Genomic DNA, 72089 nt, shown 5'->3' with positions numbered 1-72089 from the left:
CAGCACATGCTTGTGACCATTAGAAAATACAATTACAAAAAGGGGGTGGTGATGGACAGAGTATCTGAGTTAATCAGAACACTCCTACCCAGTCAACAGATCAGGGCTTGATCCATCACCGTTTTTTAGCTCACTGCACCATCCCAGTTCAGAACCTGGCTATATGCAAATTAGTCTGTCCCTGGCCCAGTGCATCATGGGAACAGGGCAGACCAAACTACCAAGCCAATTCTTCACTGGAAAGGAAACAAGCTTCCGGGGACCGGTTTCTGGCATTACAGCCGTCTTCGGCTCGACTTGCTTGAATCCTGATGGTGCAATTAGCAAGGGACTCATGTCTGAGCATACCCTTCCACACTCATGGTGGCCAAAATAATTACAAAAAGGGGGTGGTGATGGACAGAGTATCTGAGTTAATCAGAACACTCCTTCCCAGTCAACAGATCAGGGCTTGATCCATCACCGTTTTTTAGCTCACTGCACCATCCCAGTTCAGAACCTGGCTATATGCAAATTAGTCTGTCCCTGGCCCAGTGCATCATGGGAACAGGGCAGACCAAACTACCAAGCCAATTCTTCACTGGAAAGGAAACAAGCTTCCGGGGACCGGTTTCTGGCATTACAGCCGTCTTCGGCCCGGCTTGCTTGAATCCTGATGGTGCAATGAGCAAGGGACTCATGTCTGAGCATACCCTTCCACACTCATGGTGGCCAAAATAATTACAAAAAGGGGGTGGTGATGGACAGAGTATCTGAGTTAATCAGAACACTCCTACCCAGTCAACAGATCAGGGCTTGATCCATCACCGTTTTTTAGCTCACTGCACCATCCCAGTTCAGAACCTGTCTATATGCAAATTAGTCTGTCCCTGGCCCAGTGCATCATGGGAACAGGGCAGACCAAACTACCAAGCCAATTCTTCACTGGAAAGGACACAAGCTTCCGGGGACCGGTTTCTGGCATTACAGCCGTCTTCGGCTCGGCTTGCTTGAATCCTGATGGTGCAATGAGCAAGGGACTCATGTCTGAGCATACCCTTCCACACTCATGGTGGCCAAAATAATTACAAAAAGGGGGTTGTGATGGACAGAGTATCTGAGTTAATCAGAACACTCCTACCCAGTCAACAGATCAGGGCTTGATCCATCACCGTTTTTAGCTCACTGCACCATCCCAGTTCAGAACCTGGCTATATGCAAATTAGTCTGTCGCTGGCCCAGTGCATCATGGGAACAGGGCAGACCAAACTACCAAGCCAATTCTTCACTGGAAAGGAAACAAGCTTCCGGGGACCGGTTTCTGGCATTACAGCCGTCTTCGGCCCGCTTGCTTGAATCCTGATGGTGCAATGAGCAAGGGACTCATGTCTGAGCATACCCTTCCACACTCATGGTGGCCAAAATTATTACAAAAAGGGGGTGGTGATGGACAGAGTATCTGAGTTAATCAGAACACTCCTACCCAGTCAACAGATCAGGGCTTGATCCATCACCGTTTTTTAGCTCACTGCACCATCCCAGTTCAGAACCTGGCTATATGCAAATTAGTCTGTCCCTGGCCCAGTGCATCATGGGAACAGGGCAGACCAAACTACCAAGCCCATTCTTCACTGGAAAGGAAACAAGCTTCCAGGGACCGGTTTCTGGCATTACAGCCGTCTTTGGCCCGGCTTGCTTGAATCCTGATGGTGCAATGAGCAAAGGACTCATGTCTGAGCATACCCATCCACACTCATGGTGGACAAAATAATTACAAAAAGGGGGTGGTGATGGACAGAGTATCTGAGTTAATCAGAACACTCCTACCCAGTCAACAGATCAGGGCTTGATCCATCACCGTTTTTTTGCTCACTGCACCATCCCAGTTCAGAACCTGGCTATATGCAAATTAGTCTGTCCCTGGCCCAGTGCATCATGGGATCAGGGCAGACCAAACTACCAAGCCAATTCTTCACTGGAAAGGAAACAAGCTTCCGGGGACCGGTTTCTGGCATTACAGCCGTCTTCGGCTCGGCTTGCTTGAATCCTGATGGTGCAATGAGCAAGGGACTCATGTCTGAGCATACCCTTCCACACTCATGGTGGCCAAAATAAATACAAAAAGGGGGTGGTGATGGACAGAGTATCTGAGTTAATCAGAACACTCCTACCCAGTCAATAGATCAGGGCTTGATCCATCACCGTTTTTTAGCTCACTGCACCATCCCAGTTCAGAACCTTGCTATATGCAAATTAGTCTGTCCCTGGCCCAGTGCATCATGGGAACAGGGCAGACCAAACTACCAAGCCAATTCTTCACTGGAAAGGAAACAAGCTTCCGGGGACCGGTTTCTGGCATTACAGCCGTCTTCGGCCCGGCTTGCTTGAATCCTGATGGTGCAATGAGCAAGGGACTCATGTCTGAGCATACCCTTCCACACTCATGGTGGCCAAAATAATTACAAAAAGGGGGTGGTGATGGACAGAGTATCTGAGTTAATCAGAACATTCCTACCCAGTCAACAGATCAGGGCTTGATCCATCACCGTTTTTTAGCTCACTGCACCATCCCAGTTCAGAACCTGGCTATATGCAAATTAGTCTGTCCCTGGCCCAGTGCATCATGGGAACAGGGCAGACCAAACTACCAAGCCAATTTTTCACTGGAAAGGAAACAAGCTTCCGGGGACCGGTTTCTGGCATTACAGCCGTCTTCGGCCCGGCTTGCTTGAATCCTGATGGTGCAATGAGCAAGGGACTTATGTCTGAGCATACCCTTCCACACTCATGGTGGCCAAAATAATTACAAAAAGGGGGTGGTGATGGACAGAGTATCTGAGTTAATCAGAACACTCCTACCCAGTCAACAGATCAGAGCTTGATCCATCACCGTTTTAAGCTCACTACACCATCCCAGTTCAGAACCTGGCTATATGCAAATTAGTCTGTCCCTGGCCCAGTGCATCATGGGAACAGGGCAGACCAAACTACCAAGCCAATTCTTCACTGGAAAGGAAACAAGCTTCCGGGGACCGGTTTCTGGCATTACAGCCGTCTTCGGCCCGGCTTGCTTGAATCCTGATGGTGCAATGAGCAAGGGACTCATGTCTGAGCATACCCTTCCACACTCATGGTGGCCAAAATAATTACAAAAAGGGGGTGGTGAGTGGACAGAGTATCTGAGTTAATCAGAACACTCCTACCCAGTCAACAGATCAGGGCTTGATCCATCACCGTTTTTTAGCTCACTGCACCATCCCAGTTCAGAACCTGGCTATATGCAAATTAGTCTGTCCCTGGCCCAGTGCATCATGGGAACAGGGAAGACCAAACTACCAAGCCAATTCTTCACTGGAAAGGAAACAAGCTTCCGGGGACCGGTTTCTGGCATTACAGCCGTCTTCGGCCCGGCTTGCTTGAATCCTGATGGTGCAAAGAGCAAGGGACTCATGTCTGAGCATACCCTTCCACACTCATGGTGGTCAAAATAATTACAAAAAGGGGGTGGTGATGGACAGAGTATCTGAGTTAATCAGAACACTCCTACCCAGTCAACAGATCAGGGCTTGATCCATCACCGTTTTTTAGCTCACTGCACCATCCCAGTTCAGAACCTGGCTATATGCAAATTAGTCAGTCCCTGGCCCAGTGCATCATGGGAACAGGGCAGACCAAACTACCAAGCCAATTCTTCACTGGAAAGGAAACAAGCTTCCGGGGACCGGTTTCTGGCATTACAGCCGTCTTCGGCCCGGCTTGCTTGAATCCTGATGGTGCAATGAGCAAGGGACTCATGTCTGAGCATACCCTTCCACACTCATGGTGGCCAAAATAATTACAAAAAGGGGGTGGTGATGGACAGAGTATCTGAGTTAATCAGAACACTCCTACCCAGTCAACAGATCAGGGCTTGATCCATCACCGTTTTTTAGCTCACTGCACCATCCCAGTTCAGAACCTGGCTATATGCAAATTAGTCTGTCCCTGGCCCAGTGCATCATGGGAACAGGGCAGACCAAACTACCAAGCAAATTCTTCACTGGAAAGGAAACAAGCTTCCGGGGACCGGTTTCTGGCATTACAGCCGTCTTCGGCCCGGCTTGCTTGAATCCTGATGGTGCAATGAGCAAGGGACTCATGTCTGAGCATACCCTTCCACACTCATGGTGGCCAAAATAATTACAAAAAGGGGGTGGTGATGGACAGAGTATCTGAGTTAATCAGAACACTCCTACCCAGTCAACAGATCAGGGCTTGATCCATCACCGTTTTTTAGCTCACTGGACCATCCCAGTTCAGAACCTGGCTATATGCAAATTAGTCTGTCCCTGGCCCAGTGCATCATGGGAACAGGGCAGACCAAACTACCAAGCCAATTCTTCACTGGAAAGGAAACAAGCTTCCGGGGACCGGTTTCTGGCATTACAGCCGACTTCGGCCCGGCTTGCTTGAATCCTGATGGTGCAATAAGCAAGGGACTCATGTCTGAGCATACCCTTCCACACTCATGGTGGCCAAAATAATTACAAAAAGGGGGTGGTGATGGACAGAGTATCTGAGTTAATCAGAACACTCCTACCCAGTCAACAGATCAGGGCTTGATCCATCACCGTTTTTTAGCTCACTGCACCATCCCAGTTCAGAACCTGGCTATATGCAAATTAGTCTGTCCCTGGCCCAGTGCATCATGGGAACAGGGCAGACCAAACTACCAAGCCAATTCTTCACTGGAAAGGAAACAAGCTTCCGGGGACCGGTTTCTGGCATTACAGCCGTCTTAGGCCCGGCTTGCTTGAATCCTGATGGTGCAATGAGCAAGGGACTCATGTCTGAGCATACCCTTCCACACTCATGGTGGCCAAAATAATTACAAAAAGGGGGTGGTGATGGACAGAGTATCTGAGTTAATCAGAACACTCCTACCCAGTCAACAGATCAGGGCTTGATCCATCACCGTTTTTTAGCTCACAGCACCATCCCAGTTCAGAACCTGGCTATATGCAAATTAGTCTGTCCCTGGCCCAGTGCATCATGGGAACAGGGCAGACCAAACTACCAAGCCAATTCTTCACTGGAAAGGAAACAAGCTTCCGGGGACCGGTTTCTGGCATTACAGCCGTCTTCGGCCCGGCATGCTTGAATCCTGATGGTGCAATGAGCAAGGGACTCATGTCTGAGCATACCCTTCCACACTCATGGTGGCCAAAATATTTACAAAAAGGGGGTGGTGATGGACAGAGTATCTGAGTTAATCAGAACACTCCTACCCAGTCAACAGATCAGGGCTTGACCCATCACCGTTTTTTAGCTCACTGCACCATCCCAGTTCAGAACCTGGCTATATGCAAATTAGTCTGTCCCTGGCCCAGTGCATCATGGGAACAGGGCAGACCAAACTACCAAGCCAATTATTCACTGGAAAGGAAACAAGCTACCGGGGACCGGTTTCTGGCATTACAGCCGTCTTCGGCCCGGCTTGCTTGAATCCTGATGGTGCAATGAGCAAGGGACTCATGTCTGAGCATACCCTTCCACACTCATGGTGGCCAAAATAATTACAAAAAGGGGGTGGTGATGGACAGAGTATCTGAGTTAATCAGAACACTCCTACCCAGTCAACAGATCAGGGCTTGATCCATCACCGTTTTTTAGCTCACTGCACCATCCCAGTTCAGAACCTGGCTATATGCAAATTAGTCTGTCCCTGGCCCAGTGCATCATGGGAACAGGGCAGACCAAACTACCAAGCCAATTCTTCACTGGAAAGGAAACAAGCTTCCGGGGACCGGTTTCTGGCATTACAGCCGTCTTAGGCCCGGCTTGCTTGAATCCTGATGGTGCAATGAGCAAGGGACTCACATCTGAGTATACCCTTCCACACTTGTGGTGGCCAAAACGATTCATAAAAGGGGGTGGTGCCATGTTCCCATGATGCACTGGGCCAGGGTCAGACTAATTTGCATGTAGCCAGGTTCTGAGCTGGGATGGTGCAGTGAGCTAAAAAACGGTGATGGGTCAAACCCTGATCTTTTTGACTGGGTAGGAGTGTTCTGCTTAATTCAGATACTCTGTCCATCACCACCCCCTTTTATGAATCGTTTTGGCCACCACAAGTGTGGAAGGGTATACTCAGATGTGAGTCCCTTGCTCACTGCACCATCAGGATTCAAGCAAACCGGGCCGAAGACGGCTGCAATGCCAGAAACCGGTCCCCGGAAGCTTGTTTCCTTTCCAGTAAAGAATTGGCTTGGTAGTTTGGTCTGCCCTGTTCCCATGATGCACTGGGCCAGGGTCAGACTAATTTGCATGTAGCCAGGTTCTGAGCTGGGATGGTGCAGTGAGCTAAAAAACGGTGATGGGTCAAACCCTGATCTTTTTGACTGGGTAGGAGTGTTCTGCTTAATTCAGATACTCTGTCCATCACCACCCCCTTTTATGAATCGTTTTGGCCACCACAAGTGTGGAAGGGTATACTCAGATGTGAGTCCCTTGCTCACTGCACCATCAGGATTCAAGCAAGCCGGGCCGAAGACGGCTGCAATGCCAGAAACCGGTCCCCGGAAGCTTGTTTCCTTTCCAGTAAAGAATTGGCTTGGTAGTTTGGTCTGCCCTGTTCCCATGATGCACTGGGCCAGGGTCAGACTAATTTGCATGTAGCCAGGTTCTGAGCTGGGATGGTGCAGTGAGCTAAAAAACGGTGATGGATCAAACCCTGATCTTTTTGACTGGGTAGGAGTGTTCTGCTTAATTCAGATACTCTGTCCATCACCACCCCCTTTGATGAATCGTTTTGGCCACCACAAGTGTGGAAGGGTATACTCAGATGTGAGTCCCTTGCTCACTGCACAATCAGGATTCAAGCAAGCCGGGCCGAAGACGGCTGCAATGCCAGAAACCGGTCCCCGGAAGCTTGTTTCCTTTCCAGTAAAGAATTGGCTTGGTAGTTTGGTCTGCCCTGTTCCCATGATGCACTGGGCCAGGGTCAGACTAATTTGCATGTAGCCAGGTTCTGAGCTGGGATGGTGCAGTGAGCTAAAAAATGGTGATGGATCAAACCCTGATCTTTTTGACTGGGTAGGAGTGTTCTGCTTAATTCAGATACTCTGTCCATCACCACCCCCTTTTATGAATCATTAGAAAATACAGACCCAAACTGTGACATTTCGAGTGCCAGAATCTTTGGGTTGAGCAGCACTCCCAGCCTCTTGTAAACACTGTGTTTCTTTCTTTGTTTCTTTCTGTTTTTCAGTGATAGCGGCCCGCGTACCAACAGCGTTTTCCCCTACAGGTCGAGTTTTCCCACCACGGGCGGCTTTAGGAGGTATAGCGAGCCCTCTCAGGTTAAATTACTGGCGGGATCTTTATTATTTTCTTTATTTTGGCCTTTACCTACTCTTTACCCCCAGCTCGCAATGGAAAGTTCGTAAATGAGTATAGCGCCGCTCGCCGAGCCAAACAATGTTGCCACGAAGTCTCCAACACTGCAATAATGTAGCGCTCACCTCAATCTTATTGTAGTAGCCACGAATTTGCCAGCAGTACTCCGCCCTCGTTTAAACACACCGGCCAGGACCGAGACCGTATCGTGCTACACTATCCAGTGTTATCAAGGAGCTGTCAAGAATCTTCGCGCTGCCGGTCGCGGGATACCCCGCCCACAAGTCCGGCTCCAGTGCTCGGCGTTCGGTTTCAGCGGTCTGCCGGCTCCCAGCGCTTGAATGCACCGACAAATCAGGAAAACCACGTAGTTTCAACAACTAAATCGATCCATAAAGCCGCCAGACGGTAAACAACCTTTACAACGCAACCTTTACCATACAGTGCCTTTACAACGAAACTTTTACAACGCAAACCATTACAACGCATTGCACTGGGGGGCACTCTAGGATAGGGAATAGGTTTAATGTACTATCCAACACCTTCCCTACTATTCACGGGGACTGGAGTTGGAATAGTAAATTAAACAATTCACTATCCAGCGCCTAAAAGCACTATGCGTTGTAATGGTATGCGTTGTAAAAACCACGTTGTAAAAGCATGCGATGTAAAAGCATGCGTTGTAATGTCATACAACCCCGCCAGACGACTCCAGACGCCTCCATACACTTCTTCAGCCAAGGCGAAGCTACCGGGCTCATATAGGGGGAGCCAAACGTTCGCACACAGGAGCTCCTCACACAAACGTCCGCGCAGCGGACGCAATCTTGCCTCCCCAAGAGGCATACATTTTAAGAATAGTAAAGACAAGCTGCGCTAAAAGGCATCAGTGCAAAATTGAAGTATATTACACAAAAAACTTCAGAAATAAAGTGGATTATAAAAGATTTCCCCTTTTCTAACATATATATATAAAACAAATCCCACCCTCACCACCCACAACAGGCCCACCCATCTCCCACATTCTTTCCCCATCCCCAACGAATGTCCATAATAAATGTAAATCATGTCCAAATTATCCAAAAATTCCCTGCCCAAATGCCCACCCTCTCCACCCACAACTCTCTCCCACCAAATCCAAACATTTTAAAAAGAGCTATAAGCTGGCATTCTCTAAGAAGGTCTCCAGATTTTGGATGCGGGCATTGAGGCATGCCATTCTGCGGCCCAAATGTGCCAGCTCGGGCAACAAGTGGCAATGGTGGAGCTGCTCTGAAAGGGGAACTGCACATGGATGGCCATGGGCAGCTCCAAGCTTCCTGCGACACTGGTGTGGTCTGGAGGCTGGAAGCACAGGCAGTTGGCTGGTAGAACTGGGCCCAGGAGCAGGGGCATGTGCCATGCCCTCCTGGTCCACCAGCCATTGGTAGTGTTCTCTGGTAGCCTCCAGTTTCTGATGCTGGCCCACGTTCTCCTGCAGGTTTGGTGGTGTTGGAGGTGGACCAGCAGGATGCAGCTATAACATGAAAACAAATAAAAAAGGGAACTTGTAAAGAATGCTCCATGCAAACACTTGTGTTTTTAAATGATCTAGTAACACAGAATAAGGTCATTTGCTGGTGCCCTAGGGCCAATGGAATTTTTTATGTGATTAGGAAAGACAGTCACAGGGACATGATTGTAACAACACATGCATTACATAAAAGCACTGACTGGCTGAAAGAAGGCAGCATAATATCACAAAAGAGAGTAATTTATTTTTCATTGTTAAGGATTTCCTAAAAAAGTAAACCGCACAGACACTTTGCCTGGAAAAAAGAAAACAATTAATGAGTAAGGCATCATCCACTATGAAGTACAAGTATTCTAATCTTTTTGTGCTAAATGACTGGAAGCGTGCCGGCTAGCGCATCGGGTACACAATGGGGGATATTCTCAAGAACATGCGATAATCACCACCAAAATAGGTTAATGCAAATTTTCATATCGCCGTCTATCGCGGGAAAATAACTCTGTGTTAACGTCGTATTCTCAACATGACAGTAACATGCAATAGTCTCCCGATAACGCGTCAAATGTCCAAAAATAATCACCAAGTTGGCAATAAAAATCAAAACCCGAACGTGAAAAAAGTTGCGATGCTCCCAACGTGATAAAAAATCAGCGATAAGCTGTGCCAGGCCTGCAATTCACACAGGTCAGGTGGGAAAAATCACTATAAAAGCAGTAAAAAAACAAACAAACAAAACCAAAACAACTGCAGAGCACAATGGAGGTAGCCAGAGCAAGTACAGAGGACAACAAGAACCCCACAAGCCCCCCAGCCTGGGACCTCGGGGTCAGGGAAGGGCAAGGAGAAGAAGAAGAGGAAGATGCGGTTCAGTCTGCAGGAAAACAGGATCCTGATAAGGGAGATGATAGAACACCATCAACTACTGTTCGTCACCTCCAATGTGTCATTGGCAACAAAAAATAGAATAGGGCAGTCCATCGTGGACAAGGTGAATGCAGTTGGAGTGCTGAGGAGGACAATGGAAGAAGTCAAGAGGGGCTGTAATGATGTGAAGTGCAAAACCAAGCAGAAACTCAGCAACAACCAGAAGGCAGCAATGCAGACTGGAGGTGGGAGTCCAGTGCCACAGGAGGAGCTGGATGAGATGAGGAAATGGTGTCCACAGTCATCAGTGTAGAGAGGGTCGCAGGAGTGGGGGGACCGGACACTGCTCAACATGACCTGACACAACAGCAACAGGGTGAGCAGGGACTGGGAGGACGGGGAAGAGGGGCACAATGGTACACATGCATAATTAAGTATAGCACAGTGCACACCCACAATGACTCTGGATCATGTCTCTGATCCCCTTGGCACACTGCAGCGCACCTAGAAACAGCAAGTAGGCTCTCTTCGACTATGTGCCCAGAGGGGGCCCTTCCCACACATCACCAATTTCACAACCAACCCATGCACATGTGCCAAACCCAGCAAATCAGCATGTCTGTGAGCTACACTGACAATGCAAGTGACACTGCATGACCAATAGCATGGCTGCAGTCAATATATCATGACATGTTCCACGCCACAACACTGAGGTGGCGGAGTGTGGACCACATCCGTAAACAACACATCTGCGGACAAACCATGCCCCAGACTCCCAACTCCCACCAAGAGCCCAATGTACCCAAGTATGCAACATCTCAGCACTGTATAAGCACAGAAGTCAAAGGCACACCGCCTGAAAGGGATATGGGGCAGCAAAATCCGAGCTGCAGGGGCGACTCTCCCAAAATGCAGCACACACACATAACATTCAGAGCACATCAACATTGACAACAATGTGGTACAAACTGCAACACGAACACAACAGAACAGAGGACATAACTGGTGCCGCTTATGTGTAGAAACTGGCCAATTACATTTGGCATAGCAGGGAAATGTGAGATGATAATGTACAAGTACAAACAGACATCTGTGATGTCGTCGAAATGTCCGCTGTCCCGCATCTAATAGGCAGCTCCTCTCAAACAATCACAATGTATTTTGTCATGCAGTCTGTATATAAACTTGTACCATGCGTCAACATACATGTGAACACAATGTTAAACTGCATCTCCCCTTCACATTGCAGAGGGAAAACCAACACCTCCTGCAGAGCAGACTGAACATCTCTTCACTGATGATGAAGAGGACCTCCACACCTTCGTCAACGACACCCTCCAAGAGCTCATGGACAGCTTCGGCACCCCACCTCCAGGAGAAGGGCAGCCCAGCTGCATCGAGGAGACCTCACCCCCTGACAGACCACACAGCAGGAAGCACCCACCACCATGGCTGCCTCCCAGGACCCCGACGAACAACACATGGCCTTCTAACACCGTGTGTTGGGGTGCCTGGAGAAGATGGCTGATCAGGTGCAGTTGGGTTCGACCTCATGGCAGCCAAACTAGATGCCATACATGGGTGTCTAAGTCACATCAGGGACCACTCACAGTCCCTAAAGGACACTCACAGTCAGCTCCATGCTCTCCAACGATCCATGGCTGACATCGCTGGAGTCCTGACTTTGAGACAAGAACAACTGTCTAGTTAAAGTGGCTCCAGCGATGTCATACGGGAATTGAGACACATGCGGAGGATCATGGAGAACATGGCCTTGTGGTCACCAGAAGCTCCCTCAGTGTCCTTCCCTTCAATGACTGTGGGGAACTAAAAGGGCTACTGAAGCTCTTGGATAATTGCAGAGTGTCTTCCTTACATTCCATGCCCCCCCCCATGGTTCCAATTGTAACTTATGTATATTTAGGTGAACTATATTGGGTGGTCGAAATTAACAGTTCTGGTGAGCATCTCGGCTCCTAACTATGCCTATTATGTGTTAATCTCCAAAGAAAGGGGAACAACTGTGCAAACATTGTTTTTCCAGGCAGAATTGACCACAGAATTCCCAGTTCCACAGGCATAAATGCTTACATTTACCACTTGTTCTAAGCATGTGGTAAATAAGAATGTGTATCTGGTGAAAGGTGGGTAGTGGGATGTGGGATTAGCAGATGTGGCCTGACAGAGGGGAGCATTACATTCCACCTTCTTTGTCTTGCAAATGGGACTGGTGGTCCACACTTACAACCCATTAGCAGTGCAATTGTATGAGCTGAATCTTCTGGCTGGTAAATTTAGATCAGTGAAGACTGTTGTGTGTCCTGAATGGAGATAGCAGGCACAGAAGTGTGGGTATACGGAGAGAGCAGCAGGAGGTAAGGAGGCACATACACCTGTTACAATGCTGGTAATCTTGGTCTGACTCGGATGTCCAGTCACGATCTCCTTTATTCACTAACACACTTCCACTGGGGGGAGTACCATCTGGCATGGAAACACAGGGCTAGTGTGTAGGACACCCCTTTGTAACGGAACCAAACATGGGGTGGTCCACACAACATACCATTCCTCCTTTATCATAAATTTTCAGACAACAATGTGGAAAAAAAAACTGGTTGGATGGCCAAAAAAAAAAAAAGAGAGAGAGAGATAGAGAGACAGCGAGAGAGAGAGAGAGAGATAAGCTGCCCATTTCAAACATTTAGTCCAATACGAAACCTCTCCGTTGAGATGTCACCGCAGGATTGGCCCGGAGATGATACCTCCGCCCTCCTCGACGTTCACTCCCCTCTCTGCGGTCTTCTCCTCTGAGCACCCTTGAGGAGCTGTCACTGGAGGCACTGGGTAGAGGTAGGTCCTATTGGTTGGGCAGCCAGGTGTCTTCCACACCGGACTCAACAGTAGATTCGACATCACCCGAACCAGGCGCCCCAACACTGGGTGAAACAGGATGTTGATACTTCTTAAAATGTGAAATATTTCTTGTGATTGTTTCACCCCCTTTCCTGGTGGTAACCATTGTACATTTATTGCCTGGATGACCCAGGGGTCCAGTTCGAATGGGAGTGAGAACTTCCCTTGTGGAAGTCAATTTCTCACCAACACTAGGTCACCTGCTGCCAACGACCGACTCTTGGCATGCCGTCGTCTGGACATTTGATCATTCTTGGCCCGTCGCTGCTGAAGCCTTTCGGCAAATTGATCGCGTAGGCTAGATAATGGAGTCACATGAGGGATGACAATCTCCACCATCCAGTGTATGCACAGAGACCGCAGGCTGACCATGGTCATGGAGTGAGGTGTCAAACAATATTCTTTCAGAAAAGTGTTCAGGGGGCATGCCACATTCTGTTCTCAGGCAACAGCTATCCTCAGGACCTTATTAAGGGTGCTCATAAAGCATTCCGCTTCCCCATTCGCTTGGGGCCACCGGGGTGTGATTTTGTGGTGCCGAACACCTCGGGATTGGAGGTAGTTAGTGAACTCGTGACTAGAGATAGGTGGGCCATTGTCCGTGCGTAGCTCTCAAATAAGTTCATGGGTGGCCATTATCATCTCGATCCGCTGTATCGTGTTGCTCGCTGTGATAGATTCCAGAATTTCGACCTCCGGATACTTTGAAAAATCGGCGATGACAACAAGCATGTGTCTCCCATCAGGTAGACTCCCGAAGTCTGCACTTGCTCTGTGCCAGGGGTAAGGGGGTATGTCTTTCGTCACAATCGGTGCAGGTGGTTCAGCTGGGCCAACAGCTTGACATAGGGAGCAAGACCGGACTGTGTTCCCTACGACGCTGTCCAAATCGGGAAACCACACCTTGCAGCGCAATCGTGACTTGGTTTTCACTATTCTTTGGCGGGCGATGTGAGCCAACTCCACCACCTGTTGCTGCAGTGTTCTGGGAATGATCAGGCAGGGAAATGGCCAACTATGTGTGGACATTATGCAGGGCCTTGGGTGCTGTTGGTGCTTCCTCAATTCTGCATGTCAAATTGTCAAGTAGGAGGTGCCATTTTCCAACACGACTGCCGAGGTCGCGATCTCCCAGCACTCATCCGCTTTGGTTGCTTCCACAATATCTTCCAGCGAGATGGGAAGGGGCCGAGAATGTTCAACCAACAGCTTGATGTGTTATTCAACCACGTTCGCTTCATTTTCCTCCCCCTTGGTCACTGGCCTCACATGCCTGGACAGGAAATCGGCAGGATTGTGTGTTCCTGGGTGATAGACCACGCTGAACTGGTATTCCTGTAGCTGCAGGATCCATTTTTCAATCCTCGGTGGAGGTTTTAACGAGAATCCCATGAAAAGTGGGATCAGTGGTTTGTAGTCCGTGGACGGTAAATGGTTGACCATACAGGTACAGAGGAAGTGGCGGGACCCTCAGTGGATCGCTATTGCCTCTTTTTCGGTGTTTTAATACCGCTGTTCAGTGTTGGTCAGGACATGGCTTGCATAGGCTACCGGGGCCCACTTCCCATCCGGTTGCTTTTGTGACAGTACTGCCCCAAGTCCAATGGGGCTCGCATCGACTGACAGCTTTGACTCGCATGCCAGGTTGAAGTAGCCTAACGGGGTCTCCGCCGAGAGGGCACGTTTGGTGTCCACAAAAGCTTTTTCCTGCACAGGACCCCACTCCCAAGTGGTGGTGTTCTTCGTGAGTTCTCGCAATGGCGCAGTTAGGTCTGTCAGGTTACGGATGAAACGGCCACAGTATGTGACCATATCCAGGAAACTCCTCACACCAGTCACAGTGGTGGGGGCTGATGCGGTCTGGATGTCACAGACTTTTGCTGGATTAGCCGACACTCCATGCTGGGAGAAATGGTATCCGAAGAAAGCTACTTCCTTTTGGAGGAATGCACACTTCTCACGATGTAGGGTGAGGCCGCTATCTTGCAATCTGTGGAAGACATTCCGGAGGTCCATGTGTTCCTCTAAGGTGGGTGCATGTACCAAAATGTCGTCACTGACATTTATGACCCCTCTTAGGCCGGAGAGCACTCCTCTAATGGTGTCTTGAAAGACCTCTGCTGCAGTGGAGACTCCAAAACTGAGACACTTGTATCTGTGTAGGCCCACAGGAGATTGTTGTTATGGCTCTCGACTCGGGGGTCTAGCAGAAGCTGGTGATAGCCCGCCCGTAGGTCCATCTTTGAAAACCACTGCGAACAACTTACTTCCTCAACGATGTCATCCACCGTAGGGGTTAGATGACGTTCCCTCTTTATCGCCTGATTCAGCCGGCGCATATCCACGCAGATTCCGGCTTCGCATGGTTGCTTAGGCTTTTGGGCTATCACGATAGAAGACACTCAGGGAGTCGGACCCTCCACACGCTTGATGATATCAGCTGCCTCTAGCTCCCTCAACTCCTCCTCAACTTTTGGCCGTAGATGAAAAGCCACTTGTCAGTGTTTGAGAGCCACTGTCTGGATCGACTGATCCACGTGGAGCCAAACCATGTGATCTTTGAGGCATCCAATGCCTTCGAACTGGGACTTGAATTCTTTCACCAGGGATTCCACATATTCCTGGTGCACAGTGACTGCGAAGGCTACCAGCTGTGGGTGTTCCACCGTACGGCAGCTCAGCAACATCCCAGACCCTTCCTGGGTGACATAGACCTTGGCTCGGGTGGACCGTGACTCATGGGAGATGTTGGTGGTGAATATGCCTACCAAAGGAAGAGGCGTCGTGGAGCCATATGCAAATACTTGTATGAAAGTTGGCCGAAGGGTCGGCTGTTTTGGGAGATCCCTTAGCATGGACTGCACCATGATGTTTATAGGGGCTCCTGTGTCGATAAGCGCCTGTATTGGGTGTCCAGCAACACCTATGATGCATTTCTGGATTCGCCGCTTGGGGCATCCGTTTGGTTGCAGGGCGTGAATGGCGTGGACCGCTCCCTCCACATCATCGTCGTCCATGTCATCTTCCTCCCCTCCCGTCTACGGGGTATCCATGGTGTTGAACAATCGGCCTCGCTGTTGTCTTCGCCCAGACGAGCAGCATGCTTTTTCCAGGTAATTTAGCCTGCGGCACACCGAAAATCTTTTCCCTTGAGCAGGGCATGGGCCCTGATGAGGGTAGACACCCCACACATATAGCAAGTCCTGGTTGTTGGTGGTGGCTTCCTGCACTCTGGCTTCTTCATGGAGGGCTTCATAGGAGACTCGTCTGTCACTGCATTCACAGGTTCAGTCTTCACATGTCGTTGAAGTGCTGCTTCCATGTGCGCAGCGCGCACCTTTGACAGTTCTTTGGACCGGCCTATCGTCAAAGTGTTGGTCATGGAAATTCCTGGGGTTTGGAGTATGTTCTCTTGCGGCTTGGTGGACGAGCACCCCTGAATGAATTGCTCCCTTATTTCGTCGTTTACATCCGGCAACGTGCGCATGCTTGCCAGATCCTTTGGGTGGGAGTAGCATGTATCCACCAACTCCTCAGGGAACTGCGTGCATGGCGTAGAAGCGTTCAAAATCTGGGTTGGCCAGAGGTTTGAAGTGCGCGGTCAGTGCAACTTTGAGTGTAGCGTATGTGTGGGGTCGACCTGCCTCCACTACTGATTTACCTAACTTGTGAATCGCTGGACTGCCTAGGTGCAGCAACATGGGTCGTTGGCACTCCGGCTTTTAGGCCCACCACTGCGAAGTAGGTCTCGAGACGCTCCAACCAATCCTTCCGCTTGGCTACCTGCGCAGACGGCAGACCGTCAACTACAATAGGCTCAACTGGGGGAACGGTCGCCATGCTGCGTGCCTAGGTCCTGGCGGGAGGCTCACAAACTAAATGCGCTGAGGAAATTTGGCCACACGTGCTGCTGAGCTTGAGTTGGTATATGCTCTGGGGTACTTTTCTAGGAGGCAGTGGATGTCTAGGAGCTGGTGACTGACCTTCAGCAGGAGGACTTCTCCTGTGGCTGGCTCATTGCAGTCCTTGAATGCATTGAGGCTCCTTGTACCTCTGTGCTTCTTTTTGGGGGTTTTTCTTCTTTCTGCAGTCTGCTGGAATGCTCATCAGCTCATGCAGCCCTCTTGCTGCTGTCCCATGAAGATAGCAGTGTGTGAACGAGTGTATTGGCTTTCATATGAGGGCCCCTGCCTACCGTTGAAACAGACTTCCAGTCCTGGAGGCTGCAGGCACCGAGGTCTCGGGTGGCACCACGCTGGGCCTACGCGAAGCACCAGGGGCGCGCGTGCACCCATAGACCACGTGCGCAGGTATCTCACCAGGGGCACAGTGGAACAGCGTTCTGACCCTGGCCCTGCAAAACACACAAAAATGACACACGGGGGGGGTGCTCATTGCTACCCTGGGGGGGCCCGGCACCCGTCAAGTCTTCGCCACTCTGCACCCACTGAAGGCAAGGCAGGGACGCTCCTACATGGAGTGAGCAGACAGCAGACACACACAGTCACAGCCATCACGGGTCCCTGGGGAGAGGACCACCACTTGTCGCCAGTTGTTGTGTGCCCTGAGTGGAGATAGTGGGCACAGGAGTGTGGGTATGCGGAGAGAGCAGCAGGAGGTAAGGAGGCACATACACCTGTTACGTTGCTGGTAATCTTGGTAGGACACGGATGTCTGGTCACGACCTCCTTCATTCACTAACACACTTCCACTGGGGGAAGTACCATCTGGCATGGAAACACAGGACAGTGTTGGACGCCCCTTCGGAACCGAACCAAACATGAGGTGGTCCACGCAACATAACAAAGACCAATCCACATTTAATTGAGCAAAGCAATGTCCCACCTGGGAACAGCGCTCCACTGAACTTGAGGTCCTTGTGTTCCTAATATAAACACACCACTCATTTATGTAGTAAGCTCCAAACACAGGAAAGAGGTAAGTTACAAACAGTATTTGTTATTTTTGTCCAGTAAGAAACAGGAACCACCTAGTGCAATGCGACAACAACTGATAGAAACAAAGTACCAACTGACTTAAACTGTCAGAATTTTTTATCTCAACATTCCCCAGACAATACCATATCATAGACACAGAGTGGTATAGGAAAGGCAATACCAATAAGAAAAATACAATTGAAATACTACATTATTTTACTTCTAAATGGAGAGAAGTGAAAATCAAAACGAAACAATATATCACCCCTCTAACAGTAAAGGAACAGGTGAGGAAAAAATGGGAATGAATAATAAATAACAATGACCTAAAGAATTCCAATTGTAGCAGCAATTTTATAATACTTAAATGTCCTTTATCAAACAAGTATAAGGAAGATTAAGCAAAATAAAAACTAATAAACAAACAACAGCAGTCAACAAATAATGTAATGTATCAGAAATGCAAAGCTGGTTTACAAAATCTTAAGATTTGAGTTTTAAAGCAACAGGCCTTAACAACAACTTCAGTGGACAGACAAAGGGTTTGTTGGACTTTCAGAATCATGGTCACACATGTTCATAATCTTTTATTACCACATTAGCATAATGTGTGTGCGTGAGCTCACGTCCAACTTTGACAACCCTTTCTGCATTTCACCAATTACAACCATTCACTCTCACGCCTTACCACAAACTATGTGCTGCATGCTAGAGGAGAATCATCTCATAAAAAAATATATGAGCAGGGATCAAAAGGCAACCATATGTGGGCAATCAAACACAATTTTGGATTAATACTAAGCAATGCAAATTAATTTCATGTCATGGTGTATGGAAATAGACAATGGGATGGAGATTAAAGTATACTCACTAATTCACTAGCTCAAAGCTATTTCACATGCAGCATCAATTTCTGGGGCCATGTACACCAGTAATGGAGACGGCCAAACACCAACAGCCCAGGGCGGCTTCTGGATACATCAAGGCACAGCATGGCTCACCCCTGCTGTGGCGCCCAAACTTTGTCAATATTCTAGTGTCTTCAGCCAAGTGGCCCTTTCCACTCTCTACAAAACAGATGAAGGAAGAGTCAGTATATGGATAAAAGAGGTATCAATAATATTTCATTGGTATTCACAAATGTTTACTTGGTGTAGTTTTTCTTCTTGACACTTATTAAAGAATGAGTCCAGTTCAGTAAATTAAATGTATTCAACAACAGCCAGCCAACACGTTTTTCTCCACCTATGGTGTGCAGAGCTGGAGCTTTCTCAAGGCTTATTTAGTGATTGATTGGTCAAGACAGGGCAGCTCACAGTAGCAGGTATATTTTGGTGAGATTCTGTTTCCTCTCTCCGTCCACTCAACTCTGGATCTTGCTAGCTTCCACCGGTCCAAATGGAGCACTGTGACTCTCGCTTGCAAGCAGCATTGCGCGCTCTGCATGCATTTCTATGTTACAGCATGAGTGTGCGCCAGCTGGCCACGCCCACATGCATGCATAGATCTGACTTACTTTACCTTTCATGCTTTGTAGCATGACTTGATCTTATCGCTTCCATTCTATGCTGTATGCTGGCCTCTGAATGCATGCATCTGACTGACTATTGCCTATCACTGAGTGGAGCACTGTGATGGCTTGCCACCCAGCATCACTGCTCCCTGTACACATATACCTTCGCCTGGCAGAGAATTCCTGCGTTGTTGATGTGCATAGGGTGGTGGTATTACTGTGCCTTCACCCAAAGCCAGGTGCCGTATTGTAAGCACATGTTGATTACTTTCTCCGTCTTGAATTTTCATGCAAGTTTTCCTGCCTGCAATTCACCTTTATTTATTGTCTGCTATGTTTCCAATTTACGTTTTACATTCTGTTTCATGAACATGGCATTTAATGGAATATGGAGTTGAGAAAGTGCCTACAAAGAGTTACTAATGCGTTTTAGGGGATAAGTTGAAACATTGAATAGAGTTTGGCAGAGGCGGGACATTCGTCAAAATGAAGTGCCCTGTATATTCTAAATAGGGAGTACGTGACATCCACCAATTTTTGGCAGATGACTGGTCTCCATCAATATATAAATTAGTCCTTACGTTCTTGAGCAATTAGTAATTTGAAATTCGAAATGTTCTCACAAATATGTAAATGGTGATCCACCCTAGCATGATAAATCATGATTTGCGATTTTCAAGATCCATACTTTGCAAAAGAAGCCCTAAGGCCTAAGCCACCGTTACCATATACAAAGATAGTTCCCAAACTACACACTAACAAAAGCTTTGAAAAGTGGCCTACCGTTGTCGGCATTCTAAGCTAGACCAAAGCCTGAAGCAAAGCTTCCTATCCTGTAGGGATGAGAGATGTGTGTGTGTGGTAATAAGGTATACTGCACAAATGGTGCCAAACGCTAACCACTGATAATTGTCATTTCTCCTCGTGTATCCTCACACCTTAAGCTCGAGTCCTCTGTTGTAGGGTACTTAATTTGCAGCACTCACCCTCAGCCAGGGTAATTACCTATTGCTAATATCCTCGGCAAAGGTCTATAGCCCATAATTAGAGGCTTGCCTGAATTGGTGTTCGCTATAATAATCGCTGATAAATATACATAACGAGAAATGAAAGCACTCGTCAAATAACCGCCTCCCATAAATATTAGAGTGCCGTACATAAGATGTGTGTGTCCTTCTTAAATGTATTCCTTGATTTTCCGCAGGATAGGCAACTGCTCTAAAATAAATAAAATTTGAAATACATATCTGCAGAGGACATGGTGTTTTGTTCGTTAACTGAATAAAGAAACGAGTTCACAGAAGAGAAGCGAGATGGTAATAACGGACCTAATCAAATTAAAGAATCTCCATACCACATTGGCACATTCCGCGCGCTGCTTGGCCGACCGCCCTCCATGACTCATCACTACTCTCTTTGCAAAACAATGCAGGCTCCGCGTGACCGCGTCACTAATTGGGTTTCTCGAGTAGTGAAGGCTTCGGGCCAGTGCTGAATCTCACTCTGCTATCCAGTGAGAAAAAAGAGCACGTCCGTTTTTTGTGTTTCCTATAGTTTATTATGAAGCAGCTCCTACAACAGGTGCTGGACAGCTCCAACTGCCCTTTTAAGACCTCCGGCCTGGTGTTTTAAGCCCCAACCTTCTACCGTGCTTTTTCTGACTCGCCGCATATTTAGAATGTGACGATGTTTTGTTGGCGTTCCTTAAAGCAGGATGTCGTTGCTTACTCTTCAGGCCTTTGGTGTCAAGTGAGATGCCCTTTTAGGTAGGAAGAAACGAAAACAATGTTTCAAGTCTCCGAGTCAAGTCAGATGCTTTAGAAATAAATAAATGGAAAAGCAACATTGTTAGGCACGGCCACCCCCCTGCAACTGACCTTTGCAGCCCCGGAGATTTCCAGTCAAGGATATCGATTCACAGTACCCCCTTTTGTGTAGTTATGCAACCTTCAGTGGCGATGCACGTCAGGAAGTGAATCACTCGACCACCTTTGAGAAAGAGGAAAGCCATTCTAAACCGAGCATATCACGATCCTCTGGCCGTGTCACCTCAAGTGAGCACCGGCGGTGGCCAGAGATTTGGGTTACTGGTGTCTTCAATCTTGGAAGAGGTAGAGCAGCTTTATTTTATCACCTACAAAGTAGTAAATAGTTGCTTGTTACAGGAACTTTGAAGATGTGCTGCTTTTGTCTGGAAATATAGCAGGGTTTGTTGACATATCTAAAGTAAACAGCTAGACTTAAAACAATAATGTAAACAAAGCAACATAATATTGAAATAAAAACATAAAGCACATCACAAAAAAGTAGTGAAAACTGAATGCAACACAAAACTGCAGGACAACAAAACAAAAACCACATTTGAGTGATGCAGCAACAAAATCAACAGAACACATCAGCACAACAAAATGCAGCAGGGCAAATGTGCCCAAATGTTCTTGTGAAACAATACCACATTCAGAAATTATTTTTAGGTGGAAGAAGTCTGGTTGCAAAAGACTTCATGGGGACAATCTGAAAGCTGTCCTGGGAATGCATTCCACTCATTACTTACCACTAGCTTTGTGTTTTGTCACTCACTTTTGCTTGCTTTCCGTTTGTCGGCTTTATTTGTTTTATCAACTCTAGCATGTCTTTGTACTTCCCATGAAGCATAGCTTTCGTACCACCTCTCTGACTAGTTCCTTTTATACTTCTGTGAGGATTTCCTTTACATGGACTCTATCATTTTTGATGAAGCCCTCAAAGAAAATGCATAGGTTTTGCAGCAGATTCTGTTGTATGCTTCTCTCCTCCCAGCACTACATTCTCTCAAAATCTGTGTGCTTCTGTGCACCCCGCGGCTTCATTACTGTTTTGCCCATGTACTTCTATCCGCCTCAACCATATTGCTCTCTCGTTTCCCATGTACTTCTCTGCTTTCTCTGTGTTGTTTATTGTAGCAAAAAGGAAAGCCAGGATAACCTTACCCAAAGAGTCTTGAGAGCTAAACAAAGGTTTTGGAGGCAAACAAAATGATCCTGGTCAAGAGGCTTCCCACAGTGGCTGCCTGCGATCACATAGCAGTTTATTTTCCACATACAACAAAAATACAACTTACTTCATGCAGGGATTGTCTTTAAATCTATCATGTTGCCTCTGGCTGGCTGTTTGTTCACAGAAGCCTTCACAGCCCTGCCTCAGACAGAGACAGAAACATCATTGGAATCTAGTTGATAAGATCACCACAACCCAGATGCCCTGGCTCCCCAGACAAGCCAGCTGACCTGGTCGTAAAACTATTAATTAAACAAGACATGTGTGCTTTCAGTTTCCAAGGAATAGAAACCTTGCAGGCGCCACTGTGTGAGGCACTGGCAGCCATTTTTCAGTGATGAAGCAGACACTTCACTCACTTCCTGTTCTGGTTCCACCTAGTACTTCATACATCTTTTTCCAGTTTCTAGGCACTATAGAAAGCATCACCCTACCCCTAACGCTACCACCCTAACCACCACTCTTAATATCCACCATCAACACTACCCCAAAACACCACTACATTATCCCAACCACCACATAAAAAGTCAAAACCACCCTACCCTAACCAACATCACAACCATTCACACCACCCCCTTCACCCTACCACCCCGCCACCCTACTACCCCACCCTAACTACCACCACACTAACTACCACCATGTTAACCACTACCACCCTCACCAGCCTACAAATACCTTACCACCACCACTCCCACAACCCTACACCCACCACCCCAATCAACACTGTACCACCACTACCCCAACTGCCACATTAACCAACATTACTCTCCCACCACCACCCAAAACACCACCTTACCATAACCACTACCCTAGTCATCACCCTGCCACCACCACTCTCCCACCACCCTAACCACTTTCACCACCACAACACTATAATCATCACCACTGCTCAAACAACAACCCTAACACCACTAAAACCACAGTCACCAATCTAACCACCACATAACAATCACCACCACCCTAACCATCGAACCACCACCCTACCACTAATATCACCATCCTAACATTACCCTAATCAACACCACTGTACTCTAACCAACACCCTGTCCTGACCATTACCACCTTCACTACCAGTATCCTACCACCCTAACCACCACCAACCATGTTTCATCGTATTTTAAGTAACTTTTGAATGATTTGAGCTAGAAACTATTTTATTCTGTTAAAATCGGCTGATTATGCGGTAGATGATGGATTACATGGCAAATCTATAATTAAACAAAAATTGCAGCGGCAGCACAATCGCATAATTCCTGTGGCCATGCCAAACCTACACAGCCTGACCCTAACCACAACACCCTAATCACCACCTTATCATAACCACTACCCTATTAACCACTACCAGTCTCCCACCACCCTATCCACTTTCATCACCACAACACTCTAACCACCACCGCTGCTCAAACCAGCACCCTAACACCTTCAAAGCCACCAGCACTGGTCTAACCACCACACTAACCAACACTACCACCCTAACCATACTATCACCACCCTACCACTAATACCATCATCCTAACATCACCCTACTCAACACAACTGTACCCTAACCAACACCCTATCCTGACTACTACCACCTTCACTACCAGTATCCGACCACCCTAACCACCACCAACCTCACAACTCTATTCACCACCGCCATAACAGTGCTCTAACCACCACCACCCAACCCTGATCACCACCACCCTACCCTTACCACAATCACCTTAACCACTATCACCTCACTCTAACCACCCGCACGTTAACTACCACCACACCACCTCCCTAACAATCACCATAATCTCTACCATCCTAACCATCAACACCTCATGGCCCTACCCCACCCTCAACATTCTACCCACCACAACCCCACCCTAAAACCGCCAAAACCTCCATCTCCAGTCTAACCACCACACTAACCAATATCACCACGTTAACCATCCTAGCACCACCCTACCACTAATATCACCATCCTAACACCACCCTAATCAACACTACTGTACCGTAACCAACACCCTACCCTGACCGTTACCACCTTCACTATCACTATCCTATCACCCTACCCACTTTCACCACCACAACACACTAACCATCACCGTCACTCAAACCACAACTCTAACACCACTAAAACAACTGTTACCATCTAACCACAGCTCTAACCAACACCACCACCCAAACCATACAACATCCACCCTACTACTAACACCACCACCCTAATCAACACCACTATACCCTAACCAACACCCTACCCTGACCACTACCACCTTCACTACCACTATCCTACCACCCTAACCACCACCAACCATGTGTCATCTTATTTTAGGTAACTTTTGAATCATTTGAGCTAGAAACAATTTCTTATGTTAAAATCTGCATACTATGCAGCAGATGATTGATTAAATGGCAAATCTATAACTAAGCATAAATTGCCGCAGCCCCACAATCGCATAATTCCAGTGGCCATGCCTAAACCACACAACCTGACCCTAACAACAACACCCTAATCACCATTTAAACACCACCCCCTAAATACCACCTTACCATAACCACTACCCTACTCACAACCCTACCACCACCACTCTGCTACCACCCTACCCACATTCACTACCACAACTCTCTTACCACCACCACCACCACTCAAATCACCACCCTAACACCACCAAAACCACCACCACCGGTCTAACCGCCACACTAACCACCATCACCCTAACCATACTACCACCACCCTACCACTAATACCACCATCCTAACACCACCCTAATCAACACCACTGCCACAACCCTCCTCTAACCACCAACACCCTACTAACCACCACCACCCAACCATGATCTCCACCACCCGACCCTAACCACAATCACCTTAACCACTATCACCTCACTCTAACCACCAACACTTTAACTACCACCCAAACCACCTCCCTAACCATCGTCCTCACCTCTACGTTACGAACCATCAACACCTCATTGCCCTACCCACCCCATCTCAACATTCTAACCAACACAAACCCACACTAACCACCACCACCACCCCTTAACCACCACCACCCTAACCTCAGGAGCACTGGAATTATATTTCAGGAGAGGGCCGCCAAGTTATGCAGCAGGGTTGAGTACATTATGCCTCAAAAAAGGCACATTTTGTGGCATAATGTATCACATTTTATAATAGTATAACTGCTTTATTCATCATTTGTAAAAGTGATAATAATCTCTGGGTATTGGTTGCACCTCATTAGTACCAGTTTAACATCCAAATATAGCGGTAAGCAACAGAAAGCTATGCAGTTCAGAGCATCCACTGAACTGCAACATGTTTCATCGTATTTTAGTTAACTTTTAAATCATTTGAACTAGAAACATTTTTTTTGTTAAAATCTGCTGATGATTTGGCAGATGATGGATTATGTGTCAAATCTATAACTATGCAAAAATTGCATTGGCCGTACAATCGCATAATTCCAGTGGCAATGCCTAACCTACACAACCCGACCCTAACCAGAACACCCCACTCACCACTTAAGCACCACCAACCTACTAACCACCACCGTCCTATTATCCACCATGGCCCTAATATCCACCACCACCCTACCCTAACAATCAGTACCAGACTCTATACACCACCCCACACTAACCACCCCCCTAATCACAATCACCCTAGTCACAACCACCCTAACCACCACTACCATCACCCTATCCGCCATCATCTCACCCTAATCACCACCTGGCCCTAACTATTACCACCTTGACCACCATCCCCCTAATCACCACCACCATAACCAGAGCTACTCTAAACACCCCCACCACCATTTCTACCAAATTAACCACCACAACCACCCTTAACAACACCACCCTAAATACCAACACCCTAACCAGCCTACCACCATCTCACCAACAACCACCCCTGCGACCATTCCCCTACCATGGCCCCCTACCACAACCCCATATCTGCCACTACCTTATCTTCAGACTAACCCTCACCATCCTACCCTAACCACCAATCTACCCGGTACACCACCACCATCCTAGCAACCACCTTCACCACCACCGGCTGAATCACCACCCCTCACTCTCCTCACCACCACCAACATGCCACCCCCACCAGCCTACTTCTACCCTAACCAACACCACCCTACTAACCACTATCACCCAACCCTAACCAGTACCACCCCAGCCAACACCCTTACCACAGCTACCCTAACCACCAACACTGCATGAGCCTAACCACCACAACTCTAACTAACCCTACTAACACCCTACCCCTCACCAATCAGCAACTGCCCTAACCACCTCTCTATTCACAGCCACCCTAAACACCACCACCATCCTAACCACCACAATAGCTACCACAACCCCACAAACCTCAAGATCAACCGATCACTACCCTGACCACCACCTCAACTACCATGACCCAAACTACCACCAGCTTAACCAGTCTACCCCCACCCTACCACCACAAACCCTACCCTTACCATCACCACCCCGCCACCACCACTCTCTGCTCCCACTTCACCCTACCACCACCCTAGTCACCCAACCCACTACCACCCTAACACCACCACCCTACCCGGATCACCACTACCCTACCCTAACAACTACCACCTTCACAACCCTCATCACCTTTACCCCTCACCATCCTCACCATCAGCTACCACTACCCTACCAGCCTTACAACCACCACCTCACCACCACCCTAACCTCCCAACCCAAACAACCACCACCCTTTCACTAAACCTGGTTCTCAGTTCCTGTAGAAGCTTTTCATTTTTTAACAACCTTTTTCAATTTATTACTTGAATATTGTTTTCAAAAAAAGTTGTGGCTTACGTTTGCATTTGTTTACTCCCAAGTAACTTTTTCTCACCTGAAACTATGGATCTAAGTATCAAGTAAAACAAAACCATATCAAATATTAAGAACCATATACATGTTGCCCATAGCTATCTATCGAACTGTTGGCTTTATCTTCGGAAATCAATATGTGAACATTGAGAAGGAACTTTATTGTAGGATGTTGTTGTAAACCCTAGGATGAATGCTCTCCGGGCAGATACACATTTGAATGAACTTCATATTTGATTGCCTTGCACATTTTAATTGCTGTGCAGTGGGAATAGGAAACTGTAGTGTTAATTGCATTACATGGCATGTGTTTAATGAAGCAACCTACAAACGCCATCAATCCTACTTCGAAGAATAGTTGTTTGGGCTTTTCCTTCCTCATCTTGTGTTTGTAACTCCTCTGGAACATGGCCTTTTTACTTGTGTCCTTCCATTGCGTAATTTTCTGACATTCCTTTTTTTTCTTTCTAATTAAACTCTCCATGAGATTGCATGTTTTTTCCAACTATCTTCCTTGTGTACTTCTCTTCGCCTCCCGCCACGCTCCATGTTGATCTTGCTCATGTGCTACTCCCCCATGACCCTCTGTGTTGTGCTTGCACTTGTGTGCTTCTCCCCTGGATTACTTTTTTGCCCTTGTGCTTCTCTCTATTCCCCATTGCGCTCTCTCTCTTGCCCATGTGCTTCTATTACCCTTTGCTCCACGTTGCTCTCTTGCATGTGTTGTGTAATTCTCCTACCAACCTCTAAGTTGCGTCAGACCCTGTCCTCTCATCCTTTGCCCCACCAGGGCCCTCCATGTTGCTTTCACCCCTACTGTCCTTGTTGCTTTCTTCCACCCACTTTTTAAAACAAAAACATTTTGGCACAATTTGTTTTTTCTTCTTTTTTTATATTGATCAATCCAACTTGGGTTAGTAAATAAAAAAAACACAACACCCCTACCTGCGCATTTTGCAGATTCATGCATGTGTGGAACAATTGCCCTCAAAATCACACTGCTGTTGTGACTGGGTCATAGCACCTTTTTTTGGTTTCATTATTAGAAATGCCACACAAGATTGGTAAAAGACATTGTCAAAGTCAATAATTCAAAAAGTGAGACCTATTGGCTTTGCTAATGCTTGGTTTAATATGTAGTGGTAAAAGGTGTTTAGAGCAAGCACGACCTTAATAGTGACATTTGAAAATGTTTTGTGATCCAGCCACTCATGTTATATCTGTTCATGTTTACGATTTGCATGAACTCTGCACTAGATTAATAGTTATTTATCAAATCAGGGAGGAAGATTAAAAGGGACATAACCAAGATTTTTCAGACTCAGGCTGTACTTCTGTAGTAATCGTTACGTACTCTTAACGTCCCAAAACATATGATATGAGTAAAATAAATAGATTTGGGTGATATTGATATAATTTAATAGAAATAAAGAGGACTGTTGTTATACTGTCATCTTTTATGAATACAAATTATTGTAGTATAATGTCAACCTCTGTATACCCCAAGGACTACTATTACCATCATGCTTGATGGAATAGATGATAAGCCACGTCCACTGAGGGTGGTGTTACTCAAATAAAACAATTGATTGCAGGGGTGAGTTAATGTTTGCTTCCTTATTCATACCCCATGAAGAAGAGGTGGAGTGGCCTCGAAAAGTGTCGGAACATGGCATTAATTGCTGGAGAATGGGCAACAGAGCTGCAAGAGGCCAACAAGCCAGATGGCAGGAATGTCGAGTGTGCACTTAGAGAATGCAAGAGCTTTTTGTTGATTTAGATACCTTACATGGCTGCTTTTGGCCGTGCAGAGGAGCACCATTACCGTTGTGGAAGAAGATGCCGCAACACGGAGAGGCTGTGGCAAAGCACTTGTCTTTGCCGCTCAGCTCGATGTTCCATTATAATGAAGACAGCTCTGCCTCCCAGACTCCTTCCTACTAAAGGACTATAATATGCTGACAATAATTTAAGGAAGCATGTAACCTACTCTAGGAATATTGTGATACTCACCCCACGGACTACGATTACCATCATGCTTGATGGAATAGATAATAAGCCACGCCCACTGAGGGCGGTGTTACTCAAATAAAACAATTGATTGCAGGGGTGAGTTTATGCTTCTTTCCTTATCCAGACCCCATGAAGAAGAGGCGGAGTGGCCTCGAAACGTGTTGGGACATGGCATTAATTGCTGGAGAATGGGCAACAGAGCTGCGAGAGGCCAACAAGCCAGATGGCAGGAATGTCGAGTGTACCCTTCGAGAGCACAATAGCTTTTTGTTGATTTATATGTATAAATATATATATATATATATATATATATATATATATATATATATATATATATATATATATTTATATTTCCACAATTACCCCTTCAGATGAAGAACACACTCGGGATCGCTCCTTCTTTGCAGGTAGGTTTCCAGCCACAACCTCTATAACTTCGGCCAACGCGTTTCGGGCAGGAACGCCCTTCTTCTTGGGCCATGAGTAAAGATGACAACAAGCAAGCACTGCAAGTGAAATCCCTCTTTTATTTCAACAATCAACATGTTTATTTCACCCAATGCATTCTGGGACTCACAGTGCAACATTAGTTAACCCCTATGGGCGTCATCAAAGTCACTCCTTTGCACAATCAAAATTGGGATAAGTGTGCTGTCCACTCCACTGCACTATATAATTGGCATCTCCTGCTCCACTCAAACTGTACAATCCAAACAGCAGGCGGACCTGTGTGGCTCCGGGGGTGGAACTCCGATGTAGCTGCAGCCACACAGGAATTGCCTCATCCACGTAGCTGTACAATTCCAACAGCACACAGACCCTCGAGGCACAGACGGTGGTGTCACTTCGTGACCAAGGCTGGTCACTAGTTTATTTCCACAATTACCCCTTCAGATGAAGGACACACTCGGGATCGCTCCTTCTTTGCAGGTAGGATTCCAGCCACAACCTCTATAACTTCGGCCAACGCGTTTCGGGCAGGAACGCCCTTCTTCATGGGCCATGAGTAAAGGTGACGACAAGCAAGCGCTGCAAGTGAAATCCCTCTTTTATTTCAACAATCAACATGTTTATTTCACCCAATGAATTCTGGGACTCACAGTGCAACATTAGTTAACCCCTATGGGCGTCGTCAAAGTTACTCCTTTGCACAATCAAAATTGGGATAAGTGTGCTGTCCACTCCACTGCACAACATAATTGGCATCTCCCGCTCCACTCAAACTGTACAATCCAAACAGCAGGCGGACCCGTGTGGCTCTGGGGGTGGAACTCCGATGTAGCTGGAGCCACACAGGAATTGCCTCATCCACGTAGCTGTACAATTCCAACAGCACACAGACCCTCAAGGCACAGACGGTGGTGTCACTTCGTGACCAAGGGCTGGTCACTAGTTTATTTCCACAATTACCCCTTCAGATGAAGGACACACTCGGGATAGCTCCTTCTTTGCAGGTAGGTTTCCAGCCACAACCTCTATAACTTCTGTTGGAATTGTACAGCTACATGGATGAGGCAATCCCTGTGTGGCTGCAGCTACACCGGAGTTCCATCCCCAGAGCCACACGGGTCCGCCTGCTATTTGGATTGTACAGTTTGAGTGGAGCGGGAGATGCCAATTATATTGTGCAGTGGAGTGGACAGCACACTTATCCCAATTTTGATTGTGCAAAGGAGTGACTTTGACGACGCACATAGGGGTTAACTAATGTTGCACTGCGAGTCCCAGAATGCATTGGGTGAAATGAACATGTTGATTGTTGAAATAAAAGAGGGATTTCACTTGCAGCACTTGCTTGTCGTCATCTTTACTCATGGCCCATGAAGAAGGGCGTTCCTGCCCGAAACGCGTTGGCCGAAGTTATAGAGGTTGTGGCTGGAAACCTACCTGCAAAGAAGGAGCGATCCCGAGTGTGACCTTCATCTGAAGGGGTAATTGTGGAAATAAACTAGTGACCATCCCTTGATCACGAAGTGACACCACCGTCTGTGCCTCCAGGGTCTGTGTGCTGTTGCAACTGTACAGCTATGTGGATGAGGCAATTCCTGTGTGGCTGCAGCTACATCGGAGTTCCACTCCCGGAGCCACACGGGTCCGCCTGCTGTTTGGATTGTACAGTTTGAGTGGAGCGGGAGATGCCAATTATATTGAGTGAGTGAGTGAGTGAATGATGGTATTTATAAAGCGCACTAATGCCGAGGCGTCTTGGCGCTGTGCAAGGCAACAAGCTGAGAGGGATGACCACGATCCTATCTAGTGAAAAGCCACGTTTTGATTTCCCTCCTAAACTGCAAGTGGTTGGAGATTTGCCTAAGCTGTTGAGGTAAAACGTTCCAAAGCCTTGAAGCCAAATGGGAGAAACTCTTCCCTCCCCAACGCTGTCTATTGATCTTAGACACCAAAGCCAGCCCATGAGAGGCAGACCTCAACGGGCGGATTGGCATGTACCTGGAGACCAGATGTTGAAGATGGAAAGACCCCATTCCCGCCAGTGCTTTGTGAACCAGGCACAGCGCCTTGAAATCAATACGCCTACGGACTGGGAGCCAGTGCATCTTCCTGATGGCCTGTGAGGTGGAGTGATATTTAAGGCAAACCAAGTAGCAATCTGGCAGACGCATTCTGAATAGACTGCAGTTTGTCCAGTTGTGCACACCCCGCTCCCAGGTAAAGGGCATTGCCGTAGTCTATTCTAGAAAAGATAGTGGCAATTATGACCGTTTTCCTGAGATGGTAAGGAATAAACGGCCAGATCTTTCTCAGCCCCTTAAGCACAAAGAAGCATGCAGACACTACCTGGTTTACCTGTGGCTTCCAGGCCAGATCCTTATAAAAATGAACCCAAGGTTCCTTGCTTTCACCACTGGAACCGGACAAGCTCCCGCAGATGAAGGCCACCAGGTATGGTTCCAGAGGGATGCTTTCTGTCCAAACTCGAGAACTTCTGTCTTTTCGGTGTTCAGTTTCAGAAAGTTCGATTTCATCCACTGCATAATTGCCGAAATACAGTAGGCGAAATCAGCTGACTTCGAGTCTGCAGAATGGGGCATAGAGACGATCAGCTGAGTGTCATCAGCGTATGACACCAGTTTAAAACCCAGATTCTTTATTATCTTAGCCAAAGGGGAGACATAGATATTAAACAGGGTAGGCGATAACGCCGAGCCCTGAGGAACTCCTCCAGGAAGGGTAAAATGATCTGACTGATGGCCATTCCATGAGATAGCTTGTTCCCTATCTGACAGAAAGGAGGAGAGGAGATCTCACGCTAGGCCCCTGACACCAATATCCTGCAACCGTTGGATAAGTACCTCGTGGTTTACGGTGTCAAAGGCCGCCGTGAGATCAAGTAGAATCAGCGTGACCCTGCCTCCCTCATCCATCCCCTTCCGGATATCCTCTGCTGCCATCAACAGGGCAGTTTCAGTTGAATGATTAGCCCAGAAGCCGTGCTGAGTGCTGTCTAGAATGTGCCATGTCTCAAGATAAGAGGATAATTCCACATTCATGGCTTTTTCCACTAGCTTAGCTGGCAGCGGCAGGCAGGAGATAGGGAGATAGCTCTTCTCGTCAGAAGGGTCTAGCTTAGGCTTCTTTAACAGGGGCCGAATGCAGGCCTTCTTCCATATTAGTGGAAAAACTCCTGAGCTCTGCACCTGATTCAAAACCGGCAGTAGTAGGGCACTAATTTCTGTTGGTGCCAAATGAAACACAAAAGGTGGACAGGGATCTATTGGAGAACCTGACTTGGTGCTCAGCAATAAGTCAGCCAGCCTGTTCACATCCAGCAAGGAAAACGATGAGAGAACACCTTGTGCAGTGGAGTGGACAGCACACTTATCCCAATTTTGATTGTGCAAAGGAGTGACTTTGACAACGCCCATAGGGGTTAACTAATGTTGCACTGCGAGTCCCAGAATGCATTGGGGGAAATTAACATGCTGATTGTTGAAATAAAAGAGGGATTTCACTTGCAGCGCTTGCTTGTCGTCATCTTTACTCATGGCCCATGAAGAAGGGTGTTCCTGCCCGAAACGCGTTGGCCGAAGTTATAGAGGTTGTGGCTGGAAACCTACCTGCAAAGAAGGAGCGATCCCGAGTGTGTCCTTCATCTGAAGGGGTAATTGTGGAAATAAACTAGTGACCAGCCCTTGGTCACGAAGTGACACCATCGTCTGTGCCTCGAGGGTCTGTGTGCTGTTGGAATTGTACAGCTACGTGGATGAGGCAATTCCTGTGTGGCTGCAGCTACATCGGAGTTCCACCTCCGGAGCCACACGGGTCCGCCTGCTGTTTGGATTGTACAGTTTGAGTGGAGCGGGAGATGCCAATTATATTGAGTGAGTGAGTGAGTGAATGATGGGATTTATAAAGCGCACTAATGCCGAGGCGTCTTGGCGCTGTGCAAGGCAACAAGCTGAGAGGGATGACCACGATCCTATCTAGTGAAAAGCCACGTTTTGATTTCCCTCCTAAACTGCAAGTGGTTGGAGATTTGCCTAAGCTGTTGAGGTAAAACGTTCCAAAGCCTTGAAGCCAAATGGGAGAAACTCTTCCCTCCGCAACGTTGTCTATTGATCTTAGACACCAAAGCCAGCCCATGAGAGGCAGACCTCAACGGGCGGGTTGGCATGTACCTGGAGACCAGATGTTGAAGATCGAAAGCCCCCATTCCCGCCAGTGCTTTGTGAACTAGGCACAGCGCCTTGAAATCAATACGCCTACGGACTGGGAGCCAGTGCAGCTTCCTGATGGCCTGTGAGGTGGAGTGATATTTAAGGCAAACCAAGTAGCAATCTGGCAGACGCATTCTGCATAGACTGCAGTTTGGCCAGTTGTGCACACCCCGCTCCCAGGTAAAGGGGATTGCCGTAGTCTATTCTAGAAAAGATAGTGGCAATTATGACCGTTTTCCTGAGATGGTAAGGAATAAACGGCCAGATCTTTCTCAGCCCCTTAAGCACAAAGAAGCATGCAGACACTACCTGGTTTACCTGTGGCTTCCAGGCCAGATCCTTATCAAAAATGAACAGAAGGTTCCTTGCTTTCACCACTGGAACCGGACAAGCTCCCGCAGATGAAGGCCACCAGGTATGGTTCCAGAGGGATGCTTTCTGTCCAAACTCGAGAACTTCTGTCTTTTCGGTGTTCAGTTTCAGAAAGTTCGATTTCATCCACTGCATAATTGCCGAAATACAGTAGGCGAAATCAGCTGACTTTGAGTCTGCAGAATTGGGCATAGAGACGATCAGCTGAGTGTCATCAGCGTATGACACCAGTTTAAAACCCAGATTCTTTATTATCTTAGCCAAAGGGGAGACATAGATATTAAACAGGGTAGGCGATAACGCCGAGCCCTGAGGAACTCCTCCAGGAAGGGTAAAATTATCTGACTGATGGCCATTCCATGAGATAGCTTGTTCCCTATCTGACAGAAAGGAGGAGAGGAGATCTCACGCTAGGCCCCTGACACCGATATCCTGCAACCGTTGGATAAGTACCTCGTGGTTTACGGTGTCAAAGGCCGCCGTGAGATCAAGTAGAATCAGCGTGACCCTGCCTCCCTCATCCATCCCCTTCCGGATATCCTCTGCTGCCATCAACAGGGCAGTTTCAGTTGAATGATTAGCCCAGAAGCCGTGCTGAGTGCTGTCTAGAATGTGCCATGTCTCAAGATAAGAGGATAATTCCACATTCATGGCTTTTTCCACTAGCTTAGCTGGCAGGGCAGGCAGGAGATAGGGCGATAGCTCTTCTCGTCAGAAGGGTCTAGCTTAGGCTTCTTTAACAGGGGCTGAATGCAGGCCTTCTTCCATATTAGTGGAAAAACTCCTGAGCTCTGCACCTGATTCAAAACCGACAGTAGTAGGGCACTAATTTCTGTTGGTGCCAAATGAAACACAAAAGGTTGACAGGGATCTATTGGAGAACCTGACTTGGTGCTCAGCAATAAGTCAGCCAGCCTGTTCACATCCAGCAAGGAAAACGATGAGAGAACACCTTGTGCAGTGGAGTGGACAGCACACTTATCCCAATTTTGATTGTGCAAAGGAGTCACTTTGACGACGCCCATAGGGGTTAACTAATGTTGCACTGCGAGTCCCAGAATGCATTGGGTGAAATTAACATGTTGATTGTTGAAATAAAAGAGGGATTTCACTTGCAGCGCTTGCTTGTCGTCATCTTTACTCATGGCCCATGAAGAAGGGTGTTCCTGCCCGAATCGCGTTGGCCAAAGTTATAGAGGTTGTGGCTGGAAACCTACCTGCAAAGAAGGAGCGATCCCGAGTGTGTCCTTCATCTGAAGGGGTAATTGTGGAAATAAACTAGTGACCAGCCCTTGGTCACGAAGTGACACCACCGTCTGTGCCTCGAGGGTCTGTGTGCTGTTGGAATTGTACAGCTACGTGGATGAGGCAATTCCTGTGTGGCTGCAGCTACATCAGAGTTCCACCCCCGGAGCCACACGGGACCGCCTGCTGTTTGGATTGTACAGTTTGAATGGAGCGGGAGATGCCAATTATATTGTGCAGTGGAGTGGACAGCACACTTATCCCAATTTTGATTGTGCAAAGGAGTGACTTTGACGACGCCCATAGGGGTTAACTAATGTTGCACTGCGAGTCCCAGAATGCATTGGGTGAAATTAACATGTTGATTGTTGAAATAAAAGAGGGATTTCACTTGCAGCGCTTGCTTGTCGTCATCTTTACTGATGGCCCATGAAGAAGGGCGTTCCTGCCCGAAACGCGTTGGCCGAAGTTATAGAGGTTGTGGCTGGAAACCTACCTGCAAAGAAGGAGCGTTCCCGAGTGTGTCCTTCATCTGAAGGGGTAATTCTGGAAATAAACTAGTGACCAGCCCTTGGTCACGAAGTGACACCACCGTCTGTGCCTCGAGGGTCTGTGTGCTGTTGGAATTGTACAGCTACGTGGATGAGGCAATTCCTGTCTGGCTGAAGCTACATTGGAGTTCCACCCCCGGAGCCACACGGGTCCGCCTGCTGTTTGGATTGTACAGTTTGAGTGGAGCGGGAGATGCCAATTATATTGTGCAGTGGAGTGGACAGCACAATTATCCCAATTTTGATTGTGCAAAAGAGTGACTTTGACGACGCCCATAGGGGTTAACTAATGTTGCACTGCGAGTCCCAGAACGCATTGGGTGAAATTAACATGTTGATTGTTGAAATAAAAGAGGGATTTCACTTGCAGCGCTTGCTTGTCGTCATCTTTACTCATGGCCCATGAAGAAGGGCGTTCCTGCCCGAAACGCGTTGGCCGAAGTTATAGAGGTTGTGGCTGGAAACCTACCTGCAAAGAAGGAGCGATCCCGAGTGTGTCCTTCATCTGAAGGGGTAATTGTGGAAATAAACTAGTGACCAGCCCTTGGTCACGAAGTGACACCACCGTCTGTGCCTTGAGGTTCTGTGTGCTGTTGGAATTGTACAGCTACGTGGATGAGGCAATTCCTGTATGGCTGCAGCTACATCGGAGTTCCACCCCTGGAGCCACACGGGTCCGCCTGCTGTTTGGATTGTACAGTTTGAGTGGAGCGGGAGATGCCAATTATATTGTGCAGTGGAGTGGACAGCACACTTATCCCAATTTTGATTGTGCAAAGGAGTGACTTTGACGACGCCCATAGGGGTTAACTAATGTTGCACTGCGAGTCCCAGAATGCATTGGGTGAAATTAACATGTTGATTGTTGAAATAAAAGAGGGATTTCACTTGCAGCGCTTGCTTGTCGTCATCTTCACTCATGGCCCATGAAGAAGGGCGTTCCTGCCCGAAACGCGTTGGCCGAAGTTATAGAGGTTGTGGCTGGAAACCTACCTGCAAAGATGGAGCGATCCCGAGTGTGTCCTTCATCTGAAGGGGTAATTGTGGAAAAATATATATATATATATATATATATATATATATATATATATATATATATATATATATATATATATACTACTATTATAAATAGAGAACTGTGTCCTTTGAGCCAGGTAAACTCGAAAAGTACAGCACCAATCACAAAATCACAACACCCAATACAGCGTTGGAAAGGGGAGGTTCAGGAGATGGACATAGGCTATACATTTGGGCAACATATACATTACAAAGTGAAAACAATATTCGGGGTAAAGTAGTTCCTTGTGGGCGTTCTTCTGCTGTTAGGGAGTAGCATGGGCGTGTCAAACTAAACCTGTGGGCGGCAACATTGGCAGAGGGGCATGGCCCATACAACGTCACTCGCTTCCAGGGGCTGCGAGCTTCAGGCACACAGAGCGCAGCAGGCACACACAAAACACAGCGAGTTCAGTAACACAGAAACTCGCTGCATGAAGACAGAAACTCGCTGCAACATTGAAGCATCTATAAAAGTAAGCGATAGTGACGGTGGGCACATAAAGAGCATGGGCGTGGGCGGGTGTAACTTACTGAGGGAGGTGACATAAACAGCGTGGGCGGGGGTTTGAGGGACGTCGCCATGTGTAAGTAAACGGAAAAAACATTCACATATGCCATGAATGTAGAAGTTGATGTGTATTCACTTCAGGCAGACACACTTGGCGCATCAGTTCTGTAACTACGCCTTATAAGGGGCTTCCTTCAACGGCGCGGCTTCCATCAACAAGACGCGTTACGTAGGAACGCTACATTCATGGCCCGCCTATTGCTATTACATACGTCACAGCCTTCACGACGCCACGCAAAGGGTTCCCTAAGGAAAACAGACACAGACTCGACGCTCCTGCTGCTCCCGCTGCTGGCCACTCTATTGAGCCTCTCCTGCAGCGGTGCTGCTCCCAGCCCCCTTCTGCCCCGGACATCGTCGGGACGAGCTGCTAGTATATATATATATATATATATATATATATATATATATATATATATATATATATATGCGGTTGAAATTGACAAGCCCAGAGAACGACTGGTGATGCGAGTACAGCGCTCACCGCCAGCGCTGAATAATATCCACAGCAATCCTTATTCCAGAAAGAAGAAGGCACGCACACGAAGGCTGAGGAAAGAAGGCGTCTTTATTTAAAAGGGCCTCCCTCGACCCAGAGAATGAGGACAAACAATCCACCTCCCATGGCAACACCATGGAAGGAAGCACGGACACAAGTGGTTCAGGATTCGGCATCACTTTATTTAGTTGTTGTCGCCCTCAATCCTGAGAACCAGGAGAAACGCGTTTCAGCCTTCAAGAGGCCTTTGTCAATCAGATTTCTGTGTATATGCTCTCATTTTCCCATGTCTGTTAGTTTATATTGGAGTACCATCCATCAAGTTAAAAGACGTATATTAGAGCATATGCGGGCAATTACGAATGAGGACAAGCAATATCCTATTGCCTGGCATTTTAAGGACTATCATAATAAGAACGCTGGTTTACTGAAATACTGTGCTCTTGATAGGATATTTCCATCAGAGAGAGGAGGGAGCAGGCTTCGCGAGTTAAGAAGGCTAAAATCAAAAATGATTATTAAGCATGGTATGATGCACCCGGAAGGGAGGAACAAAGATGAGGAATTAACGTTACACCTTGGCTGATTTCAGAATCATAATAGTTGGTAGCTGCCCAAAATCTGTCTTATTTGCCTCTCAGTTAAGATATTTATTTTTAAATAAAGACTAGAATCATTATTGATCAGTGCCTTTTTTTATCTTTCAGGAGTCGATGATATCTTCATGTATGGAAGAAAAAGTAGAACATGCATTCAATGGAGAATAATAAATGTGATGCAAGTCTTGTATTCTTCAGAATGTAGAAGTCAAATGGATATTGTTTTCAAAGGTCAAAGATAAAACACATGCCCACTGGGACTTAATTGTTGAAAGTGCATTCATTATGGCGGTGCAGTACAAGTGAAATTAAATGCCCACCAGGGCTGAGTGGTTATATATTCAACAGGTATAAAAATCGTGGGGTATAACTCACGTGAAATACATACGCCCACTGGGGCTGAATTGTTTTAAATACATACAGAAAAACACCAGTATGCTAATATAAATTAGTACGCAGGTAATACCTTCACCTAAGATACTTGAATTGAAACCCATAAAGGATGAATTGTGGTGGAATATTCGGCTGTAATGCTCTTTATTTGTCATTAATTTTGTTTTGCACAATACTGTTTGTATTATAATTTATGAGTGAAATCGAATGATATTTGCTGTTATTATTTGATGTTTATCTAAATGTCAAATGCAATACTAATGCATCAAATGTACATGGTTTGCTACACATTATACCATTTCAAAATGGATGCCGTTTTACTATCAAGTAAGGATGTATCTTGTAGTCCTACACTTATGTTTACACTTGGGTACACTATGGGGTCGATTCCGATTCGGGAAAAAAAACGTCCGTACGATTTGTATCCGGAGCCCTCTCCGTACAAATCGTACCCGTTCGTCCGAGTCGCGTAGTACGATCCGTATTCCGTGAATCCGTCTGAATCGTCGCGATCCGTACGTATTGCAAGGCTGATACCGTGAACCGTACGACTCGTCCACATGCCGCACGACTCGTACACATGCCGTACAACCCGATGAGTATGATCCGGACCGGGGTATGAGGACGGGATTCGTACGGTCCACGTCAGGTAAAGGCGAGTCGTACGGAAAAGCACACAAACACATACACACTGTACGGTGCATACCCCCATGATCGCAGGGGTACGGTGCGTACCCCTGCGATCATGGGGTATATGCACCGTACCCCATGTACAATGGGTGTACGCACCGTACCCCATGTATGATGGGTGTACCCATCGTACATGGGTTACGGTGCATACACCCATCGTACATGGGGTACGGTGCGTACACCCATCGTACATGGGGCACGGTGCATACATCCCATGATCGCAGGGGTACGCACCGTACCCCTGTGATCATGGGGGGTACGCACTGTTCCGTATCTGTTTGGCACGAACTGCGTACGGCTGTTTTCAGCTCCCTTAGAAAAAGGGTCGTACGGTGCGTCCCCGACACGTATCGTACTTGCTGGGTCGTAAAAACCAGCCATGAACCGTACAGATGTCGCGTACAGTGGGTTCCGAGGGAGAATCGTACGGAGATTAGTTTCGTACGGTCTCTGTACGATTCGTACGGAGTACGGCTCCTGGTAGGAATCGTACTTCGTCGTAGAGTACGGGGAAAGTTGCAGGGTATGATTCGTACGGGAAAAACGCTCCGAACGGCTTTTCGGAGCGTTTTTTCCTGAATCGGAACCGGCCCCTATATGTAATGTGAAAATTAACGGCCACATGCATCATTGTAGGATTTTGCACTTCCTAAATTGCGAAAATTAAGGAATCGCAATTTAGGAATTGCAAAATCCTATGCATCAAGAAATCCTAAAAGTTTTTTGGATTTCTTAATTTTCGGAAATTGCGATTCCTAAATAAACCACGTTTGGATAGAAGACTAGCCTCGGCGCAATCTGTTGCTTGAAAGTACAAGATTGGTATTTGAAGTTTGAAAGGATTGCGTCCTTGCCGAAGCATGCCGCCATTTGTTGGCAGAGGTAACGCGAACATTACTGTTCGCGTTACCTCTGCTAACAAATGGCGGCGGGCCATTTACCTGTGTTACCTCTGTTTGATATAGATATACATATCCTAACTGACATCCTAACTAACATCACTTTAAAATTTCTGTTGCCTGCTCTTTACACCATTACCTTCAGGAGGGTACCCTGTATGAGGGATGCCTTAGTTAAATCCAGCCCTGAATTAACGTTAAAATCTATATGGTTATCCAGATCTGGCTTTTTTAAATGCTCATCTTGTCGAGCCTGCAAATTTGGGACCAATGTATCTGAGTACTGCACAGCCTTTTGCGACATTCCAGTCCCTATTAAAAACCATTTTACATGCCGAACGGATTTTGCAGTGCTTGAGTACACTTGCCATCTCGAGTACGTTAGCAGTACAAAGTTGCCAGTCTTTACTTGCATACTACAACCTCTGGGTGCAACTGTGAACTCGGATTCGAATTACCCAGTTGCTCGTCATTTCAAAGCAATCCACTCAAACAAAATCTGTGATTTGAAATATTTTGTAATTGGGGCAGTTCCTCCATCAATCCGAGGGGGCAATAGGAAAAGACAGCTATGTCAGTTGGAGTCTTCTTTCATTATTTTACTCGACACTAGAATGCCCAATGGGCTTAACACCAGCGAAGACCTCCACAATTTTTTTATAAATTTTTATTACAAACATATCTGTTAGGCCTCTCTGATGTGTGCTTTTTCTGCGATACATAATACTCTGGTAATCATAATTGAATCACTACTATTTGGTCTTTTAACAACATTGTGACCACATTAGATTTGCTTTTGCTAGATCATTCTTTGCCCGCTGATATACCTTTTTATGATAATGATTATTATTGCACATTTTTTCACTTTTCATTGGCAGCTTTAACATAAGCATTAGCACTTTATTGAGTGTTATTTACATTGTTTAGCTACCTCTTGCACCAGCCCCACCATGTGTATGTGTTTTTTACCTATATTTTTTGTAGGTCTTTTGCATATATCACTACTTACACTTAGTTAGGCATATGTTATTACAGAGCATTGTTGTACGTATCTGTTTATCTTTTACCAGCCATTTTATAATTAATTATTTAAAAAAATGGTAGGGTGCCACCCAATTCCTAAATATGAATTTGTAAACTTGGAGCATGCTCCTGGCGTATCACCTCCTGACTGGGGTGTCCTAAACAATGAGAAAAGCAGTGACACCTGATCAGGTGTCGGCCCCCTGGGCACAGTTATTGAATACACAAGTGCTGTGTATTAAACAATTCTTCTAGACTGTATCAGCAATTTTTCAAGATTCAGTCGAAGTAACTTCAAGTTATTTATTGATATTTTCCAATCAAAATGTTCAAACACATAATCCAATGTTCCAAAAGATGACGGTGTTAACATCACAGCATCATGTCAATCATTTAAAATCCCTATGCATTTCGGGCAGGGGGCCTTTCATCAGGGGAAAATGTAGAAATAAAGGTCAGTACGATGTGCTGACACAAATGACGGACAATGCAAGAGTTAGCGCCATATTGGAAAGGGGTCATTGGGCAATGAAGTATGTAAGAAACGAGATGAAAAAGAAAAAGAAAAGGGCAAAAAAGGGCAAAAAATCAACGAAGGATGCGTATGGTTAAAGATAAGACAAAATTAGTAGTAAAGAACAGCTGAACAACATGTATAGCGAGTAGAAGGACAAAAAGAGTGTGAAGAAACAATATGTGCGCAAGAGTGAAAAGGGAATAAGGATGTGAAAGGAAAAGAAGGAGTAGGTGAATGATATACAGTTACAGAATTAAAGATAACAAAGGAATTCAATTCATTCATTGAGCCCATGAGGTCTCATAGAGTTCAAGTATTTTATCCAGTGATTCTCTCGTTGCAGAAGAAAGTTGTTATTGTTCCGGCCTTCACGTTTCTCCACCACTTCAATCATGGCAAACTGCAGTTGACTAAAGTTATGTTGATGTTCAGTTAAATGAAGTGCAATGATGGACTTAATGTTACCAGTTCGAACATTGGTTTTATGTTCGTTGATGCGTGTTTTTATTTTTCTCTCAGTTTTCCTGGTGTAGACAAGACAACACAGACATTTCAAGATGTAGATGACATTATTGGTATCACAAGTGGCATTCAATTTAAGATGGATATTACTTCCTTTCATGGGATCTTTGATGGTGGGTCCTTTTATCATGTTATTACAATTCTTGCAGTTGTGACATGGAAGATTACCTTTGTATGTCTGGATGGATGTATTGGTCGGAGTTTTGGTGATAGTCTCTTTAATATTCTTTCCACTGTTGAACGCAAAACGAGGCGGACCTTCAAATATGTTCTTGAAATCAGGTTCCAAAGCTATAATGGGTCAGTGTTTGATGATGGATTTCCTGTAGGCATAACTGATGGTAGAAAATTTGGATACAACTACAGGACGTTTATATTGGATCTTGTGCTTGGAACTGAGAAGTTCAGAACGTGTGAGGTTGTCACATCTAGCTTTAGCTGCTTTTAAGATGTCAGGGGGATATCCTCTTTGCTCAAATCTGTTCAACATATCTGTGGCCTGCTGTTCATATCTGATGGGATCAGATACAATCCTTCTCACATGTAGCAGTTGTGAATATGGTAAATGATTTTTCAGCGAAGTCTGATGAAAGCTTTGGTAGTGCAATAAGTTATTGCGAACTGTGGATTTTCTGAATAAATCAGTTTCTAAGATGTTATTGCGTCGAGTTATTTGGACATCCAGAAAGTTGATGGTGTTGGCGTGGTATTCACAAGTAATTTGAATGCGTTCCTTGATGTGGTTGAGTGCAGTTAATGCATCAAGTAGTGATTCTGATGAGCCTCTCCATACTACAAAAATGTCATCAATATATCTCAAAAAAGTTGTAGCGTGTGACATCCAAGATGGCTTGTTCAGATATTGTTTTCTTCAAACAAGTTCATGAAAATGTTCACGTAAACAGGCGCGGCACAATTGCCCATAGATGTTCCAGACTTCTGTAAATAATGTTGGTTCTCCCATTGAAAGTAACTTTGATAGAGGGTGAAATGTATCAGCTGCATGAGGAAGACTTGAAAATGGATGTCTAGTTCAGAATGTAACAAAGTGTCCTCAATGGCCTCCATTCCTAGGTCATGGGGAATGGAGGTGTAGAGGGATTTGACATCAATAGAACACAGCCATATTTGTTCATCGTTGGTAAACGTGGTTTTGTTCACATGGTTCAGAAAATCTGTGGTATCTTTGATGTAGGTACGCATTTGTGACATAAATGGTTGTAAATATTTGTCAATCAGTTTTCCCACCGGTTCGTGGATATTGCCTTTAGTAGACACTATAGGCCTGAAGGGAGGGTGTGTAAGGTTCTTGTAAACTTTTAGTAACATATAGATGTTGGGAGTTCTGGGATCCAATTGTGTGAGATACTTGGCAGTTTTGGCATTGATAACCCCTGTCTCCACGGCTTGTTCAATGATGATTTTCAAGATTTCAGAAAATTTTTCAGTGGGGTTGAAATCAATAGTGCAATAAATGTTGCGGTCGGATAAATGTTCCAATACTTGTTGGTGATAAAAATCAGTATTCATGATGACTAAGGTTCCGCCTTTATCATGGGGGAATGGCAGGTGATTTCAGGATTATTAGCCAAATTTCTCAAAATGGCATATTCCTTGTTGGAGACATTCCGATGTTTGGAAGTGCGTCTGTAGTTGAATTTTTGAAGATCAGCTTTCACTAATTTTTCAAAGGTATTAAAACTTTTGTGGCTGATTGGTGCCAGATAAGTGCTTTTAGAACGTAAGCCTCTGAGTTGATCAATTTGAGAAGCGTCAGAATCAGTCACCACATTTTCAAAAAAGTGTCTTAAGCGTAAGTTACGCATACATTTTAACAGACTAATCTTGAGTTCCAACTCGTTTGTGTTAATGGTAGGGACAAAAGTGGTGCCTTTTTGAAGAGTCTTATTCTCACTCTCTGTTAGAGTATATCACGAAATGTTGATGACTAAGTTTGTCTCTTCTTCGTTTTCTCCGCTTTTTTCGATGCTGCGGTGCTCCTCGTATCCCTGTCTGTTTCTTTTTCCTTTTTTCTTGCCCCTCCGGGGTTGTCTTTGTCTTCGGGGCCTCTCTCTAAAAAAGGGACCGACATTGATTGGCTTGTCACTGCATTAACATCTTGGCTAGTTGTAGGACGTTCAGGTATGTTACGTTCCAGTCCGCTTCTTGAATCATCTTCGGAAGAGGATGTTTCTGACTCTGTGTTGGATTTGTATGGTTTGTTTTGACGGCATTTGGCATACATCTCAGCCCGTGAATAAACTTTTCCGAGTTTATAATCAATTGTGTTGCATCAGTATTTACGGATTTTTTGCTCATTGACCTCCTGGGTATGTTTATCAAGTTGTTGATTGATGTCCTCCTATATCGGGGGCAGTTAGATCTTTTTTACACTATTTTATGTCGGTGTTTAAATCTTCAAGTGCTCTAGAAAGTTCTTCGATGATCAAAAGAATAAGATCCAGCGAACACTTGTTTAAGATGGAATACCATCTTTCAACAAATTTAGAACTGTTTTTGCACAGTAATGGTTTCAACGGAATCCGGAGGCCTCTGGGTATTCTCTGCGCCCGATGATAACGAATCAACGTGCTGGCGTGTAGTCCTTGACTGATTTCTTTCTTACTGAGATATAGTAGATGTCTGATGCAACTTTATTTACTTTTAGTAACAGTAGGGTGTGTGGACACCTCTGGAATCAAAGCATACATTTTATCAATGTCGTCAGTGGAAAATGCAAAGGTTTCAGCTCTCAAATCGGTCAAGGCCGTTATATCATCGTAAGCCATTTTTGCATGAAGGTTGAAGACGGGTTCAGTCTCCCTGGTCAGTGAGGGTACTAAATCAAACAAGTGGTAGGGTGCGCATCCAATTCGTAAATATGAATTTGTAAACTTGGTGCATGCTCCTGGGGTATCACCCCCTGACTGGGGTGTCCTAAACAGTGAAAAGAGCAGCGACACCTGATTAGGTGTCAGCCCCCTGGGCACAGCTATTGAATACACAAGTGCTGTGTATTAAACAATTCTTCGGGACTGTATCACCAATTTTTCAAGATTTAGTTCAAGTAACTTCAAGTTATTTATTGATATTTTCCAATCAAAATGTTCAAAAACATAATCCAATGTTCCAAAAGATGACGGTGTTAACATCACAGCATGAGTGATGTCACTGAACATGTCATGAGTGATGTAATATGTGACGTCATCAGCAGTGCATTACAGGCGCACAAGTTATAGTTAGCTGAAGTAACTATAACAAGGGAATTTCAATGGTTTTGTATGAGTGAAATGTCCAGCTAACTATAACACCCCTGAAACCTATGTTTTTTTTCAGTGGATTTCTAAGGTTTTTTAAATGCTAATTCCTAACTATAACATGCCTGAAACCTATGGTTTTTTTCAGTGAATTTCAAAGGTTTTTTAAATGCTAATTCCTAACTATAAATTGTCTGAAATCTATGGTTTTTTCAGTAAATTTCAAAGGTTTTTCAAATGCTAATTCCTAACCATAACATGTCTGAAAACTATGGTTTTTTCAGTGAATTTCAAAGGTTTTGTAAATGACAATTTTTAAATGTATTAATTGTTATTTTTTTTTTTTTACTGATTTTCTACATTTTTTCTACAATTTATTTTTAGATATATATTTTTTTAATTGCATTATAATTACATTATACATTACATTACCAAATATACTTTCTCAGAATGATTTACTTTATTTTAAATACTTTGCAAATAGGCAATAGTCTTCTAAGTACAGTAGTTACAGTTGTTGTAATACAATTTCAGACACAATGCAACATTGAGGTTAATGTGAATTTCTAGTTAAATGCAATTAGTTACTTTTTGGATTACTTTTCTGACCACAGGACTGGATCCTAGATTCAGTCCTGGGACATCTCCTGTAAACGGTTGAGGAAAAGCGTTTTGGTTACAGTAGTGATTTTTAAGGAACTTTATTGTATTTTAAAAGTTGACACAAACGTTTTTTACATAGAATCACCAATGTTATCCTATGGGAGGAAATTCACTTAGCAGGTAAGTAGTGTTAACTTTACCTTTTCTTACTCAGTGGTGGCTCCTGGATCCAGCAACGGTGCATCTCCTGTAAACAGTTGAAAGAATGTGTTTAAGTCAAACAGGCGATTTTTAAAGAATATTTTTAGTTTGTGAAAATAGAAACTTTTCTGGTGAAAACCAGACAATAGATTCCTATGGAAGGAAATACAAGTTACTGGTAAGTACTGTTAGAAATACTTTTCAGGATCAGTACTGGGGTCAAAGAAGCAGCACTGAGGTCACTCCTGATAACAGGTGAGTAAATCGCAATTCGTACTTCTGCTGATTTTAGAGGAATATTTTAAAGTTCCAAAACTCCACACTTAGAAGAATTTCCAAGTGAAACCAGTAAATGTTAGCCTATGGAAGGAAATTCAAGTTACTGGTAAGTACGGTTAAAATTACTTTTCAGGATCAGTACTGGGCTGAAAGATGCAGCACTGAGACTCTCCTGATAACAGGTGAGTAAATCGGACTTCGTAGTTCGGTTGATTTTAGAGGAATATTTCAAAGTTCCAAAACTCCACACTTAGAAGAATTTCCAAGTGAAACCAGTCAGTGTTAGCCTAAGGAAGGAAATTCAAGTTACTGTAAGTATGGTTAGAATTACTTTTCTAGGATCAGTAGTGGGCTGAAAGATGCAGCACTGAGGTCTCTCCTGATAACAAGTGAGTAAATCGGAATTCGTAGTTCGGCTGATTTTAGAGGAATTTTTTTAAGTTCCAAAACTCCACATTTAGAAGAATTTCCAAGTGAAACCAGTCAATGTTAGCCTATGGAAGGAAATTCAAGTTACTGTAAGTACGGTTAGAATTACTTTTCAGGATCAGTACTGGGCCATTTGCCCCCTCACGGACCTCAGTATTGAAAGATAATTAATTCCCCAACTTAAAACACGCCACGGGCGCGTTTGCACAGTGGTGAAAGTAAGGGGCGTGGCCTGAGGTGACATGGCTGCAAACACGCCCTGTGGCACGTTTTAAGTTGGGGAATTAATTCCTCCTCAATCCTGAGGGTCCCTGGGGGCCAACTAGCCCACCAGGTACCTCCAGTATGCGCCAGGGGGCTGCGTTGCAGAGAGGTGTTCAGAGGTCATGCCCTTTTTTACAACACCCTGCAACGCAGCTCCGTGGCGCTTACTGGAGTTACCTGGTGGGCTAGTTGGCCCCCAAGGAACCTCTGGATTGACAAGGAATTAATTCCGCAACTTAAACCATGCCACAGGGTGTGTTTGCACACATGTGAACTCAGGTCCCGCCCCCTCCCTTCACCACTGTGCAAACACGCCCCGTGGGGCGTTTTAAGTTGAGGGATTAACTCCCCTTAAATCCTGAGGGTGCCTGGGGCGCAACTAGCCCACCAGCTACCTCTAGGAAGCGCCACAGATCTGCGTTGCCGAGTGTTGTAAAATGGGACTTGGCCTCAGAAGACCACTCTGCAACGCAGCCCCTAGTGCATACTGGAGGTTCAGTGTGGGCTAGTTGGCCCCCAGGGACCCACTGTATTCATGGGAAATTCATTCCTCCTCTGCAAACGCGCCAGGGGGCGCATTTGCAGAGTGCTGCATTAAGGGGGCGTGGCCTCCGGCTCAATGCTGGTGTTTTTCTTTTTTTTTTTTAAGAACGGGGCTGTGTTTTTTCCATCCCCCAGGGCTTTCCCCCTAATCTTTTTTCTATATAAAAAAATGGGGAGGGGGCTGCGTGGCCCCCCTCCTGAAGCTTCTTTTAGCCCCGTGGACCCCATCCCCTGGGGCTCAGCCTTGTTTTTTTTAAAAACATTTGTTGTGGAGGGGGGCAGCGTGGCCCCCCTCCCGGGCCACTTATGGCCCCAGGGACCCAATCCCAGGGGCCAGCCTTTGTTTTTTTTGGTTTTTTTTTTCAATTTGGGGAGGGGACCCCCTGGATCCCTCCCGGGCCGCTTCCGGTCCCAGGGACCCCCTCCCCCAGTGCCTGGCCTCTCGTTGGGGACCGTGGGGGGGTCCCGAATCCCCCCACGGATCCTGCCGGCTCCCCACGTCCTGCAGGAGCCGGCATTGCTTTTCTACATGGGGAGCAGCTAATATGCTGCTCCCCATGTAGAAAAACAATAGTCTTTGGTTTTTGGAAGAGAGAGCAGGTTTCCTGCTCTCTCTTCCAAAAACCAAAACAGTTTGCTATGGTAGGCCGGAAGCCGCGAGGCTCCCACCCTACCATAGCAAATTACAGTGTCCCGGGGGTGGGCACCCCGGACACTGCAGGACATGGGGGGTGGCGGTCCCTAGGGCCACCACAAGGTTCCAGGAGGGGGTCTGCGTGGCCTTCCTCTCAACATTTAAAAGCCCCAGGAGGTGGTGGTTCCCGGGGCTGAGGGTCCGTCACGGACCCTCCAATTTAAAAATGTTGTGCCCCGGGGAGGTGGCGGTCCCCGGTGCGTGTGGGGGGTTTGAGCCCCCCCACACCGGTTTTTTATTAAAATGTTTTTTTTAAAAGAAGCCCCAGGGTGTGGCGATCCCCGGGGCTGCGGGGGGGCCGTGAGCCCCCCGCATTCATAATGTTAAAGCCCCGGGGGTGGTGGTCCCCGGGGCTGGGGGACCCCCCAATATTATAAAAAAAAAGAAGCCCCGGGGGTGGCGGTCCCCGGGGCTGCGGGGGGCCGTGACCCCCGCATATGGAACATTAAAGTCCCGGGAGTGGCGGTCCCCGGGGCTGGGGGGGCCCCTCTGGGCCCCCCATTATAATTAAATACATTGCCCCCGGGATTAATCCCCCAGGGGCTAATTTCAAATAAAGCAGGCTTCGTTTTTTTGTTTTCATGGGATACGTGTATCCTACGCGCATCCCGCGCTTTAAAAAAAAAAAGAAATTGGGGCCTTGGAGGTCCTTGTGGGAACCCCTGAGCAGGCCTAGTGGGTCAGGGTGTTTTTACCCTACCCCCTTTGCGTCATTTGCGCACTTGTTTTTCAGTTTTCTTGTGCCTCCGTTCTACCGAGACACAAGATGGCTGCCAAAACTTCCTGGTTTGGAGTTTCAACAGACAGTTGACAGCCCTTTAGCATGCAGCTCCCCATAGATAAATCTATGATTTTACTTTTGATTTTCTCAGAAACTACAGTACCGATTTACACCATTTAACAAAAAGCGTGAACTGTGAACCAAACTCTACATTTTTGCCAAATTTGGTGTAATTCTGTTCAGCAGTTCGTGCTGCAGCCGCAGCTAAATGTCCCTATGAAAAACTGCATGGGGAAAACACGTTTTGGAGCCCCCCTTTTTTTTCGGCCCCCGCTTGACGAATCACCCCAAAACTTTAGGAGTGGAGCAGAGCGCCACATCTTCTTGGAGAATTTCACGAATAATCGTCGACCGGCGCCAAAGTTATTCCAAATAGAATGTTGCGGATTTCCTATGGAAACTAGGTCCTAACTATAACTACCTACTGGCGACCGCCAGTAGGTCTGCCAGTAGGTAATATATATTACCTACCGGATTATGCTGATTTGGACGGCGACAGGCGATGTTTTGCTACCATGGTCCCTGTGGCAGTGCGTGAGCGGACTCACTGGCTGGCAAAATCTGGGGCATCACTGAATGCTCGGACCCATCACTGTATTGGGGTTCACAATGTGGGATCGCTGACATCCATTAACCACGTGTGGGACCGTTACAGACTGCGGGACTTCAGGTACCAGCATGCCTTGCACCTACTGCCCACAGAGAGGATAGAACTATGTGTGTGATTGGTCGCACAAGTACCAATGAGAACACCAAGAGCAGTATGTAAAGTCCCTGATTGTACCAACGACTTTTTAGAAACACAATGCTGGCGATGATTAAGGCATTCACCGAAACGCGTCTGCCAGATGTTTTATCTATCTGGATGGTGGCAAATAAATCATTACCTGACCTGTCCAAACGGACCCGTTTCTTGGCACATGACCCACGTCTCCACGATGCAGTCATTTTAAAGATACACTCACAGAGTGTTCATAGACATAAAAGAAAAGTAAACATTTCTAAAAACATGTTAATGTCACATTTTAACAAAAAAGTGTAAGTGCAAACATTATACTTGTGCATAAGTTTTAAAAAATAATATGAAGGACTGCAAGACATATTACAAAGTTGTGGCTGATATCTCAAATGTTACTAGTACATTTTTGTATGATACCATTGTGACTTTAGATGTTACAGGGTACATAGTTTATGGATACATTGGTGATAGGTAGACGTTGTTTTTATCATTGGTTGTCATCAAAAATAGTTATTGCACATGTGCACATGTGCCTTGTTATAAGGATGATAATCCATCCTCAACACTATGCTATGTGGTAAGCATATTTTGTATTCTTTACATTACCACACACAGTATCCCATCTCTTAGGTCCAGATTGTGAGTGTGTCAGACACATTATTTTTTGTGATCTCCAAAAGAAAGCTTACTTTACTAGAGTGTAGTGAAGGAAAATATGGCTTAATGTAAAGCCACACATCAACAAGATCTGCACAGTAGCAGCAACCCATTCAACTGACCAGTCTTCAAACTAACACTCCATGTAAGAGCATTCATTTAAACATTCCACTACAATTAAAGGAACATAATCATAATACATCTTCCCCCCAGAAAAATACATCTTCGCACCCAGAAAAAAATAGAAAAATATAAAATCTCACAAAAACAAATTATTACATTCCTTAATTAGCCACATAAAAATTAAGGGGCAGATGAATCAAACGATTTTTTTGTTGCAAACGCTGCGTTTCGCAAAAGAGCCGCGTTTGCGACAAAAAAATCGGAAAATGCGATGTATTATTGAAATCGCATCGCAAAATTAAGGAATCGCAAAATTTGCGATTCCTTAACTTTGCATCAGCATTTAAGGAATCGCAAATTGCGATTCCTTAAATGCTATGTATGAAGCACCCAAGTTGTGCGATTCCTAATTAAGAAATCGCAAATTTCCACCAACTTGAGGTTGGTGGTAATTTGCGATTTCTTTCACAAATGCACTTTTTGCCATTTGTGAAGGTGCCATGTGGCACACATACATGACCTTAGGGCATGTATGTGCGCCATATGCGCACACATGTAAATTTCAGGGGTGTATCAGGGTGTCCTTATGACACCCTTGTGTCTCACCAAGTGTGGCTCACCGATTAGAGCGGCAGACCCTGAGGCAGAGGTCTGGCCCGGGACCAGGGTTCAATTCCCGACGCAGCACGGTCTTGGGCTCAATGTCCACGGACTCGATAATTCTCGCCTAGGTGCCTACTCTAATCATGGGTCCCACTCTGCAACTCTGGGCAATAGCTTGCTTAATCTCCACAATGGCCCCGAAAGCGCTAGGATGCCTGGCCTTACCTTGGGGGTGCCCAGTAAGGGGCATCTCACAGGGAAAGTCAGGAAGGGTTCCACAGCGGTATACAGCGCCAGGATGCCTGAAAGGTGACAGTGCGCTTTACAAGTATACATACATTTACATTTGTACCCTTGAAAATATTCGCAATTTGTGATTCGCAAATTGAGAATCGCAAATTGAGAATAACTTCCCATTCATTCCTATGGGCCTCCTGGCCCATAGAAATGAATGGGAAATTATTCCTTAATTGTGAATTCGTAATTTGCTATTCGCAAATAAGGAATATTAAGAAATCACTAAAATATTGCGTTTTTTTAGATACATACACTTTTGCAATTCTCAAATAGCGATTCTCAAAAAATGGCCATTTGAGAATCGCAAATAAGTATTTTGATACATCTGCCCCATAGAGACAAAATGTGAGTAGCAAAGACTGATCTTGCAATACAAAGTAAATGTTAGCATAATCAAAGTGAGCAGGAACAGCCAAGACTGAGTATAGCATAAAATCTTTGACATAATCCAGTTTCTTGAGATTTCCACATTGCCTATTCAGTTTTCTCCGATCTCTCCTAGGGTTTTCCATTTCCACCAAATCTTAGGAACAAATATTTGTAAATGATTTTTGTCATCCACAATTCCATCTCCATGACGTGCCAACTTTGACATGTGCCATGTTTCTCCTGACTCCAAACCACTACTTTCCTCTTTCATTTGATAATTCTGATAGCACAAACATAAATAGCCTTCCTCTTTGTGGTCATTTGACATAAACACTCTCACCAACTCTCCACTTCCTCTTTTTAATAATGTGCTTAAAATCATACCAATTTTTTTACTTCACCTGACAATTCTTTGTCTTGCTGACACTACATGTATCTCTCACTTTACCCCTATTGTTCTCACTTCAGCTGTGCTCGATTGTGCTTAGAAAAAGCACTGTGTCTCAATAGCGGCTGGTGTCGGGGCAAAGTTGGGGGTGGGGAAGGTGGGGGTGACAACAATAACAACAACGAAACAAATAGAACTTACCTGAACACCCATCACATTGTCGCTGTTCTGGCTCCACTGCAGCACAGGCTCCCAGACTCCCCTGTGCCCAATCCTAATAAACCTCTCATGCTGCTGGCAGCATGACAGCAGCATCAGAATTGGCCTTAGTGCCCTCGATTTGCACTTCAAGAGGGACTAGGAGACAGTGCCTGCTGTGTTCAACCTTTGTGGTAAATAAATAAATAATACCCTATTTTTGACTAGACATATATCATAACAGATAGCTCAATAAATAAGAGTCAAGATTCGAGGTAGTAGGAGTTTTGCAGGTTTAATACAGCATAAGGACAGGAACAGGACAACCTGCATAGGAATAGGATGACAGGGCCCAGCAGCTGCTGGGGCTGGGATGAGCGCGCTGACTTTTAATAACAATACACGAGCATATATACATAGCGCAAACACATAGCATTACATTGCAGTAGGCGTAGCAGTGGGTGGAGCAGAAGGCGTGACGCGTAGCAGTCGCGAAAGATAAGAGTAAAAAGAAGGTGTAACTCAGACATGTGATGCAAACGTAACAGAATATGTCATGAATGGGCGGAAACATAGGAGGGGGCTACCTAAGGAGCCGGGACCTCTAACCTAATGGTGCGCGCAAACTGGCAATGACGTGTTACGAGGAGAAGCTGGGGGCTATGAACTCTGTGCTAGGAGCAGAGACTAAAGTCTGGAGGGTCGGAGCGACATGTACCTAAACCCTATCTAGTATCTGATGTTTAGGGAACATGTTGATATAAACTAGAAGTCATGAGGGGAAAAGCTAATTGACTCTAAGACTAGAGCATGCATTTATTCTACATGTAGTGCGTGATGAAGAATATTAAATGACCATTAAATACAGTATTTCTCTTAACATGGAGCCGCATAGGCTAGACAATGACGGAAACTATTGATGCAGTTCAGTAGCTTAGGAATGCAGAGAAGGAAGACTGAACTGATAGCTGGAATCATAACATAGTCTTGGCAGACTCAGAGACTGAGCCAAGCTGCACCGGACACTGCGAGGCAGGAAGTAAGTGAAAGGTCGAGGATACAGGTGGGGGCTGTATCGCTCCTTAGCGAGGCTTCAGGAGACAGGAGCTGAATCTGATGTCCGGGCCCTGTTGAGGCCTGGAAACGGGGACTTTATAATGAAATAACGTGCACACTGAGAAACGTGGCAACATTACTTTACATAGGCCTGATATTCGTAGTATTCACGAGGACTGGGAAATGACATATCAGAGGTGGACACAACTATAATTGCGTCTTTAATCGGACATGGGGAATAACATATGCATATTGGTCATGCACACATAACATATGATGGATGACACGTAGGGACACAGAACATGACAAAATTTACTTTTCCACATTCCCTCCTTGTCACTACGTTTCCATCAGGAAACATCAATATTCATGATACCATCTATAATTTCATACAGTACCATTTGTTCATCTCGAATTGTCTTGGAACGAGATTTAGAACGGGGCTTGGGACTAAGAATACAAGAGGTAGCACACATGCCGCAAATCGCAGGGCCACATTGTATACAGAGGCAGCAGCTGAATATGATCGCTACTGCAATACCTAGAAAGGACAAGACTTTCCATCCCCAGGCGGAAATTATATTCCAGAACCAACCGGACCATGTCCAGGTGCCTGGATCTTGATGTAATAGATGGGCAATTTTATGAAGTCTGGTTATAGCTGAATAAACAGACGGCGCGTTATTTGGAATGAAAATGCAGCAACTGGATCCGAGGACTCTACAGGCCCCGCCCCTATCGGCCAGTATGACGTCAAGGACGAGACGATTCTGGAGCACAACAATTCTCATAAAGGATTGCTCTTCGGTTAAGTTACCTAGAGCGGAGGCAGTCTCATCTACTACAGCTTCGAGAGTTCTTGTTAACCTACGAATTAGCTTACTGTTTACAACTGTACCTAAATAAGGGAACACACCTTTATCAATATCAATGAATTGCTCTGCAGCAGTTTCAGTATAATCGACAATCGGGAGGTTTCTCTTGTGTCTAGTATGTACTAGGAAGGAATTCCTATGGTAGTCAGGTGGGGCTAGGAAAACAGGTGGCAGTAGGAAGGCAATGTAACAGGTTCCCTCCCAATCGAGGGGCAGACGAACATATGCGGTCTGACCACAAACAAAATAAGAATGACGTGAAGCTTTGAAAATAGATTTCCCACTGTCACTATACTTGATAATAGTGGTACAATCACTATGTCCTACGTGTACAGAACCATTATTTCGGACACATAATTCGCCTTTGACTGGTAATACTGAAATAGCAGGTGAGTCTGGAGTAGTATCAGACTGAACATTCAGGACCATGAAATTCGAAGAATAGTTACCTAAATTATACACTTCATTTTCTAGATCTAAACCTGTTCTGTGGGGGAGACCTTGCTTGTCTGGGAAACATGTACTGTTAAGAAAAGACATATCTGTTGAGGATGACGTTAACGTGGACCATGCTCCACACGAACCATTATGGGAAAAAGGATAAGGAAAAAGTGGCAGAACTCCCTTCGGTGTCTGAAAAGGGGGGAGTCGACCACACACCCAACAATTAGTGGCATTGCTGGTCTGGTGTGAATAATGCAACATGCGGATAAATGTATTGTTACGCATAGCGAGGCGGTATGAATATTCGTGAGGAGGCAGATCACTAAACGTGTGTTCTACTGTAACATTAGAAGGCTTATTTACATGAGGAACTGGAAAACACAGGAAAAATGCGTAACTAGTGCAGGAAATCATTATGCTGAGAAATAATATGAAACTTAGAAAAACGATACATCGGTTTGAGTTTTGACTAACTCTCTCACTATGGGGGTCTATTTTATACATGTCAGAAACAGTCTAACCGTTTCACCTAGGGGAGGACTTATACAATCAAACTGACTGACTCAATTTACTAGACCGTAGTTTTTGTTTATACTCCTGCTGCGGAGTTTTCTCTGACAGGGGAGGGGTTGTGTCAATGTCATTTGCGGGACAGTCCTTAGGAACAATGTTTTGACAAGTCTTGATATCCTGGGAAATGTTTTTAGAGACCGGCTTTAATCCGTAGAATTTCTTGACGTGCGAAAGGTGCACCCAGCCGCGGCGTCCTTCCAATTTCACAGCTGTACGGGTGGTGAGGAGGACCTGACGGGGCTCCTTCCAACGTGGCTCCAGCGGACTTGATCTGTCAAAGTTCCGGACGAGCACCATCGAACCTGGAACGATTTCATGCGGTGCCACCTCGGTATTGTCTGGAAATGCGGCGGCAACCTGTGAACGACATGAGTTGAGGGCAGACATCAAGGAAGCTAGGTAATCTGTCAGCATATTACATGAAACATCGGTAATACTTCGGGGTCTAGGAGTACCCCACATGTTAGGGGGGCGGCCGAATACGACCTCATACGGGGACAGACCTGATCTGGAATGTGCGACCATGCGCATATAAAACAAAGCAACTGGCAGAGCTACTAGCCAGTCCACACCTTTCTCTTTACATATTTTGGCAATTCGGATTTTCAGAGTCTGATTATGTCTCTCGACTAGACCGGCTGCTTCAGGATGGCGTACACAATGGAACTTCCACTGGTACCCTAACAACAGGGAAACGTGCTTCATCAGTTCAGATGAGAATGGCTGACCGTTATCAGAATATACGACTCTAGGGAGTCCATATCGAGGGAAAAACTCACAAACCACTGCTTGGCAGTGGTCGCGGCTGTGTAATCTGGGACTGGATATGCTTCTGTCCATCTGGACAAAGCGCATACAACTACAAGGACATACTTGAAACCTCGACATCGCTCCATCTGAATATAATCCATCTGGAGGACTTCAAAAGGGTGGTCAGGAGGCTGGAAACCACCTTGTTCCACCGGGACACTTTTACCTGGATTAAACTGACAACATATCATACAGGTACGGACTTTCTGCTTGGCTGCAGCTCGTAAATGCTTGTTAAACCAAATGTTCTGGATACTGTCTAACATAGCTTTTTCTCCTAAATGTGCTGGACTATGTGCGGTATTAATGATGACTTGAACCATAGAGTCGGGGAGAAACCATGTGGTCCTACCCTTGGTTAACCATCCCTGATCTGTCTGGACCCCTCCTTGTTCGGACCATTTCTTGATTTCATCGGGAGTAGCATGTAATTGGATATCTATGACATCTTGAGTAGGGTCCTTAACTGTCATACATGTAGTCAGATCTGGAGTGTGTGTCTGTGTCGGATTAACTTGAATGTCTGGAGTCTGTGCTGTAAGCTTGGCTGTGCGATCTGCTAGATCATTACCTTGAGAAGTAGTGTCAGTAACTTTCGTATGTGCTTTGCATTTCATGATAGCAATAGATGTCGGTAAGTGTATGGCATCTAACAGAGCTTGAATAAGGAGACCATGCTGAATCTTGGTTCCATGAGAAGTCATGAAACCTCTCTCCTGCCAGAGCACTCCAAAGTCGTGTACAACTCCAAATGCGTAACGTGAATCTGTGTAAACATTAACTTTCAGGTTCTTGGCGTGTATACAGGCTTGTGTCAGAGCAACTAGCTCTGCTGCTTGAGCGGACAGGGTATCAATACGGTGTGTTTCAATAACTTCAGTGTCAGTAGTCACTGCATACGCGGCTACTAGTTCTCCTGTACTAGTTCTCATACATGAACCATCCACATAAAGTGTCAGGTCAGGATCTGGTAACGGAATGTCTGTCAGGTCTTGTCTTGGCTTTGTCGTAATGTTGACTACTTCCACGCAATCATGTGTGGCAGAATTTGAATTAACTGATGGTAACAGTGTAGCAGGGTTCAGGATGTTGCAGCGTCTAATATCTATGTGTGGCTGGAACAGTGTCAATTCATAACCTGTTAAACGTGCAATTGTCAAGTGCTGTGTTTGTGTTCGGTTTAAAAGAACTTCCACGGAGTGTGGGACTTGTACTGTCAAGGTATGTCCTAAGACTATGGAATCACTTTGTCTGATAGCTAGTGCTGTGGCTGCAACTGACTTGAGGCACGCAGGCAGAGCCTGGGCGACTGGATCTAGTGTGCTAGAAAAATAAGCACACGGCTTGTATTGTCCTGCTTGGTCTTGTGTGAGAACAGATAATGCTGTACCTTCACGTTCAGTAACGAAAAGTGTAAAAGGCTTACTGTAGTTCGGTGTAGCTAGAACTGGAGCTTGGCATAGGGCTTTCTTTAACTCGTTGAAACTAAGTGTATGTTCAGATGTCCAAGGGAGAACAGTCGATACGGCTGCCTCCTGTGTCGTTAACTGTATCAGTGGCTTGGCTAGAAATGCATACTGGGGAATCCATTGTCTGCAATAAGAAGTAAGGCCGATAAAGGCACGTACCTCCTTCTGGGTTCTGGGCTGGGGAAGACTCGCTATCAACTGGATACGGTCTGGTGTCAACTGCCTACCCCTCTTGGACAGTAAGTGTCCTAAGTAGACCACTTGCTGGACACAGAATTGAAGCTTCGAAGGGGACACCTTGTGTCCCATCTCGGCTAGGAAATACAAAACCGTGAGTGACGCTCGCTCGCAGTCACGTTCAGAACGGGCTGTGATCAGTAGATCATCGACATACTGGAGCAGGGAGGTGTCAGTTGGCATGTGAATATTGTCTAGTTGTCTCTTAAGTGCTTGACTGTAAATACTAGGACTTTCTGTGAAACCTTGAGGAGCGCGTGTGAACATATAGCTCCTTCCATTTAAACAAAATCCGAAAAGAAACTGGCTGTCTGGATGAATTGGAACACTAAAAAATGCGTTCTTGAGGTCTATGACAGTAAAGAACGTGGCTTCGGAATCAATGGCTGTCAATAGGGAAGAGATATCTGGGACAACTGGGTACTGCGGAATAATACATTTGTTAAGTTCCCGTAAATCAATCACTAATCGATATACTGGGGGTGCATTTGGATCAGTACGTTTCATGACTGGAATGATCGGAGAGTTACATACATTGGAGTCAGTTTCTACAACTACTCCTTGAGCCATGAGCTCGTCAATAATTTTGGATAAGGCTGCTACAGCCTCAGGTGGCAATCTGTACTGTCTGATTCGTGGTAACACTACACCTGGTTTCAGGGTCACACGATGGGGTGTGATTTGCATGTAACCTACATCAGTTGGACCTTGCGCCCATAAATGCTGCGGAACTTTAGACAGTCTGGGATCAAAATCTCGTAATACATAGTGACCCTTAAAGTCACGTAGGAACAGACGTATTCCCTCTGGGGAACAGCATATAACGGCACCTAACTCTTTCAGTGTTTTAATGCCCAATAGATTTTCTGGACATGACTTAGTAAGTAACAGATCAGTAGTGCGGGACAATGGACCTACTTCTAGAGTGACTGGTTTTGAAATCTCATTAACGATAGGCTTTCCTGAAAATCCAAGGGAAACATTTCTTGAGCCTGAGAGCGGAGCCCCTGGAACTTCGGCGTGACTGATGGTGGTCCTACTTGCCCCTGTATCAATCAAAAACTTTCTGTCTTTCCCTAATACTTGACTATGAACATAGGGACCCTCTTGATCTACAGGTATCTCGATGAGAGGCAAGCCTACCTCCCTCTCTAGGCTGTTTCATGAATATGGCTGATACTCTGGATACTCAGACTGTGCATACTGGTACATCTGCGATGTAACATGCTGTGTTGCAGCAATAGGCTGCGATGCTGTAACTGTCTGTGGTGCATTCTGTGGCTGAGGAGTCTGTGAAACTTGTTCTTGTCTAGGCGGACGTGGTCTTTCTTTAGTCTTACCAGTAGCTATGTTGTGTTTCAGAACTGCACACTCATTTATAAAATGACCTGGCTGTTTACAATAATTGCAGTTCCCTTTAACGGGTGCTGCAGGATGACTGGCTTGATTCGGACCCCTCTTCTGACTGTCTTGAGGAACAGATTGTGCAACTAGTACTTTCATTTTCGTGTCTTTCATACGTTTTCTCTCGTGTTCTTGCTCTTCCCTGATTCTATTCTGGTGGTACTGGAGCATCTGGAGCATCTGGGACGGAGTATTTGCTTGCCAGGTGCTTTCGACTTTCAGAACTCGGTTTTTAACTTGTGGGCTTGAATTCTCGACTAATTTGGTAACGAAAAGGTGAGGATATGACTCACTACTTGTCTTGAGGCCACTGTTGATACTAAAGCACTTTTCAAACCTAGAATAAAAATCACTAATATCTTCATCTTGTTTCTGTTTACAGGCTGAGATTGCATCCCAGTCTTCTTTTCTAGTTGTTAATAATCTGGGTAAAACTTGAATTAATAATTCTGGTAATTCTTTACATTTCTCTCCAAGACCAGTACCTGGTACACGTATCTTATCTTCTGCTTCTAGAACTGCCCAATCTATCTTTTTCTCTCCCACCTCCCATTCTTTTTCCTTTAGCTTTTCATACACCCCTGCGGGTAGCAGAACCTTTAACATTTTAATGATATCTGGGTAAGTGTATTCTCCCATACGGAGCATGTCTTTTAATTCTCTATGGAACCCTGCTGGATCTTTGTCATGACAGGGAATTAATTTCTTCATTTCGAGGAGTTCCATCTTTGTGATTGGAGTGTATACAAACACTCGCTGCATTTCGCCACCCGTTCCTCTGACTGGGTGGACTTCTCGTAACGGATTCTGTCTGTCTATGTAGAATGATTTACTTTCTGGGGGTGAGACATGAACAAAATGCGGGTTTAAGAATGTTCTATATTTATGGCGTTGTTCTAAAATGACACTAATTAAATCGGTACCTAGACCTCTCCATCTGTACTGGAGTAACTCGTTCAGGATATCGTGTAACGGACCTGGATCAGAATGTTGACCCTCATACAGTGTAATGAGGTGCTGAATCATATACATACCCACCAGTCGCTGCTCGGCTGGGGGCATTTTCAGGAACATTTGTGCCACTATTCCGTCTGGAAAAGTGGTAGAATCAGTAATCCATCTGACTGCTGATCGGGCTAGTTCTTGTTCATGCATAGTACTTAACTCACTATAACCGATTCGTGATTTCAGAATGTGATCGGTAGCTTGAAATACTTGTTCTAGGGAACCTTGTTCTGGTGCTGGATGATGGAAAATTGGCTTGTGTTCTAGACGTAAATGGCGATCTGGAAATCTAGGTTTTCCTACATACGCTATTCTGGCAGTATTCTCATCGTCTTCCTCTTCAGGATCAGAGGTACTTTCTTTCTCGCTTACTTGTGCGGCTTTACGCTGTTCGTGTATCTTTATTATCTCTCTACGAATTTTCTTGTACATACTTTCCATGGCACCAATGGTATTGTGCTTTCCTTCGGCTATATTATCACTCCACTTTGTCAGGGTTTTCATTTCTTCCGGGTCTTTAGACGGATAATCCTGTTCTCTTATTAGACAGTTAATTAAGAACTTTAATATCATGCGCTGAATCTCGGCTTTCCTTTGAGACATGGCATCACTAATACTTTGTGGGTCACCCCCTGTACGGATGAACCGATATATCCTGTCTAGATCTTCTTTCATATTCGGCAGGGTGACTAGATACTCGGTCACTCTCCTTACGCGTACGGAATATAAAACCATATTAAACTCGCCTGGAACTGGGTCATAGACACATTCGCCAAGGGTTTGCCTGATTTCTGCAACAGACTTATTACTCTTAGGAGTACGCTGTGATGCTTGAGCATGTAATTCGAGTGCTGATAAACGCTTGTATGGCGGCGGAGTTTGAGGAAGACCTCCTCCTGCGGCCCCTAAACTGGAATCATCAACTGATGCTTTTCGTCCTGGCAGGGTCGGTAATTGTAACGTGGGCTGGACTTGTATGGCGGGCTGACCCGGGGGGGCTGTTAAGGGCACCCCGGTGTCTGGAGGAGCAGGAATTACCTGATTTACAGGGACTGGCGGAGCGCGAACAGGATTTGCATATTCGGGGACTGTGTCGTCCAGATAGGACGAAATAAAAATATCAGCTGCGGTCGGTTTGTGACGTAGCTTGGTCGGAACTAATGGTGGCGGGAAATTACTGGATGCCTCTGGGGTCGCTTTTGGCAAGCCCTCAGCAAGAAGAGGATACATACCCTTAATGAGGGCATTCCTCTGTCTATCTGATTGCTCAGTTCTAACTCGTTCACCTATCTCGATTAATTCTCTTTCTTGGGCTCGTTCTTGGGATTCTCTACTTAGTTCTGACTTTCTGATTTCTTTTTCGGTTCTTTTATGAGCTTCTTTGCGCCATAACTCGATGGCATCTTTCTGTGATTGTCTGGCTTTCTTTTTCCATAATGCTTCCTCTACTCGCATGATGCATTCGGCATCCCATGTACCCGATACGGGCCATCTATACTTTTCTTCTAACTGTTTGGTATACTCTACCCATAAATCTAGATACAATATGGCGCTTATGCCATGTTTCTGATACATAAAGTGACCTGGACTGTCCCTGGGCGGGACGGGAACTGCTGCTTCCAGCAGACCCTTTCTAGTTTTTAACTGACGTAATTTTGAAAATATGGGCATGACTGAACTGTAATCTAGACACAATACAATACACAATGAACACGATACTTATACTCCATTCATACCACGACATTAGAATACATGAAAAACATTTAAAATAACAGTTCGAACAGAATACTACCTGGAGATATTGAGAACAGAAATTTTCTCGAGAACAGAAACTTGACTAGAACAGAAACTAGATGCACTGCTGAAACAGTACGAAACTTACCGGTCTCTTAAAGAGACACGTCAGGACCCGCATCCACCGAAGTGGACACTTCGTTTGTGGGACTGTGTACCACCAACCCACAGACCAGAGTCAATTAAATTGACCCTGTCTAGATACCACCCCAGTAACGGTACTCACCGGGCAGCAAGAACGGAAGGCCTCGGACTGGACTGGACTGCTACGACGACGAACTTCGGACTTCAGTTACGGGTGGACCTCCGGATACCTCGGACCTTGGACTCTTGGCTTGGGCTCTGGTCGGGACTCGCCGCGTTCCTCCACCGTCTCGTCTGGATGCTGGACCGCCTCCTCCGTCTCCTCCGTGGGCCTGAGGGATACTTGAGCAGAAATATCTGCCACTGCGCAGAAGAGTTCCGTCACGACTGCAGAGGGTCAGGGGGTCGGCGTGGCTTCACCGACGCGTGGGGAAAGGGCATGTCCCTGTTCGGGCGCCATTATGTGGTAAATAAATAAATAATACCCTATTTTTGACTAGACATATATCATAACAGATAGCTCAATAAATAAGAGTCAAGATTCGAGGTAGTAGGAGTTTTGCAGGTTTAATACAGCATAAGGACAGGAACAGGACAACCTGCATAGGAATAGGATGACAGGGCCCAGCAGCTGCTGGGGCTGGGATGAGCGCGCTGACTTTTAATAACAATACACGAGCATATATACATAGCGCAAACACATAGCATTACATTGCAGTAGGCGTAGCAGTGGGTGGAGCAGAAGGCGTGACGCGTAGCAGTCGCGAAAGATAAGAGTAAAAAGAAGGTGTAACTCAGACATGTGATGCAAACGTAACAGAATATGTCATGAATGGGCGGAAACATAGGAGGGGGCTACCTAAGGAGCCGGGACCTCTAACCTAATGGTGCGCGCAAACTGGCAATGACGTGTTACGAGGAGAAGCTGGGGGCTATGAACTCTGTGCTAGGAGCAGAGACTAAAGTCTGGAGGGTCGGAGCGACATGTACCTAAACCCTATCTAGTATCTGATGTTTAGGGAACATGTTGATATAAACTAGAAGTCATGAGGGGAAAAGCTAATTGACTCTAAGACTAGAGCATGCATTTATTCTACATGTAGTGCGTGATGAAGAATATTAAATGACCATTAAATACAGTATTTCTCTTAACATGGAGCCGCATAGGCTAGACAATGACGGAAACTATTGATGCAGTTCAGTAGCTTAGGAATGCAGAGAAGGAAGACTGAACTGATAGCTGGAATCATAACATAGTCTTGGCAGACTCAGAGACTGAGCCAAGCTGCACCGGACACTGCGAGGCAGGAAGTAAGTGAAAGGTCGAGGATACAGGTGGGGGCTGTATCGCTCCTTAGCGAGGCTTCAGGAGACAGGAGCTGAATCTGATGTCCGGGCCCTGTTGAGGCCTGGAAACGGGGACTTTATAATGAAATAACGTGCACACTGAGAAACGTGGCAACATTACTTTACATAGGCCTGATATTCGTAGTATTCACGAGGACTGGGAAATGACATATCAGAGGTGGACACAACTATAATTGCGTCTTTAATCGGACATGGGGAATAACATATGCATATTGGTCATGCACACATAACATATGATGGATGACACGTAGGGACACAGAACATGACAAAATTTACTTTTCCACACCTTGCAAAGAAACTCCGGTTGGAGACAGCTCAGTGCACATGTCGGTTTGGCAATACTAAAAGGGCCGCCCAAATTCACATGTACACTGATAGCAGTGCACCTACCCCTCCTCCTCCATCCTGATCATGGATTAGCTGCTGCTGGCTGGGGCGGTACTCCTCCACCATAGCGGAGTAGGTGCCACTGCTGTGTCCTCTCAAACACTGAGCAGGAGAAATAGCTTAAGAGTGCATTGATGAACCCACAATTTCTCTCATAGCAATCCTTTCAACATGACCTCCAGTTCCAATGCAGATTGGGCACACTGCTGCACCAAATGATTCAAGCACTCCCCTAAGACCTTTGCTTGTGGTGTAGAAAGAGCTGTCTTAAAATGTGTAATAGATGGATATTTCAAGAACTCTTTCATCTCACGCAAGACAAAATGAACACCATTGTCAGTGTGCCCTCATGTACAAATACATTTCTCAAGACCTCGTGACAATTTTGGTGGTCACAACACTGACACAATGGGCACATTCAATTTGGATGTATAGACCACTAGTATTAAACCTTTTCCCAGAGAGGTAGCAATTCAAAAGATCCCACTGGGACCAAATCCAGCTTTGTTAAAGGCTTCATGGGTACTTCTACTGGAGAGAGTGGAGCTTTTCTGATGACTTTGGACTTATGACTCATGGCACACTAAACACACTCCACACTACTTTCTTAAGCTGTCTATCCATTCTTGACCACCAATAGCTGTATTAAGATTTCTTCCTAAATGTCCCTCATGGGCCACATTCACAATTGTGTTTCTTAACCCACTTTGAAGCACTAATGTATCACCTCTACACGATCGCTCAATCTCAATGTGCAATTCCTTGGAAGATTCCAAATCTCTTTCAAGGATTGTGGCAAAATTAACACATCTTTGGGCCATGAGGAACATTTAGGAAGAAATCTTACCAAAGCCAGAGAAAGGGATACATATTGATAGAGGAAGTAGTGCTAATCCACTGTGCTTTGCACATGTGAGTTGCATCCCCTCTCATTGCCAAATATTTAGTTGTGATGTCCAAAGGAATGCTCCTTTCACAAGAGTGAAGTGAAGAAAAAGATGCTTTAATGTAAATCCATACATCACCAAAAACTACATAGTGGAAGCAACCCGTTAACTGACTAGCCTTCATACCAACACTCCTAGTAAGAACATTCACTTAAACATTCCGTTAGAATTAAGGAACATAACCATGACAGTACTCTGTTGCAAACGCAACAATGTGCCATGTCCATCAAACCCTCGGTCTGCCCACCTCAGTTAGAGAGGGGCAAATGTAAGAATTTGGATTATTAGTTGAGGGGAGTGAGAATCCACCTCAAATACCATTCACTATTCTTGGCAGGATGAACAACAAAAGTCACTAAATAAACCTGTGATTAATACTCTGGTAGCTTGGAACAAAGCAGTCAGGCTTAACTTAGAGGCAATGTGTAAAGTAGTTATGCAGCCCTCTAACAGTAATAAGGTGAAAAGACAACACAAGAAAAATCCCAAAGCAAAATATAAAAATAGAGAATATGTTAATAAATCCAATTACACCAAAACAACAACAATTTAGTAAGTAAAATGTAAATGTAAATGTGTGTATACTTGTAAAGCGCACTATCACCTAGAAGGTATCTTGGCGCTGTATACCGCTGTGGAACCCTTCCTGGCTTTCCCTGTGAGATGCCCCTTACTGGGCACCTCCAAGGTGAGGCCAGGCATCCTAGCGCTTTCGGGGCCGTTGTGGAAATTAAGCAAGCTATTGCCCAGAGTTGCAAAGTGGGACCCATGATTAGAGTAGGCACCTAGGCGAGAATTATCGAGTCCGTGAGCCCAAGACCCTGCCGCGTCGGGAATTGAACCCTGGTCCCGGGACAGACCACTGCCTCTGGGTCTGCCGCTCTAATCGGTGAGTCACACTTCTCCAAGTAGAACTGCAGATACACATTTCCACATATTGAATTTAAAAAATGGTGCCAAAAAGCACAAAGACCGTGTCAAAGGCAAACGTTAGGGCTGAGTGTGGGTCAGATACAGAGACTAGGTTGGTTCCGGTGGAAAGTTTACCTTCAGCCTTATAAACTTTTATGGAGGAAAAGTTGTTGTCGATGAGTCATCTGCGGGGCAAGCTGCAAACTAAATCAGAAACAGGATTCAATGATGGTGAGTTGCTGAAGAGCGGGTTCCTGTGAGGTCTTTGGCTCGGCATCAGTGTTGGGGAAGCCCTCTACATTTGGACTTAGAACATTTTCTGGAAGTTGGATCTCCATCAGAGGGGCTAATCAGCAAGTTGAGGCTGACTGTTGATTCAACACTGATGGCTGCTGCTTCAACACAATACCAGTCTCAGACGGTTCTCCAAGCAGAAAGTTTACAAAAAGTTTCTAAGTACCACTTCTTGCACTTTGGGGACATGATGAGGGGTACACTCTAACACCAGCCAAGGGTCTAGGAAGTAATCAGCGCAACTTGGTGGTTAGGACTCACTTCAACATGGGCCAGTAGCAGGGTACAGGCCAAGGCGAGTTGGTACTGTTCTGTTGGGCAGTTACAGGAAAAGGCCTCTGGACGCTTGTTGTGTGTCTGTAGCTCAAACAAGTCAGTGAAACTGACCCTTGAAGTCACTTCTGGGCTCCTAGGTCCAAGGCAAGAAGGACCAATCTTCTTTCAGGTTCTTCAGACATTATGCATAACCTTCTTCTGAATCTTCACAGGTCCAAGAGTTTTCTGAGGAAAGGTCTGTGGGGTACACTTTTATCCTCAGTGCCAGGCTTAGTCAACCCCCTAAACAAGTCCCGGTCAGTTCTTCTACCCTCCCCCCCCACTGGGTTTGGTGCCAGCCTGACTAGAGGGATGATGGGGAGGTAGCCCTAGGTATGAACTTTATCTGCCAGTGACAAGAAAGGTGTCTTTTGAAGCTAATGAAGGGGCCATCCTGTCAAGGTTAACTGTCTCCCACTCCACACCTGGAAACGTTTGTCCAAATATGCCCACTGTCTTTGAACAATACACATCTCACCACAGGTGAGCCATCAGGGGTCAGGTGACCGCTGGACACGGACAGTAAAATCTTTTATTTTTAGGCAGGAAAATGACAACTTTCTAAAAGTGTAATTTCAAATATAGCAATATCAAATCCAACTTGACTATGAAGTTGGATTTTAAATGACTTACAAAGTGAGTCCTTGAACAATTTTATTCCCTACTCCCAAACTGAAACAAAGTATTATATGTGGTTATAATGTTACCCAATTGGTTAGTACCAGTTTGCAAAGGCTTTGGTTTCCGGTGTCATCTGGAGGCGCAACACATCTTAAAATCTGACGCCAGCGAAGTAATAGTTTGCGCTGTATCAAAGTTTCTAGGCACTATGTGGTCTATTAGAAGATTTGTCCTGAATATAGAACATTAACACTATGGAAATTGCTGAAATACTTTTTAACATACTTTTTTACCAATTTTTAAACCAATATTTTTATCTCCAGTTTTAACATGTATATCATATTTTTACTGTTTCTACTATTGTATCATTAAGCAAACTACTGACTATTTGTCCTATGGTGTGCCTTGCTGTTCATTACCTTCCTGGGATTGACCCCTGTCACATTTTTGTGCTTCATTGTCCTGTGTTACTTTCACTCTAGCATCAATTTTATCTAACTATTGTTGCACTATCATTATGTATTTAATACCTTGTCTAATGAATTGTCTGTACTTCTACTTTTATGATCAAAAGACCGAATAAAGTTTTGACAGACTGACTGTTACCCAGTTGTTTTCCTTTGGGAGAGCCAGCCTTTCCACCATTGAAAAATGACTTTGAGGGTTTTCTCACTGCCAGGACATGTAAAACATTATGGGGCCTATTTACCAGTATTTCACACAATGCATTGCAGCTAGACAACTTCCTGCACTGTGTTATGTGGAAGGAATAGAGTAGAAATTTGCTGTATCTACTAAGATATGGTGCATTTCTTCCTAGCACAGGTTCACTTCTGACTGCCGAGTGGAAATGCAAGCAACCTTGAACATTATGCAAGGTGATTGCATCATGAGTAGGATTGTTTTTGTACAGAAAAGGACACTGTTCTATAATCTTGAAAGCCATTTCCCCATTTGTATGTGTGCTGCCGAATGTAGCAAATATATATAGAAGACTGTAACAGGAAAAAAAAATCCTTGTTACGCCGAGGTCGGGGAGGAGCACCATTCTGGTGCAATCACAGGATTACAGACCATTGTAAATCTGGGATTGTGTCAAAAAACATGGATGGATGCGTGGGAATGACCACTCTCCACCCATGGAACTCAACACTGCCACAGGGTAACACAAGGCATCTAAATGCGCTGCCTTGCTTTACTCTGGATTTACTAAACCATGCAGAGCCACACAAGGTGGCTTTGCGTAGCTTAGTAAATCACTGTTAAGGGCTTGTGTTGCCTTGTCTCACCTTGTGTGCAAGCCCTCAGTAAATCTGCCCCACCTTATACATGCTCTGCATTTTAAATACCATGCTCAGTGCCCCATGGGCATTTAGAGCCTATCTTAGACATAACTTATCAGTATTAAAAATAAAGGTGTAGACCTGGCTAAAGGTTTATTTTTCTAGCTCGTCATGGCAGTTCTAAAACTGCACACCCAGGTTGCAGTGGCAGGTCTGTTTCACAGGGCTACATTAGTGGGTGTCACAATGAGTGTTGGAATCCACTGCTAGCATTAAATTTACAGGCCCTGGGTACAGGTGGTACTATATACTAGTCGCTTACATATAAATTAAATGTGCAAATTAGGTGCATACCAATTTTAACTTGTTTGAATTGGAGGGTACAAGCGCTTTACTGCTGGTTAGGAGGGGTAAAGTGCACAGAGTCCTATGGCGAACAAAAACAGAACCACCAACAGAAGGCAAATCTCTGGTGTGACCATGCAGCAAGGGGAAATTTCTAACAGCAGAAGTTAAGTATTCCATCAATGGGGGCACAATTGTCTCACTCGATGGATCCTTCCTCTGATGCCCGATGGAGTAGGGGCCATCAGACGACGGACATTACACCAATCGCCCTATTTGGGGGTTGACAGTATAATGCAATTTTTTCCCTGTCCATTCCTGCAAGGAAACACCTAGCAGTGAGGGATAGGAAAAAAACAATAATGACCTCCACACCCTGGATGAAACCTCCTAGGGTGTGGGGGTCATTAGTTTTTTGTTCTTCAAAAACACTCTCTCTTTTTTTGCAAAACAAATTCAAAAGTTTGGTGTACGGCCATCAAAGCCGGTGGCTGCCATGCACCAAACTTTCAGTACATTGAAAGGAACCTATATGATGTTCGTTCCTTTAAATGTATAGAGATCACTGCATGGCCAGCTGTGGTCATCTCTAAATTTGGTGGGTGGAGTTCTCTCTGTATGGCTGAGGTAATATCCTCCACCATCCTGACGGACACTATTCCATCCACCAAAGTGATATCTGTGCCTAAATGTGTTACCAGAGCTCTTAAACACTTTCTTGATTAAAATGTGTTTGCCCTTCCTATGATCCTAGCAATGCAATTAATCAAGAACTATAACACTGTTTTGAAATAATTATAGGCAATACATGAAAGTGAAGTCACTGTTTAGCTAATATACATAGGCTCAAAACCATTTCACAGAAAGAGAAGTAGAGTTACCCCCATTTAACATCCCTATCAACTCTTCTTTAGGAAGAAACACACCAAGAACTTTGGACCTGATTACAAGGTAGGTGGTCTTAGCACCGTCTGCCACGGCAGCAGGATTGAATACTCTGTCAAGTTGCAGGCCTTCCCCCCAGCCATATTATGATCCCAATGGGCTGTCAGTCTCTTAGCAGCAGAGTCAGGGCGGAGTTACATTTCCCTGCTGGAAACGAGCCACAAGTCAATGTTACATACAGTATATTAGAGCAGTGACATAGAAGCCTACTTCAGAATATCGGGGCAATGGAGTTTCTGAGCATCATGATCTAGGGGAGCAGCACAGAAAAGACCTGGATGATGACCGCCAACACAGATTCCGAGGTGGGACCCCGAATAATGCTGCTTTTGAGCTCCTTTACTACCTTTCCGCAGACTCACACATGGCGGTGTCCCTGCTAGGTAAAGCTTGTCAGAAAGGCAGATCGTAATTTGCACAGTGGAAAGCTTGGTGGGACTCCCTCCCTAACCCGCCTCTGGCTCTTCCGCCATCATCATGGGAGCAGGAGTATCATAGGAGGCAGCATGATTGCAGCAGTCTTGAAGCTGTGTCCCTGTTAAGTTCCAAATCGGACTGTCAGACTGCCAAGGAAGCAGGTGGAAGAACCACAGAAAAAGTAGAGTCAAGACACATCGTAATCACAGACAGAAACTGAGTTTGAAGGGTTGTAAGTTATACTTAGCTCAGGTAACTATAACTGCCAAATTTCACTGGTTTTCCTTGAGGGAAATCAAAGCCTAAACCTTTGTTTTTTTCCAGTGAATTTCTTAGGTTTTTAATTCTATTTGCTGACTATAACGTCCCTGAAACCTTTGTTTTTTTCAGTCAATTTCTAAGGTTTACAAATTCTATTTCCTAACTATATTGTCCCTGTAACCTTTGTTTTTTTAAAGTGAAATTCTATGGTTTTTTAACTACTAGTCCTTTTTGCAGAGTGGTGGAGAAAAGGGTTTGTGTCTCCATTTAGCACTCATGAATCCTGCTCTGTGGGACTTACTGAAGGTAACAAGAGGGCTTAATGTTTCCCAAGAACCCTCAGCATCCAAGAGGACTGCATCCACCAACTAGTTGGGCACAAGGAGGTGCATTTGCAGAGTGATGGAGAAAGGGGTCAGGGCCTCCAACCAGCTCTCAGCAGTCATGCTCTGTGGAACGTACTGGCAGGACCAAGAGGGCTTGTTGGCCCCCAATGACCTTCTGGAGCCAAGGGGACTTCATCCCCAACCAACAGTGTGCCAGGAGGTGCATTTGCAGAGTGGTAAATAAAAGGGGCATGGCCTCCGAAATCCTCTCAGCAATCATGTTGCGGGGGACTTACTGGAGGTAACAGGAGGGCTTGTTGGTGACACTCTGAATTTGCTCAACTCAAATATCTGCCTATCTGTCATATTTTGTAAGTATAAGATTAGCACATTGCCGTCCATGCCGAGATAGAAAGGGACAAGGACCTTTGTCATTTCTACAGCAAAGTCTTTAAACATAAGATTAGCACAGTGCCATCCACGCTGAGCTGTAAAATAACAAAAGCCTTTTACAACTCCAGGCACAGTATTACAGCTTTGGGTTGATAAAATGCCATCCAAGCCAACCTAGTATGTTTTGCTATCATTATAGCTCTACAAAGACATATACCTTTGTCCAGACACAAAGGAAGCACCCAGCATAAGTCAAAACAATACAATTTGAGGCTTGGAGTGCTGCATAAATAATGCAAAAAAGAAGCAGAGAACTTTGGGTAGTTCCCAAGTTTAGGCAAAGAGAAGCTCCTGTCTAGAGCACCCTACAACAACAGGGACACTCTGAATTTGATCACCTCAAATGTCTTCTTTTCTACTAAAGTGTTAAAGCATAGTATTAGCACATTGTCATCCACGCTGAGATAGAAAGGGACAAAGTCTTTTGTCTTGTCATTTCTACAACAAAGTCTTCAATCATAGGATTA

The sequence above is a fragment of the Lissotriton helveticus genome, chromosome 4_1 (assembly GCF_964261635.1).
Source record: "Lissotriton helveticus chromosome 4_1, aLisHel1.1, whole genome shotgun sequence".
Taxonomy (NCBI): domain Eukaryota; kingdom Metazoa; phylum Chordata; class Amphibia; order Caudata; family Salamandridae; genus Lissotriton; species Lissotriton helveticus.
The sequence above is the reverse complement of the archived record's forward strand: the minus strand, read 5'-3'. Positions refer to the sequence as shown.